The 72,089-nt window shown below is 42.8% G+C and overlaps 3 long non-coding RNA genes across 4 annotated transcripts; 1 reads left to right on the top strand and 2 right to left on the bottom strand.

Annotated features, from left to right (window-relative positions):
- Nucleotides 1-12,811: 12,811 nt before the first annotated feature.
- Nucleotides 12,812-16,105, bottom strand: LOC109755916 (uncharacterized). Its single transcript, XR_006670577.2, has 3 exons — nucleotides 15,551-16,105; nucleotides 13,184-13,322; nucleotides 12,812-13,066 (listed from the first exon to the last, which is right to left on the bottom strand). It is a non-coding gene; the product is annotated as an uncharacterized lncRNA (long non-coding RNA).
- LOC141041764 (uncharacterized) lies at nucleotides 15,680-18,334 on the top strand. The gene is made up of 2 exons (XR_012203274.1): nucleotides 15,680-15,795; nucleotides 16,104-18,334. It is a non-coding gene; the product is annotated as an uncharacterized lncRNA (long non-coding RNA).
- Nucleotides 18,335-18,436: 102 nt separating this feature from the next.
- LOC141041763 (uncharacterized) lies at nucleotides 18,437-26,835 on the bottom strand. Of its 2 annotated transcripts, none has more exons than XR_012203272.1 (2): nucleotides 26,506-26,835; nucleotides 18,437-21,456 (listed from the first exon to the last, which is right to left on the bottom strand). It is a non-coding gene; the product is annotated as an uncharacterized lncRNA (long non-coding RNA). The 2 variants fall into 2 exon arrangements; XR_012203273.1 differs by having other exon boundaries at nucleotides 18,437-21,459.
- Between the last annotated feature and the right edge of the window lie 45,254 nt (nucleotides 26,836-72,089).

Here is a 72,089-nt window from a genome sequence, read left to right on the forward strand (position 1 = left end):
TATGTCAACTGAACTCGGTGGGGCCGAGTTGGATTTTTTGGTTTAGGACATATGTGGATATGAGAAAGTAGTGGAGGGTTTTGGAGCATATCACTAAGCATTTTGAGCAAGATCCTCATTAAGCAACACCTCATCCCTTCTTAATAGTATTGGCTTTTCCTATAGACTCAATGTGATCTTGGATCACTAAAATAAAAAATGTAGAGTCTTGTGCTTTGAGCTTGAGCCAATCTTTTTTCCTTAGCATTTTGAAGGGTCCACTTTCTAATCCATGCCATGCCAAACATTGAGCTTTCCTGACATATTTATCTTGGAATAGCATTAGCTCAATGAGCTATATGTTGTTAGGAATTACCAAAACCATCCAGGGATAGTTGCACTTTCAATCTCCCCCTTTTTGGTAATTGATGACAACATATAGATGAAAGCTTCGACAAATGATAAATAAGATTGAAAAACATCGTCACATTGAGAAGTATGTGATAAGCAAGAGCTCCCCCTAAATTTGTGCATTATTTAAGATTTGCTTTTGAATGCAAATGCACAATCGATTAGGATCATGGGTTACTCTTCCATGTCACATACATCTTGGTGGAGCGCTCAAAATGATAGAGATTAAAAGCATGCACTCATCACCAAGCAAAGTGAGTGATCATAATAGGATATGAAAGATAACATTATCCAACAAGCATTAAGGGTAGCAAATGATCAAACACTTGACCAAATAAGTATCTCACAAGGACACAAAGTAGTATCACACAAGCACGCAGCAAAGTTTCAAACCAACCAAAAATAGTGCAAAGAGAGATAAAAACCAACACTCTCTCTCTCGAAGCCTATGATCTATACATTTTTCCCCCCCTTTGGCAACAAGTTACCAAAAAGTTTGAAAATGCATAGTGCTAAACGACTCTCGGGCTTGATCTTCGGGAGGTGGTGTTGAGAGAACGCCAAGGACGAAAGCTTCTGATGAAGTGGCTGGAGCTGGTGGAGTAGCTGCTAGAGTTGGAACTGGAGCTGTAGCTGCTGGTGCTGATGTTGTAGCTCTAGTGTCTGTCACTGGCACTGCAGCAGATCTCTGTCCTCTGGGCACTCTAGCAAATGCATCTGTGGTAGACTTGCCCTTCTTCTCCTCTGCTTCCTCCTGAAGTTGCTCAACTGCAGTTTAGATCTCTGTGATCTTGACATCAAGGTCATAGAATTTTGTCTCAACAATCCTTTCCAAGCTCTCCTGGTTCTTGGTCAGGGTGGCCAGGCCCTGCTCAATCCTCATAGTGGATTGGATCAGATATCCAAGTTGGTCTTGCTTGCTCTTCAAGAAGACCTGAGATGCCTCTTCCACAGTTGGCATCTTTGCAGCCTTCTCAGCTTTAGCTTTGGCTTTCTTCTCTTGTGCTTGCACAGATGATGGTTCATTCTCAGTCATGACAACTGTGTTGTCCTCAAATTCAGGATAGATGGGTAGATGCTCCTTGTCCAAGATGTACTTGCCTTTGCCCATCTTTGAGTTGATGAGCTCCGGGATGTGCGGGGCATATCCACAACTTCTCTTCTGATCAGCTGCAGTCCTCTTGATTGTTTCCACAATCAGGCTCATAACCTTGAACTTTTGTGGGACATCAAATATGTGCAGCAAGTTGATAGTATGTCCTCTGATCATCTTGTGATCACCTGACTTGGGTAGAAGTGTGTGCCTCAGAATCCAATTGATTGTTGGCAGACCAGACAACAAATAGTGTACAGATCCAAACTTATGTGTGTCCAAAGCAGCATCAGGGATCTCTTTGTACATATTGGTCATAGAGTTGTGGTCTTTCTTCTTCTTGGCATAGACATCCAAGTCATCCTCATGTTCCTCAGGAGCATTTATGAGTTTTGCCCATTCTTCAACTATAGACTGGTACCTAGTACCCTCAGACATCCACACAATCCTTCCATCTGGATAGAAGTGTGCAGTGGAGTAAAATTGCATAATGAGCTCATCATTCCACTTGGTGAACTTCTGAGCCACAAACTCATCAACTCCACATGCCTTGAAGCTGTCATATACACCAGGGAAGTGATCCTCATTTTCCTTAATGAATTTCCAATCAACCCATCTCATGTCACACACTATGGGCTTCTTGTCAAGTAAAACAGTCCCATAGAAGTCCTGCTGTTCCTTAGTGTGGAATCTGTAGTCCACAGCAGTCCTTCTCCTGGTGGCATATGGATCAGACTCTCTCCATAGCCTCAATCCTGAATCCTTCCTGATTTTCATATTCTCTGCAACTGGGTGTGCATCATTGTGATCAGGGATCTTGGGCTTCAGATTCCTCAAAACAATAGAATCATCTTCCTCTTCTTCTTCAGCATCTTGAGGCACTGGGGCATTGTTCTTCTCCTCAGCAGGGATGTTCCTGGTGCTCCTCTTGGGTTTTGGCTTTGGAGCTGGAGCAGCAGTCCTAGGAGCAGTACTGGGCTTAGATGGAGCAGCCCTTGCCTTAATTGCATCTCCCATAAGCTTTTGAGCTTTGGGTGCTGGTGCTGCATCCTCTTCCTCTTCCTCTTCTTCAGAATCTCTCATCATTGAAGGTTTACCAATAACTCTGGCAATGGTCTTCTTGACCCTTTCTTTCCTCTTCTTACCATCTCCAGTTTCCTTGGGTTCAAGAGTGAACTCCATTGTTTCTCCTGTGGCAACTTTCCTTGGCTTAGACATGGGCTGTCTTCTTGCTGGCATCTTAGTTTTCAGACCTGGCTTAGTTGCAGCAGCTAAGCCATACTCTTTCTTCAGCACTTTCTTCTTTGAAGTGGCTTCATCTTCAATAGCCACATAATCTTCATCTTCAAAGTCAGAAGTCCTCTTCTTCCTTGTTCTGGTAGCAGCCTTTGGCAGATTGCTTGGAGTGCTCCTGCTGCCTTCATCATAGCTGCTAGAGGGACTAGTGCCCTCACTTAACTGAACCTATTCCTCTGACTTGTTCTGGCTGTCACTTTGGTCAGACATCTTGCAAGTACAGTGTCAGCAGACCCTGTGAATAGGTTATAGATGAGGTAGAGTAGATGAGCATCACAAAGTACAGGAGTTTTTGCAAAACAGATGACTTAAAAATTTAGTTTTAGTTCTTCACAGAAAGCATTTCGGATCTACCGATTTGTAAACTCGGTGATACCGAAGTAGCTTTTGGAACCTGAACTAGTGAACTCGGTGAGACCGAGTCACAGTTCGGTGGTACCGAGACTGCTAGGGTTTCACAGAGAATCGAACTCGGTCACACCGATTTGTAATTTTCGGTCGGACCGAAAATGCGTGTGCTCTGGCCTAAGCCAAAATCGGTGAGACCGATTTCTACAACTCGGTCGGTCCGAGATGAATTCGGCGGAGACCTAACCCTAAATTTTCAAATCAAAACTAATCTACGGGACGTTTTCGCTAGACAGGATGATTTCAATTATGGCAAGAAACATGGCAAAGCAATGTGCTAAGAATTGGAGTTAAAGATTAGCACAATGATCAAGTCCGTACCCTAGTGCGGCGATGAACTTGCTACGTCGGCAACGGCGGAGAAGATTTCCGTTGACGGCGGCGGAGACCAGCGGCGGGAGGTCACTGGCGAGCGAAGGGTAGATTTTAGTTCACCACCTATCGGAACCACAAAGGGTCCATGAAGAAGCAACCTTGTCTATCCCACCATGGCTGTCGCCCACGAAGGACTTGCCTCACTAGGGTAGATCTTCACGAAGTAGGCGATCTCCTAGCCCTTACAAACTTCTTGGTTCAACTCCACAATCTTGTCGGAGGCTCCCAAGTGACACCTAGCCAATCTAGGAGACACCACTCTCCAAGAAGTCACAAATGGTGTGTTGATGATGAACTCCTTGCTCTTGTGCTTCAAATGATAGTCTCCCCAACACTCAACTCTCTCTCATAGGATTGGATTTGGTAGAAAGAAGATTTGAGTGGAAAGCAACTTGGGGAAGGCTAGAGATCAAGATTTATGTGGTTGGAATGGAATATCTTGACCTCAACACAAGTGTAGGTGGTTCTCTCTCAGAAAATATGTATTGGAAGTGTAGGCATGTTCTGATGGCTCTCTCCATGAATGAAGAGTGGGTGGAGGGGTATATATAGCCTCCACACAAAATCTAACCGTTACACACAAATCACCAAACTCGGTGGGACCAAATCATTAAACTCGGTCGGACCGATTTAGTTCAAAATGTGAACGTTAGGATTCTCGGTGGGACCGACATGCCAACTCGGTGGGACCGATGTCATTAGGGTTAGGGCATAACGTAATCTCGGTGAGACCGATTACACAAACTCGGTGAGACCGATTTTGGTAATAGACAAACAGAGAGTTGGCCAGGGAAATCGGTGGGTCCGATTCGCTCATCTCGGTTGGACCGAAACGTTACGAAAAGGAAACAGAGAGTTTGCATTGCAATCTCGGTGGGACCGATCGCTCATCTCGGTTTGACCAATCGCTCATCTCGGTTTGACCGAAACGTTACGAAGGGAAACAGAGAGTTTGCAATCCCATCTCGGTGAGACCGAGATCCCTATCGGTGAGACTGAATTGATTAGGGTTTCTGGTAGTGGCTATGTCAACTGAACTCGGTGGCTCCGGATGGAAAGAATCGGTGGGGCCGAGTTGGATTTTTTGGTTTAGGACATATGTGGATATGAGAAAGTAGTGGAGGGTTTTGGAGCATATCACTAAGCATTTTGAGCAAGATCCTCATTAAGCAACACCTCATCCCTTCTTAATAGTATTGGCTTTTCCTATAGACTCAATGTGATCTTGGATCACTAAAATAAAAAATGTAGAGTCTTGTGCTTTGAGCTTGATCCAATCTTTTGTCCTTAGCATTTTGAAAGGTCCACTTTCTAATCCATGCCATGCCAAATATTGAGCTTTCCTGAAATATTTATCTTGGAATAGCATTAGCTCAATGAGCTATATGTTGTTAGGAATTACCAAAACCACCCAGGGATAGTTGCACTTTCACAATCACAAAGACACGAGGTTTATACTGGTTCGGGCCACCGTTGTGGTGTAATACCCTACTCCAGTGTGGTGGTGGTGGATTGCCTCTTGGGCTAATGATCAGCAGTACAAGGGGAAGAACAGCCTCCTGAGGGTGAGGTGTTCTTGTGCTTGGTGTGTGGCTAAGGATCAGGCGAGATGCCCCTGGATCAGATGCCTCTGCTGTGGTGGCTAGTTCTACTTATATAGGCCCTGGTCCTCTTCCCAAATATTGAGCGGGAAGGGAGCCAACAACGGCCAATTTGAAAGGGGACAGCTAGTACAGCTTATCCTGACAAAAGCGGTCTTCGCCTGCAAAAGGCTCTGGCGGTGATGCCGCCTTGGGCTCCATGGTGACCTCCGTCTTGCCGTCCTGCTGGTCTTGGTCTCGTTGCACCGATATGGAAACCTTTGCTTGATGCCTCGGTACTCCGCGCCTGCGCTCGCTCCCTTAGCACCAATGGGGAAACAAGGACACTGCGCGAGCTGGCGCCCTCCTGGCCTCGATCGTCATGGCTCACGTCACAAGAACCTCGCAAGGTTTGCCCTGCCTTGTTCTCTCCGCCCCTCGTGAGCTAGCCTGGCGAGGCCGCTCCTGAGGAGGTCTTGTGTCGTCCGCCTCACGAGGCTTGGCCCCTTGCGAGGGTCTTGAATGCCTCGTTGATGAAGATGGGCCGTACAGGCCTGCTAGCACAGCCACGCCGTGGGCCGCAGGCAAGCAAGTCTGGGGACCCCCGTTCCCAGAACACCGACAAATACCTCACTCAGAAATTTTATGCCCAAGACAAAACCTTCATCACCATAAGGTGACACTTCTCGCAATTCAAGACAAGATTATTTTGTTCACATCTCTAAAAAACTCGATCATGGTTGCTCATGCAATCATCAAAGGAAGTCCCATAACCGGAGAAATCGTCCATGAAAACCACAACAATCTTTTCACAAAAATCAGATAATATAACAGTCATGCATCTTTGAAAGGTAGCATGTCAATTGCATAAACCAAAAGGCATACGTCTATAAGCATAAGTTCCAAAAGGTAAGTAAAGTAGTTTTGTCTTGACTTTCTTGTGACACGGGTATTTGAGAGAAAGCAGAATATCCATCAAGAAAACAAAAATGAGTGTGCTTAGATAGTCTTTCGAACATGTGATCAGTAAAAGGCAAGGGGTAATGATCTTTTCTAGTAGCTTTGTTTAATTTCCTAAAATCAATTACCATCCTATAACGAGTTACAATTCTTTGTGGAATAAACTCATTTTTATCATTAGGAACAACGGTAATGCCCCCTTTCTTAGGAACACAATGAACATGACTTACCCATCTACTATCAGCTCTGGGATAGATTATACCTGCTTCTAGAAGCTTTAATATTTCAGTTCTTACCACATCCTTCATCTTAGGATTTAACCTTCGTTGGTGATCAACAACCGGCTTAGTGTCAGGTTCCATATTAATCTTGTGCTGACATAGAGTGGGACTAATGCCCTTAAGATCATCAAGAGTATATCCAATAGCGGCACGATGCTTCCTTAGTGTTTTAAGTAATCTCTTTTCATCATTCTCTGCAAGGTTAGCACTAATAATAACATGGTATATCTTCTTTTCATCAAGATAAGCATATTTCAATGTATCGGGCAATTGTTTCAGCTCAAACACGAGATCACCTTTAGGTGGAGGAGGACCTCCAAGAGTTTCAACAGGCAAATTGTGTTTAAGGATATCCGGTTGATCAAAAAATATCTTATCTATTTCATTTCTTTCATTCATGTGCCTATCATTCTCATGGTCTAGCAAATATTGTTCTAACGGATCAGTAGGAGGTACGGGAATAGAAGCAAGACCAATAATTTCATCCTTACTAGGCAATTCTTTATCATGAGGTTGTCTATGAAACTTAGAGAAATAAACTCATGAGATACATCACCAAAATTAACACTGAAAGTTTCTTTATTGTAGTCACTCTTATCATTAACTAAATTCAAGAACAGTCTACCAAATATAATGGGACAAAAATCATCTTGTGGAAAACCAAGAACTAGAAAATCAATAGGGTATTTTATTTTTCCACACAAGACTTCAACGTCTCTAAAAATTCCTAGTGGTGCAATAGTATCTCTATTTGCAAGGTTAATAATAACATCAATGTCTTCTATCTCAATAGGTGCAATATCATTCATAATCTCTTGGTATAAGGTAAATGGAATAGCATTCACACTAGCACCCAAATCACATAAGCCATGGTAACAATGATCTTATATTTTAACTAAGACAACAGGCATGCCAACGACAGGTTTATTCTTATCCTTAGGATCGGGTTTAGCTATTCTAGTAGCTTCACTACATAAATAAATATCATGCCCGTCAATATTATCGACCAAGAGATCTTTAACCATAGCAACATTAGGTTCAACTTTAATTTGTTCAGAGGGTCTAGGTGTTCTAACATAACTTTTATTAACCACAGTTGAAACTTTAGTATGTTGCTTTATTCTAACGGGAAAATGTGGTTTCTCAATATAAGTGGTAGGCACAACTGGATCAACATTGCAAATGATAGTTTCATCTTTAACTATAACGGGTTCCTCAATCTTTTCTTTAGTAGGTGGATGATATTTAAACCACTTCTCCTTAAGGAGATCAACATGAATAGCAAATGATTTACAAAAGGAAGCTATTATCTCAGAGTCAAGTCCATATTTAGTGCTAAACTTATGAAAATCGTCGATATCCATGAAAGATTTAACACAATGAAACTTAAGTATTATACCTGACTCTTTAACTTTCCGAGTTCCCAATGTTCAGAGTTGCGTTTGATCCTTTCCAGAAGATCCATTTGAATTCAATAGTTTTCTTCATAAAGGAACCCGTAGAAGAAGAATCAAACATGGTTTGATCATCATGAAAAAGCCGAACATAACAATTTTGTAAGATAATTTCCGTTGAGAGCTCATGATTGGGGTATGTGTACATCATGTACTTAAGCCTCCCCCAAGCTTGAACGATACTTTCTCCTTCACAAGGCCAAAAATTATATATATAATTCCTATCACGATGAACCAGATACATAGGATAAAACTTTTGATGAAATTCCAATTTCAATCGGTTCCAATCCCACGTTCTAATATCATCACAAAGCCTATACCATGTCAATGTCTTTCCCCTCAAAGATAAAGGGAAAAATTTCTTCTTAACTACATCTCCGGGTAAACCTGCAAGCCTAAATAATTCACAAATTTCATCCACATAGATTAGGTGCATATCAGGATGTGTTATTCCATCTCCTGCATAAGGATTAGCTAGCAGTTTCTCTATCATACCCGAAGGAATCTCATAATAAATATTTTTAGTAGGTGCAGTAGGTTGAGGAGCAACCCTTTGTGCTTTCAGTCAAGGTGAAGATACCCCGAACAAACCCCTCAAGGAATTGTTTTCCATAATAACAAGTGACAGTAAATTTCAGCACGTAATATAAATGTTTTCTTACCAAATTCTACTCACCAAAGGCGCTTCACTCCCCGGCAACAGCGCCAGAAAATAGTTCTTGATGACCCATAAGTATATGGGATCAATCGTAGTCCTTTCGACAAGTAAGAGTGTTGAACCCAACGAGGAGCAGAAGGAAATGATAAGCGGTTTTCAGCAAGGTATTTTCTACAAGCACTGGAATTATCGGTAACAGATAGTTTGATAGCAAGATAGTTTATGACGAGCAATAGATAGTAACGATAACAAAAGTGCAGCTAGGTCCCAATCCTTTTTGTAGCAAAGGACAGGCCGGAACAGTCTCTTATAACAAGCAAAGCGTTCTTGAGGACACACGGGAATTTCATCTAGTCACTTCCATCATGTTTGTTTGATTCGCGTTCATTATTTTGATAATTTGATATGTGGGTGGACCGGTGCTTGGGTGTTGTATTTACTTATGATCATTGTCAAGAATTCATCTGATTAATCAGTTAATGAGCTAGTTAATCGCTACTCGTAGGGTGACCGAATCGAATAGCGCCTCTTCATCGTGTTAACTTGTCAGACCGATTAATTGGCCTGTTAGACCGATTAATCGATTGTTAGGCCGATTAATCGTTGCTGACCCATTAAGTTGTGGGCAAACAAAACCCAAAAAAAATTCCCTGTAACCCCTCCCCCCCCTCTAGCTCCTCAATAGCTAGGGTTCGAGCAAACAGTTGCATATTTTGGTATATTACATAACTCAAAGCATGAGAGTACGTTATAATACATAAAAAGCTAGATATATGTTGGGTGGTTCCTATTTAATCTACTGAATAATGGTCGACCGATTAATCCAGTTAATAGGACGATTCACCAATTAATCCCTACTCCCAAGCCGACCGAGCAGCTACCAGTTACCGATTTCCTGAACAATGCTTATGAATAACCCCTCTTGCAAGCATCCGCAACTACGAAAGAAGAATTAAGATAAATATAACCATAACATGAAACATATGGATCCAAATCAGCCCCTTACGAAATAGCGCATAAACTAGTAGTGTTTAAACTTTTGTCACTCTAGCAACCCATCATCTAATTACTAATCCACAATGCCTTCCCTTAGGCCCAAAGATGTTGAAGTGTCATATAGTTGACGTTCACATGACACCACTAAAGGAAGCAACAATATACATATCATCAAAATATCAAACGAATACCAAATTCACATGATTGCTTATGACAAGACTACTTCCATGTCCTCAAGAACAAAAGTAGTTACTCACAAATCATATTAATGTTCAAGATCAAAGGGGTATTGAATAGCATCATGGATCTGAACATGTAATCTTCCACCATATAAACCAACTAGCATCAACTACAAGATGTAATCAACACTACTAGCGACCTACAGGTATCGATCTGAGGTTTTGATACAAAGATGAACTAGGGTTTAAGATGAGATGGTGCTGCTGAAGATGTTGATGAAGATTGGTCCTCCCACGATGAGAGGGTTGTTGGTGATGTTAATGGCTTCGGTTTCTCCCTCCCGGAGGGAAGTGTCCCCGACGAAATCTCCCCCCCCCCCCCCCCCCCCCCCGGAGAGCAAAAGTACTCCTGCCCATGTTCCGCCTCGAGACGATGATTCGTCCCGAAAGTACTCATGAATTTTTTTTCTAGGGCAAATGGGCTTATATAACAGAAGATGGGCACCGGAGGCTGGCCAGGGGCCCCCACGAGCCACCAAAGGTGTGCCCACACCTGAGTGGCCCCCTCTGGTATTTTTTCTCCAATATTTTTTATTTATTTTAAAATAATTCTCTGTGAAATTTCAGCTCATTTAGAGATATGCAGAATAGGTATCTCTGACGTAGCTGTTTCAGGCCCAGAATTCCAGCTGCCAGCAATCTCCCTCTTCATGCAAATCTTGCAAATTAAGAGAGAAAATGCATTAGAATGGTACTACAAAGTATTATATTGGTCAAAACCATTATAAATAATAGTAGAAAAGCATGATGCAAAATGGACATATCAATTACCACACCTCAAATCCATACAAAGACATGCAACGTCACGTAAACGATGCAACCACACATCGTCCGACTACTACATCAAGACATGCCATATGACTACCAAAATTTTGGCATGTCCTACCTACATACTAGTTATGGAGAAGATCATCCACGACTACCTTGTCCTTCCCGGCGCCCTTGTCATTCTTCTCGCAGAAGTAGCGATGAAAACCGCAATATGGATCAAGCAAGATATGATCTTCGACGGAGCTGCCCGACCCGCCCCTACCCTCCTCCTTTTGGAGGGGGGGGCAATCTGGCCATGGGGGCCAGTTCGGACATTTGAGGCCGGTTTGAGGCGTTCGCTTGGGTTGGTATTTTTAACCGGTCGAGCGTTTGAAGGGAGTTTGAGGCGCCCTAGATGCTCTTAAAAAACCGTGACGCTCCTAGAAAACTGTGCGAAGACTCACGTGTACTTTCGTGAAGGGGTGCCTAGGGGAGCGGTTTCATGCTCCGAATAAATAGGTGACCACCCCTTGTCAGGGTCTTAATTAGCTCGGTTTCCCTCTAATTAACCGGGCATGGGGCTTCTCTACCGCTTCTTCTGTTCAGTGAATCATCATAGCACTAGCAGCCCCATCTTTCCAAAAAGAAAATGTCTAAACAAGGTGTGACAAGATCGAAATGTAACAAGGCTTCATCATATTTTCAACGATAAAATTGGCAAATTTGACCTTATCGCGAAAGTATTTCACAAACTAAACTATTTTTAAAAATATTTCACAGACAGCTAGGCAGTGTAGTGTAGCGCGTAGCTGTCAAGCGCTACACATGTGTGACGCCTGAGTGTTAGACGCTGCACAGTAGAGTGCAGCGTCTTGCTGTCAGGCGCTGCACATTAAGGATTAGCTGGGTGAAATACTTTTAAAAATAATTTAGTTTGTGAACTAGTTTCGCCCTGAGATCAAATTTGTACCTTTTGCCATTTTCAACAACTGTCCGCAAGTGCAAATTGTTGCACGTGAAACGCCTAGCTATAGCTATAGGTAGGGTATATCGGCAGAATATATGCGGGCGAACATGATAGGCTGGCAAACCTTTCTAGAGGTGCCTCGTCACCAATTCTCCCACGAGACGTGTCAAAGATTCATCGACGGGCACATGACAGGCACCAAAGCAGACAGAAAGCCGTTCCTGAGGCCTGAGCGGACTGCTCTCGATGGGGTCAGTAGACGGCCGGCCTGGCCGTTCACCGAGTGCCTGCCCTGCCCCTACAAGGAGGCCAAGGGCCGCCGCATTCTGAGCGTTGCTTGGACGGACCGCGCGGCATGTACGCCCTGAGAGAATCCAATTCCCAAGACCGCCCATCGCAGAAAAGAATTGCATTTCGCCGACCAAGCGGTGCAAGAAAACAGGCATCCGTACTGACCTCTGCAAAGAGGAGAGGAGCCAGCGAAAAGACATCATGGCAAGGAACGGGGTGCGGTAAGAATCTCGGCGGCACATGGAATGGATGCATCACCACTCTATGTATCTAGTGCAAACACTAGGCCATTAGAAACATGTCTAAAAGTTGTTAAAACATTTGACAAACATTTTTATGGTGTGCTCTAATTTGCCACAAAATTTCACATCTTCCATTCAAAATTTCATAGACAAAGAAAACGGATTTGGTTTTGAACAGTACCAAATTTAACAATGGAGTAAATAGTATCCTAGCATACCCTCATCCACTACGAGAGGCATGTGACGACTTCATCAATGTTACTCCCTCTGCCTAGGTGTATAAGTCATCTTAGAAAAATCAAATAATCTCATAACACTTAGGTGCGGTGCATTAACTCCCATCTCGTTTCTTGTTTTTTGAGATAAATAAAAGAATCAATCAATAAAAGATGTGGGGCGTGTATGCTTTTAATGACTTGAGATTACCAAACACGACATGCAATGATCAGTTCATTGCATGCAATAGTATTAATTAGCAAATAAACATTAAGTTCTCTCATTTTTTTCCTCCGCCTTGGTCGCGGAGCACAACCTAAGATGACTTATGCACTAGACGGAGAAAGTAGGATTTGTTAGCTCATAGATGCTCATAAGGGTAAATTATATGTGTGTGTTGGTGAATGCACTTGCGTTTATGTGAGCATTTGCGTTTATACAATGTTTAAAAGAAAATTTGTGGCACACAACGAGATTCGCTAGCACACCCAGTATGACCCTAAGATCATGGATCTCACAAGCATAATCGCAAGTGGAATTGACAAGTTATTGTTTGCGTAAATATATATTCCGAATAATAATCACAAAATTAGTGGTAGCAAGCTGTACCATATCTTGACTTTCTGCCGTGCACATGGCAAAACAAATCTTTTTCTCCAAAAAGTAGTGTGTCGACCTAAATCTTTAACAAGGAATATGCATTTATGTACACATTTTTCATTTATGATTATTCCAACAGAAAGCTCATTCTCATGGTTGAGCCACTTTTTCAGGTCAAAATACCTGAGCCACTCACAACTCACAAGTGCATGTGGACATCAACTAGCTTTGTGTTCCCCAATGCGATAGGCACCAGATCACTGCACGAACCTAGCATGTTTTGCCCAACGTAAATTAGAGAGGTCAGAGCCCTGTGCAAATTGCAGAGCCGGGATTTCGTAGTTTAGCAATACGTAACGCCTATGGGAAATGAACAAACTAACTAACCCATTAGCTCAGATGCCTCAGAAGCACACCAGCATTCAATTTTCACCAGCTGACTTATTGATTCGATCTGGTGTTGTCATGGCGGCTCCCTGCCGCCTAACTTTCTGCATCAACTTGTAGTAGTAAGTACTTGGATTGCCTACAAAGAAGTGAGTTAGTTTTAGTAGTTAAAAAGCCAACTCAATACCACTAGCCTCACTGTCTATTGAGTAACCATCATATGATATTGTCTGGCTCAACCTGATAGTTACCAGAATACTAATCGTTGGCTCTGCCGAATACAAGCTGCCGCACATAAGAAATCTAATCGGCGTTAATAAACAATATAGGACAGGTGCCTAAGCTTCGGGAGCCAATGAATGACTGCTTGAATTTGTTGTTATCATGGTACTACTACCTCTGCAATTGTGCGGGAGACATCAGCTCTCAAAGATCTACATCATGTCATTAGGACCACCTATCCTACGACTAGATTGCCCACCAATCAAATTAGGGGTGGAGGAGAGCCTAGGGCAGAGAGACCACGCAATCCAATTGGGATACGCAGGCATCAAATCATGGGAGGAGGGACCGAGCCCCATCAAGGTCGACGCTGCCAAAATAACCAATTGCCATATACTCCAAACGAACCACCAGTGTCCAGTGGGTTCTCAAGCCAGATATGGTAAAGAATAATGGTACAAGAGCAACGGCCACCGAGGCACCGACGACAACAGTATCGCCACCATGCCCCCATTGATTTTGTAGGTCCCCGCCACAACACAAATAATTCTGCTTTCCGGTAGATGTAGCTTGCAGGATCCATTGCTTGGGGACACAATGTCCCTGGTGTGGCTGAAATGTTGGCCACAGCAAACACTGACCGTGGAATTGCTATGATGTCTTAATGTCTTAAGATCGGCTATAATCTTAGGAACTCCTAACCTTTGATTGCTTGCTAGGTTTTGATTTGATACATCTATACTCGACGCCCCCCCCCCCCCCCCCCTAAGCCTTTGAGTACACCAACAATTATGACAGGTACATATGTGAGATTTGCTACAAGATTTGCAAAGTATCACAAGAAGACAACATGTCGGCATCACGCAGGATTCCATAAATTACCGCAAAAATTCCCAGAGATTTTTGTGAGAATTGAAGGTTTTTAACATAAAGTAAGTGCAAACATTTCTAATTAGAAAAATGATGTAACTAATATAAGCATGCAACTGTTTCATACAAACTATTTTTTTAGTGTAATTACCAGATTCTTATGCAGGATGGACAAAATGCTCCAATCTATTTTCAGTCCTAAGAGGCACATGCATGTCTGCAAAATTAGTTTTAACCTACCTTTCTATAAGGACAGCTAGGCTGGTCCTTCCAAGAATCAAACTGAAGATTAGTGCATACATTTTTTTTCAGAATTTGGTTGTTAGTTGAAATTCTCAATATAGTAACCAAAATCATGGTGAAAATGGTCCTGCTAGCATATATTGAGGATGCTTTTTAATAGAATGAAGGGAGGATGTTTACTATTCATGGGCTTGTAATTGTCCAATACTACAGAAGTAGAACTTGACAAGCTTTTGTAATTCTAAAATATTTGGGAATGGACTACAAAGAACTCTATAAAATTTGCTTAGGTCAAGAGTTGCGCACCACGTCCACCGCATGTCCACAGGCTCCACATGCAGCAGAGATCAAATGCTAATCCTCTCAACCAACCAATCCAAAAGATGCCGAACCCTCATGGCCATGGGCCACTATACTTATTTAAAAATGGACATCGGACCCAGGACAACCAATTGGTGACTCATCATGTCTCATCCCAAAACGGAAAACTTTGTGGTGAAATATTTTGCAGTATATTAACTCATTGGGCAGCGATCTCCATATTATTCCTGGTAGGACTAGGGTTCCTACCGGCTCTACTCCTTAGGTTATAAGGGCAGAACAGCGGAGGTTGAGGGCGAGGACGCGAGCTCCGGCGCGTCGGCGCCGTCGCGAGGAAGGAGGAAGGCGGCGGCGGTTAGGGCTGGAGGCGGCTAGGGTTCCGGCTCCTCTGGGAGCCGGGCAATAGGGATAATAATATTCTTATTGCTTGATTCTAAAAAGAGTCTTACAGCCTATATTTATAACCTAGATAACTTGCATAAGAATTAATCTAAGATAACTTACATAAGAATTAACCTAAGATAACTTGTGGGCTAAGATTACCCGGTGGGCCTAGCTAAACCGGCCATAACAATTCCATATCCAACTTGCTCGTGCCTATAAATGAAGACCATCCCACCCTATGGCAATGCACACCAGCAGACCATTCCACATGATAGCAAAGCAGTCAGGGTAGGGGAAGAGGAAGAAGGGACGAGAGCCGAGAAGTACCTGTAGAGCGTATACTGGCGAGGATTCTGCTGGGTTGCCATACGCTAAGAGGCAGAGAACGGGATGCAGCCAAGGATGACTTGCCGGCTCCTGGTGTTGGGAGTTCACTGAGCTTTAGAGTTAGCCGGCAAGTTGTCCTTGGCTACACCTAGTTCTCTTCTTCTGGTGTTTGGCCCTCGAGCATTGCTGAGAAAACTCTAATGCCTGCATTTCTATCAACTTCCATCATGGAAATACATGAATAAGTAAGTACGCAAAGCATAAAAGGTATGCATCTCTAGCTAGCCAGCTCTTAGCATCTCAAGCTAGTTCAACCTCTACTCAGACATAAAACAATTCCAGCTCTATATATGTATATATGGAAAGTAAAAAGAATAGCTTATTACTGTTCTATCTGCAATGGAAATGCATGAACAGAAAACATAAGTACAAAAGGCATGGATACGAGCTCAACCTCCACTTAACATCAGATCTGTACAATTCCATATGTATATATCAGACGATATCATCATTCCTTTGCCATTATTTTATGCTAATACATGATTTTTTTAAGATAAGAGATTGGCTTTCTTGTGGTACCCCCTGACGAAAATGAAAGTCCGAAGGATGTACAGAACGCACTGCGTGACAAAAGATTCCTCGAGGCTCTCACATGGCGGCAGAAATTGTACTTGCAATATTGTACCACAGAGATTATGTATACACAAAAGAAAATCTTAATCATGTAGGACAGGAAGCAGGAGGTGCATCAGCAATGTAACCATGTTACAAAAGCACCGCATTCCCTTTTCAATACAAAAAAGAATGGACAACTTCATTCCTCAAGTAATCAGTGTTGTTGTCCTGTTCATGTCCTTTGAATAGAGCACTTTACTTTATTGGCTAAAAGCCCAAAGGTGACGATGTTAACAAGAGCTTTACCTCATTATTAGCACAAAAACTAAACATTTTCCCGATGCAAGGTATCATGGGTGAATGCTCAGGATCGATAAACCATAATAATGAGTTAATGACTGATGCAGCTTTCTGAAGGGAACAACGCGGAGTAACTAGTAAGGCTCTATATCTAACTTTTATTTAAAAAAATCATAATAAAAATGATGAAACTTGTCAGCATCAACTGTTTTAATTGTGACATCAGAATTACGTTTTCTATTCGAAGCAAAACACGTTCCACATTGAGCATCCTTCATTACCTCAAAGTTGAATGGTTGATAGATGACGGAACATGGTTTTATTGGGCTCCAATATATGGGCTTCATGCTAACACTGATATTGTAATCTAGAAAGTCTAGAACACATGGTCACGACAAATCCACAACCCTCCATGACAAGTATCGCATGAGTCTGAGAGTACTTGAATATATATACGGAAACTCACTTGAATATACAGAGAGAACAGATGGTACATTATTTAGATGTGATTTTCTCTTTTACATAAGAAGTCACAAAGGAAGTCGGTAGCTGTAATATTCAAACAAATCAGCGATACCAGCCAATGTACTTTTTGATGCACCAGGTAATAATAATTGTACTGGTCATTATTTACAGATTTAAGTTGAATGATGTGTGCTAATAAATCATGTGGTAATGCAGCATAATAAGATGCCCAGATGCATGTGTCATCATGAACCAACAACAAAAGAGATCACTCTGTTAATGTCAGAAAACAAAATCAGGATTTGTTGGCAAGACATGTCACAAATGAAGCTTCGGTTACTTCATGAAACCAACATTAGTATTATACAAGGGCTACCAAATGCAGATCAATAACAAAAATATCAGTTTTCTCGAAAGATAACAAGCATTAATGCTTGACAAGTACTCCCTCTGTTCCAAGTTATTTGAAGTTCTAGCTTTGCTATGTCAAAACATCTTTAAGTTTAACCAAGTCTGCAAAAAGATATCTCAAATTTACAATACCAAATTAGTTTCATAAGATTTGTCATAAATCATATTTTCATACAATATACGTTTTTATGTTGTAGATATTAGCATATTTTTTGTATACTTGGTCAAAGTTTAAAAAGTTTGACTTAGGACAAAGCTAAAACTTCAAGTAACTTGGAACAGAGGGAGTATGACTCGACACTGACCACATCATTGCAGCGTATATGATTTTAAGAGAACTCCAGTATTAGTACCCACAAAGAAATTTCGCACTAAGAATGCAAGGAATAACTAGTCTTTACTCTGAACATCAAATGGAATATAAAGAGAGTAAATATAGTAAGTACAAATTTCAGATTATATTGAACTAACAAAGACACTATTCAATTTCAAACCTGTTTGATAGACACGATTTCTAAATCTACTCCTGCCATATAAATGGATAGAATAGGAGCAAGAAAGACATATTTCTTAAGTATACGACTGAACAAGGGGATATTGCATGCTCTAGGCACATGAGATGTGCTAGTGCACTAAGACACACTTAACCATCTCCAATTGTCATGAGAAGTTCTGCTATTTTTTACAACACTTGTCTACCGCGGCAAGAAAATTCAAGACCAAATCAAGTCTAGATGTCAAGAACAAAAAGATAATCCTTGTCGGAAATAGTAGTAGTGGCTTCCGGGTACTACTCATAGTGCGGTTGTCTTTTCTTATTTCTTGGTGTATTGATCGAGTTTGGATTCTAAATTTTCTGGTAAGGCATATGCATCATGTGCAAATGTTGTCCATACTTTTTGGGTTCTTTCATGACCACTAGAGGTGCTTATTAAGCCTCTAGTACAAACTGTGTACGTTTTTATTTAAAGCAGGCCAAATCCATTAACACACGCGATATCCCCCACGCCCCCCCCCCCCCCCCCCCCCCCAAAAAAAAGAAGACACCCACCACCAGGACAAAGATAAGAAATGCATTCTCAGAGCATATGATTGGTTTGATGCCAATATTTATTTGGCTAGTGATTGGTTGGCTATGAACTTGCCAAATATTGGCAAGTGATTGGTTGATTCCCAATTTTTTTTGCCAACCTCACAAAAAGGTGCCAATTTTTGGCCAGTCTTGATATTGTCAAAATTTGGGTAGCAAACTAACAGTACCCATTCATTGGGTGCATAATAGTATTTGTCACAGCATGCCCAAGCCAGAAGCACGTCTTGTCCTGCACAAATACCATAACCACATGAAATCCCTTGGTAAACTTGAGACATGGATCAAATATCATACGATGATGCATCATACAACACGAGAAGCCATTTGGACAGGCTGAAAAACAGAAACTACCCTACAGTATAGCAGCACTAAGTTTTTCCTCCATGATACTATACACTTTAATCAAAAGCCCTGGAATCCTCTGTAGACTGAGTCCTATCCATCAGTCTAACCTAGATACTTCACATAACCTACCTAACAGAACAATTCAATAGATGCCAGCTCCCAGCCTTTTAGCCAGCAAATATATTCTTAAAAGTTGGAAATCCATAAAGCCTCAATGTGTGGACAGGTAATCATTTTCACTCAAGGAAAAAGTTATGCCAATAACTTTTTAAAAGATTAAGTCAAAACGAGATTTCACTATCGTGCCAGATCTAGTTGCAGTGCTGCCCCTATAAATACCCTCCCCTCGATGTATACCAGAAGCACACCCATAGCTGAATAGCTGAGAGAGATGAGAAATCGGAGTGAAGAGTTCGCTGCCGCAAGAGCCATGCAGAAAGAGGCAGAGAGTGGAATGCAGCCAAGGATGACTTGCCGACAGCACACAACAAGGTGGTAGTAATCTTGCCGGCAAGTCCGTCCTTGGCTACACCTTGCTCTCTACCTCTGCTGTGTGGCTTTTGCATGGCCTGGAGAAACTTGAATGTGCCTGGTGTCTTTCTTCTTCCATAGAGGTAAAACTACTTGCCTCACAGAACTATCAACTGTCAGTTTTTTTTGGTGGGGGAAGAGGGGGGAGGGGGGAGGGGGGTTATGGGGGCGCGAAACCCACCTGAACATTTTCAATTTAGCCAGGAGAGATAGCAGTGACCATTTTTTGCAGAGTCACAGAGGAGAGATTCAAAGAGAAGCACTACGAGCTGATCTCAGCCAAATTTAGAAGTCCTAGTCCAAAACACCTGCCATCATAACAGCGACGTGGAGAAACTCTGGATCCATGCCAAAATTGACTTACACATAGAGCAGGAGCATCACCAGCACCACAGGAGAACATAGGCGGCAATTTTCCAGGCAACGGTGACGGGTGCCAGGTGCTCGCTGAGAATGACTTTGGCGCTCAGCTGCTACTGTCAGACTTGAAACAAATTTATGCATGTGTTCAAGGAATATCGCTAAACTATAAACTCCATGTGGTGCCAGTAAAAATGAACTGAATGCTGTTGACTTGCAATATGTATACAGACTCGTCAAGTATTTTCAGCATTGATCATCGCCAGTTTAGAAAGATAAAATAAACAGCGAACCTTTTGAATCAGAAAGTACGTAAATAAGCTAAAGTATGCCAGCAGCAGCTCCACTCCAGCATGATCAGTTAGATAGTACGTAGATAGATATTTCTGCGGGTACCTTGGTGATTGCAGATCTGTCAGAGATTATATGCACAGTTAAAAAATCTGATTGCAGCTAAAATGGGAGTGCATATCATCTGGATACAGGCACGATATCACAAAACTATCCATCCCTGAGAGCACACATATAAATACATAATATTAGATGAGAATAAATTGGCCTTCGTTAACGAAGCCAGAGAATACATCCCGCTTAATTAATCAAAAAATAAAACAGATGAGAATGAAACTATAAACCACATAGTATGAAAGAGCTTGATTGTTAATACTCGAAAGAACATGTATGTTTTTACTTTTTTTTCATCTATGAAGAACTTATATAGCATTATCAGTTGAAAAACTTATTTTGGAAAAAAAACATTCTAAACAAGGTGTGATATGATTTGTCAACTCGTAGTATACACAGGATATCAGTGTAAGATCTCAGAGTCTGTCCAAGAAGAATGATGTATAAGCAAGTTTCATGTATATTTAATAAATAAATGGACGATGAAAAATAATCACATTCCATCATTTTACCACAGGAAAATAAAGACATTTCACACATTGTCAGTAACTACTACTCCCTCCGTTCCAAAATAAGTGTCATGGTTTTAGTTCTTATTTTGGAACAGAGGGAGTACATAACAAATATAAAAGTTCAGCTCAATTTATAGTGCTTTTTGGTTAATATGATATACTCCCTCCGTCCCATAATATAAGAGCCCCATAATATAAGAGCGCTAGTGTCAAAAACACTCTTATATTATAGGACGGAGAGAGTAATAGATAATACTTGACCAAATGCACATGTATCTCTTTTTCACAGAATCAGAAAAGGACGGCTCAGGAGACACAGTTCTTTTATTGATGCTCATTCATAAAATAAATGGTACAGCTATAAAGGAGAATCAAGTGATTTTTTGGTGGTCATATCTAGGGCAGATCACCAGTACCTCTTTGCATTCCCTGTATAATGTGTGCTCAGATAATACTTCCATTTTTCAGCCCATGACATGGAATTGCGGACCAATGACATGAATCTGTATAATAACATAAACTGGATTTTTCGTTCCTCTCACAAATGTATACCTATATTTACTCTGATACAGTGCCCATATGAAATGTTTACTAACATCAAATACTGGGGACATGTAGCCATTGATATATTAAATGATCATGTGGAAGCACTCATTCAAAGTGTATATATAATAAAATATAAAACAATGTATCATAATTGGCACCTCAGAATATTATGGAAAATTGCAACATACTGTAATAAAACCTGCAAAGAAGTCCACTTCATTGGGACACTTCCATAGAAGCCGAGACAGCAAGGCAGTACTATTCCGAATTACATCTGATGATGTCTGATGTAATGTAGGATGAAAACCAATGCTTGTAATGTTCTGCTGAAAAAATGTGTGATAGGATAACTAATTAAAGGGATATAGGATTATATAGCGTGAATTACTCAAATAGCAGAAAGCCAATTTATCAATAGCACTGAATGAACTTCAATAGCAGTAACGAATGTTGACTAACTTCAGAGGTTGTTTAAAAACAAACTTGGCAGCTTGCATTGGAGAAACGTAAGAGTACCATGATTTGTCTTGAAACATCACTAGCGAATGAAGAGCAGCTTGTTTTATCGATAGTTAGATCGTCACACTGTTAAATGTAAGTTGTTGTCACTTATTTTGCAAACATGACATGTTATTCTAGTAGATAAGTAATTTTGGTTTGCATTCTGAGAGCCACAGAATTGCCTCTCCTTCACATAGATTAAACAAATTGTTGATAGGGTACATGGAAACATCCAATGGCAGTACTCCAGAATGGGATCTAGACATGGCCTGATCTATGTCTACGTAATATTGATATGCATGTGGCGGTGAACAATGGGCAAAAGTGTTTCTAGTACCACAGTGTAGATACTTTATGACAATGAATGTCAGATTCTATAAAGTTTCACTGCAGTTATATATCTGGTCAGCTATACGCAATAGTCATGGGAAGTTTTGTCTTTTTTAGAGAAATGGTGACCATGTGGGAGTTACAAATTGTATATTGTGACACAAATGTGTAACTCGTCAAACCTCAAATTAAAGCCACATCAAATCAGCTAATTATTGGTACAAGACTACAAGTAATTCATAATGCACGTTGGCATCCAACTTGGCTACCGAACTGAACATGATCCGTCTACTGCTAGTACTTGTTTGACTATAACTTAATACAAAACTTAGCTCTTCCTGCAACAATCAAACATAAAACCCAATGGAAGGCACAGCTCACGAACAAATTGTTTAGATAAGTTAACAGACCGCACACGTCAATGAATCAACCAAAAACTTCCTCAAACTATACAAGTAAGATCGATGGTTGTTGCTCAAAGGACCATTGGAGCCCAATTTGGATGGTGTTTGACCAATAGAGAAACCTGTACGAGATGTCTGCCACGATCGAGTCTCTACATATCCAATCGAGTAATTTAGAAGAGCATCATGAAATTTGAGTAATTTAGAACAGTGCACCATGGACTTCCCATAATATTAAGCCTCGGATATCTTCCAAAATAAATAAAATGAAGCGAACTCAGAATTAAATTTAGGTAAACTTTCGGGCCTCAGAGATCGAACATTTACCTTTATTCTCCAACACAATCTACTATTTCGACACGCAACAGGTGCTCTCCATGAAATTTTCCCATCATCACACACTAATGTACATTTTAGCTTCACACAACACAGAAGCTTCCTTTGAGCTTGCAGATGCGATTTAACATTTCAAGGCTGGCACAAATCAATGATCACGGAAAATTATCCAGGTTGCAGTGCCGAGACAAGCAGGGGGGGAGGGGGGAGCCGAAAAGGGAAATCGATAGCATCCCAATAGTAGATGTTCATGCTGAAGTCAGGAGCACGTCCCTCCAAGTACTAGATCACATGAAATTCCTTGGTAAACTAGAAGCATGGATCAAATATCATGTGCTATTTAGACTGTCTGAAAACAGAAACTTCCTAACAGTATAGCACCACTAGTTTTTTTTTCCTCCATGGTACTATAATAAAAATCCCTGGAATTTTCTGTAGACTGAGCCCCATCCAGCAGTGTAACCTATATGCTTCACATAACCTACCTAACAAAAGAATTCCATAGATGCCAGCTCCTAGGCTTTTGGCCCGCAAATATATTATTAGAAGTTGGAAACCTATAAAGCCCCAACACATGGATAGGTCATCATTTTCACTAGAAGGGGAAAAGTTATGGCACTAACCTTTAAAAGAAGTAAGTCAAAAGGAGATTCCAGTGCCATTCCAGATCAAGTTGCAGTGCTGCCCCTATAAATACCCTTCCATTGATGTATACCAGAAGCACCTCCATAGCTGAATAGCTGAGAGAGAAGAGAAGTTGGAGCGAAGAGTTCACTGCCGCAAGAGCCATGCACAAAGAGGCGGAGAGTGGAATGCAGCCAAGGATGACTTGCCAACAGCACAGAACAAGACGGTAATCTTTGACATGATTGCCATTTGCCCGGCAAGTCCATCCTTGGCTACACCTTACTCTCTACCTCTCCTGTATTGCTTTTGCATGGCCTGGAGAAATTTGAATTTGCTCGGTGCCTCTTCTTCCATAGGGGTAACACTAGTGAGCCAGAAGCGACCAGGTGCGTATCGTTAGAGGTGCAGAGCGGCGTCCCGCATAGACCCGCAAAAGTGCTTAATTAGTACAACTTTGCCAACAGCAGCACAGCCTAATTAGAACTAGCTTCTTCTAATTTGTATACGGAGCAGGACGGGTTCGGGCGCCGCCTTGCATCCCTACGTATCGTTCAGATACAGGAATGATTCTTTGCATGGCACTACACAATCCATCACAGACATACAATATCCGATGAGAATAAACTTCATTAATGAAGCCCAGGAGAACATCATTTTAATAAATAAAAATATACGAGAATGAAACTATAAAATCACATAGTATGAAAGAGATTCTAGAAAAACATAGTATGAAAGAGCTTGATTGTTGTTACTCGAAAGAACATGTAGGGTTTTTTCATCTATGAAGAATTAGCATAGCCTTATTCAGATCAAAAACTGATTTTTGGAAGAAGAAAAAAGTCATATTCTGAACAATGCGTGATGCATTTCTATGCCAACTCAGTACTAGACAGGATATCAGTGTAGGATCCAAAATGCTGCCAAAGAAGAATGATATAGTTTCATATATTTTTAATACACAGATAGACAGCGAGATATGGCACATTTCATCATCTCACCACAAGAGATGAGAACATTTCACACATTGCCAGCTTTGAAACAACATGTCCTAGTAACTAGTACAAAAAAATACCTATAAAAGTTCAACTTAACATATATAATTTTCTAGTTAATGTGATATAATAGATTATTCTTTGACCAAATGCGCATGTACCTCTTTTTCGCAGAATCAGAAAGGATGACTCAGAAGAAACAGTTCGATCATTGACGCTCATTCATAGAAAAGGGGTGCAGCTATAAATTAGAATCATGTATCTTCTGGTGGTCATATCTAAGGCAGATCATTGGTATTTAATGTGTGCTTGGATAATAATTTCATATTTTCCCATGACATGGAATTGCGGAACAACGACATGAATATGTCTAACAACGTAAACTAAATTTTCGAGCCCTCACAAACACATTTACCTATATTTACTCTGATATAGTCCACATATGAAATGTTTGCTAACATCAAATATTTAGGAGACATAACTGGCACCTCAGACTATTATGTAGGATGATAAATATCGTGATCAAACAGCAAAGAAGTCCACTTGATTGGGACACTTCCACAGAAGCCATGGCAGCAAGGCAGCACTATTCTGAAAACAAAACTATACTTGCAGTTACTGCTGAAAACAAATGTGTGGTAGCATTATCCCTACATTATTCCAAATTTATAATATACCAGCCAGTTAAATATTTTTTTTGAGGGGTACCAGCCAGTTAAGTGGATACAAGATTGTATGGTGTGAATTGTTCAAAATAGCAAAAATCTCAGTAGCACTGGATGAACTTAAATGGCAGTAATGAATGATGACTACTTCAAGAGGTTGCATTGGATACGTGAGAGTACCATGATTTCTCTTCAAGATTATTCAGGTTTCTCTTCAAACATCACTCTAGCATATGAAAGCGTGGCTTGGTTTTATCAATAGTTAGATCGTCACACTGTTAAATGTAACTATTTGCCACTTACTAGTTTACAAACTAGCTATGTTATTCTAGTAGATAAGTCCCTCTGTTTGTATTATGAGTGCCACACAATTGCATCACCTTGACATGGATTAAGCAGATTGGCTGTAGAGTACATGGAAACATCCAATGGCACTACCACAACCACAGTGTAGTTGCTTTATATAGACATGGCATGATATATGTAGAAGATATGCATGTGAGGGTGAACAATGGACCACAGTGCTACTAGTACCAGAGTCTACTTGCTTTATGTCACCAAAAGTCAGATTCTATGGAGTGCCTATATATACCGGGCTATATGCAACACGGTCATGGGAAGTTTTCGTCTTTTGGTAAAGTGATGATCATGGGGAGTTGCACTTTGTGTTTAGTTACACAATTGTGTAATATTGAAACCTCGAAGCCACATCAAATCAGGTGATTATTGTTGGTACAAGACTACAAGTAATTCATAATGTACGTTGGCATCCAACTTGGCTATACTGCTATTTGTTTGACTGTAACTAATACAAAGCTTACAAGATCTCCTTGCAACAATCAACCAGAAAACCCAACGGAAAACACAGATCATGGACAAATTGTGTTGTCAAGTTAACAGACCAGTGGGTAGTGCGTACACATCAATGAATCAATCACAAACTTGCACAAACTATACCAGTTAGATCCATGGTTGCTGCTCAACCCAATTGGTGTTTGACCAACAGAGAAACTTGTAAGAGATGCCTGGCGTGATCGAGTCTCTATGTATCCAATCGAGACTCAATTGGGCCTAAAAAACTAAACAATTGGCTCGAAACCCCAGCGATGAAATCCAATTCGCCATGCGCGCTCGTGTGGGGTGGGCGTGCCCGCCCTCGGCCTCGCCGGATCAATTGGCCACAACGGTACCAAAATCCTCATGAATCGCCCGGGTCGTCTGGCGTCGGCGTGCCACCCACACGCTCACCAGACGCGCACGCGCCCTGTTCGACGGTGTGCGCCCAACCGTGGGACCTTGCCCGGTAGGCGCGCTACGGAGAGAAATTCGCACGGCTACTGCCGATTAACCCGCGCAGATCCAACAAACCGCCCCCCGGAAAAGGGCATTGGCGATCGCAGCCCGCGTGGGCGCTGCTCCGATCCAGGCCCCGACGGCCGCGACGTGCGCGCCGCGGTGCGCGCGTGCATGCGTACTCGTACAGCGGTACAAGGGAGAAGGTGGCGGGGGACACGCACCTGAAGAAGAAGCTGTTCCGCCGCCGCCGCCGCCTGCCACCGACTTGCGGTTGCCTCGCGCGCTCCGGCCTGCGCGGCCGCATTGGAAAAGACGACGGCCGGACGCCGTACCTCCCGCGCCCTCCGGTCTCGCCGCGGTCAAGGGACCACGAAATTCCAAATGTGCGCCGAAACCCTCGCGAGCCGCGTGCGCCGGGTTCATCCGCACTCGCGCGACGGCGGGGACGCGGCGGGGGGTGGAGCCAGGTCAGGGGGCGTGGATTTCGATGGCATAGACGAGCGAGGTACAGTGGCCGCCTGCCCGGGGGGTGCGACGTGTAAACGAGAGCGTTGGGATGCGGGGCATTTTGGGTTCCGCCCGTTTACGTCGCACACCTTGAAGACAAAAATTGTTTTGCTTACATTTCTTTTGTTTTTTTATATTATGGGCTTTTTTTAGAATACCGCGCTTTATTAATCAAGCATAATCAAAAGAGAGTGCCTTCCGGATACAATCCGGGGTTACATGAAAAATAGAGTCACTAGAGGACTCACAAGATCTAGCTAGAATATGTGCCGCGACATTCGACAAACGATTTACATGACTAAAGCGAACAGACAAGAAGATCGACGCCAACTCCTTGATATCAGCAATGATGAGCCCCACCGGCGAGCGGTCAACCGTTGAAGCATTGGTTCTTTGGATAATTAATTGACAAACAGTCTGACTAAAAAACGGCCCTTGAAAATTCTTCCTCACGGGTGAGAGCCACCGCACGCCGTAGCGCCAGTGCTTCAGCTAATTCTGGGGCGGTAACCTCGTCAACATGCTCGCAGCAAGCCAACAAGCAATCTCCGATGCGCTTGACTATGTTGTTTCCAGCAAAACCAATTCAGGCGAAATAAATCAATTGCATAGGCTAAGAGCATCTCTAACAGACCCCTTAAACCATGAAACTGAAAACGCGGTTTTCAGTTGGCGGAAAACACATTTTAAGGGTCAGTTTGAGCAGCAGCCGAGCAGACTCCTTACACTTAGACTGTGAAACCGAATATTCGCATATATTCTTCCGCACGACTACTTCTTCCTCTCGCCCGTGTCCACGGTCAGCTAGCCCGCTCCTACGAAGCCAACGGACAGCGGACGAAGCGGCCAAATACGGAGTCACCGGCGTCCACGACGGCTCACACGAAGTGCCCACCGTCGTCGTCGCTGCTCGAATCGGTCCAGAAGCTAGCTAGCGCCGGCGTCGAATCGATCCAGGAGCGAGCTAGCTAGCTAGCTAATCGATCGACCCAATAGCTAGCTAGCTCCCGTCGTCGTGGCCAGTCGATCCAGAAGCATAGCTGCCAAATACGGAGCCGCCGCATCTCGTTCCTCTTCCTCGCGTCGAGCATGAACGGGATCAGCCATGGCCGCAGGCACGAGGTCTATCCTTTTGCAGTGCAGAATTTTGTTGGAGCAGGGAGAAACCGTCGGGTGGTACGTACGGCGGCGTGCGGGGAGAGGGCGGTGGAAGGACCTGGTTCGTGGCCTGTATACTGTCCCCGGACATGTAGAAGTAGGGGTCGGAGGCTCGCGTTTTCGGTGGCCTGTAAAACATTTACGGTTCCATGAAGTTTTACGGGGTCTGTTCTGGACATAAAATTGGTCCAGAACCGTAAACCCGTCGGAATTTTACAGGTTTGGCATTTTTAAGGGGTCTGCTAGAGTTGCTCTAACATCATGCTTTCAGATAGTTCCCTAAGAGCTTCTTTCTAAGTGTTTGCTTACCTTTTAAGTTGCCTTCGTTAAAATCCATTCCATGTAGTTTGTTTGCATTTTTTGAAAAGAATCAGATGTATTATAGAAGTTCACCGGAAGTACAAAATATCTCAACCATAATAAAAATTACATTGAGATTCTAAGACCACCCACAACCACTACTACCGCTCGAACGAGGCACTGAAGCGTCGCTATGGCTGCTCCCTTACCGGAGCCAGCTTGACCTTGTCGATGACAGTCGGGAAATCTTTGTACACGTGCCCCTAAGATCCAGCACCCTGGAATCGCAGTAGTTGTCGTTGAAACATAGATCAGAGGCGAGATAACCCACAAGTATAGGGGATCGCAACAGTTTTTGAGGGTAGAGTATTCGACCCAAATTTATTGATTCGACACAAGGGGAGCCAAAGAATATTCTCAAGTATTAGCAGTTGAGTTGTCAATTCAACCACACCTGGAAAACTTAATATCTGTAGCAAAGTATTTAGTAGCAAAGTAGCATGGAAGTAACGGTAACGGTGGCAAAAGTAACAGTAGTAGTTTTGTAGTAATTGTAACAGTGACAACGGAAAAGTAACTAAGCAAAGAGCAATATGTGAAAAGCTCGTAGGCATTGGATCAGTGATGGATAATTATGCTGGATGCGATTCCTCATGCAATAGTTATAACATAGGGTGACACAGAACTAGCTACAGTTCATCAATGTAATGTAGGCATGTATTTTGAATATAGTCATACGTGCTTATGAAAAAGAACTTGCATGACATCTTTTGTCCTACCCCCCCCCCCCCCCCCGTAGCAGCGTGGTCCTATTGGAAACTAAGGGATATTAAGGCCTCCTTTTAATAGAGTACCGGACCAAAGCATTAATACTTAGTGAATACATGAACTCCTCAAACTACGGTCATCACCGGTAAGTATCCCGATTATTATCACTTCGGGGTTAACGGATCATAACACATAATAGGTGACTATAGACTTGCAAGATAGGATCAAGAACTCACATATATTCATGAAAACATAATAGGTTCAGATCTGAAATCATGGCACTCGGGCCCTAGTGACAAGCATTAAGCATAGCAAAGTCATAGCAACATCAATCTCAGAACATAATGGATACTAGGGATCAAACACTAACAAAACTAACTCGATTACATGGTAAATCTCATCCAACCCATCACCGTCCAGCAAGCCTACGATGGAATTACTCACGCACGGTGGTGAGCATCATGAAATTGGTGATGGAGGAAGGTTCCGAGAGAGATTAGGGCTTGGCGGCGGCTCCGTATCGTAAAACGCGATGAATCCTTCTCTCTGATTTTTTTCTCCCCGAACGTGAATATATAGAGTTGGAGTTGAGGTCGGTGGAGCACCAGGGGGCCCACGAGGCAGGGGGAGCGTCCCCCACCCTCGTGGACAGGGTGTGGGCCCCCTGGCCTTGATTCTTTCGCCAGTATTTTTTATTAATTCCAAAAATATTCTTCGTGAAGCTTCAGGTCATTCCGAGAACTTTTATTTCTGCAAAAAAATAACACCATGGCAATTCTGCTAAAAACAGCGTCAGTCTGGGTTAGTTCCATTCAAATCATGCAAGTTAGAGTCCAAAACAAGGGCAAAAGTGTTTGGAAAAGTAGATACGATGTAGACGTATCAACTCCCCCAAGCTTAAACCTTTGCTTGTCCTCAAGCAATTCAGTTGATAAACTGAAAGTGATAAAGAAAAACTTTTACAAACTCTGTTTGCTCTTGTTGTTGTAAATATGTAAAGCCAGCATTCAAGTTTTCAACAAAGATTATGAACTAACCATATTCACAATAACACTTAGGTCTCATGTTTACTCATATCAATGGCATAATCAACTAGCGAGCAATAATAATAAATCTCGGATGATAACACTTTCTCAAAACAATCATAATATGATATAACAAGATGGTATCTCGCTAGCCCTTTCTGAGACCGCAAAACATAAATGCAGAGCACCTCTGAAGATCAAGGACTGACTAAACATTGTAATTCATGGTAAAAGAGATCCAGTCATAGTCATACTCAATATAAACTAATAGTAATGGATGCAAATGACAGCGGTGCTCTCCAACTGGTGCTTTTAAATAAGAGGATGATGACTCGACATAAAAGTAAATAGATAGGCCCTTCGCAGAGGGAAGCAGGGATTTGTAGAGGTGCCAGAGCTCGATTTTAAAGCAGAGATAAATAATATTTTGAATGGTATACTTTCATTGTCAACATAACAACCGAGAGATCTCAATATCTTCCATGCTACACACATTATAGGCGGTTCCCAAACAGAATGGTAAAGTTTATACTCCCCCACCACCAACAAGCATCAATCCATGGCTGGCCCGAAACAACAGGTGCCCCCAACTAACAACAGTCCTGGGGGAGCTTTGTTTGCAATTATTTTGATTTGATTTGAGCATGGGACTGGGCATCCCGGTGACCAGCCATTTTCTCGTGAGTGAGGAGCGGAGTCCACTCCTCTTGAGAATAACCCGCCTAGCATGGAAGATACAGACAACCCTAGTTGATACATGAGCTATTCGAGCATACAAAACAGAATTTCATTTGAAGGTTTAGAGTTTGGCACATACAAATTTACTTGGAACGACAGGTAAATACCGCATGCAGGAAGGTATGGTGGACTCATATGGAATAACTTTGGGGTTTATGGAAGTGGATGCACAAGCAATATTCCCGCTTAGTACAAGTGAAGGCTAGAAAAAGACTGGGAAGCGACCAACTAGAGAGCGACAACAATCATGAACATGCATTAAAATTAATAAACATTGAGTGCAAGCATGAGTAGGATATAATCCACCATGAACATAAATATCGTGAAGGCTATGTTGATTTTGTTTCAACTACATGCGTGAACATGTGCCAAGTCAAGTCACTCGAATCATTCAAAGGAGGATACCACCCTATCATACCACATCACAACCATTTTAATAGCATGTTGGCACGCAAGGTAAACCATTATAAACTCCTAGCTAATTAAGCATGGCATAAGCAACTATAATCTCTAATTGTCATTGCAAACATGTTTCATTCATAATAGGCTGAATCAGGAACGATGAACTAATCATATTTACAAAAACAAGAGAGGTCGAGTTCATACCAGCTTCTCTCATCTCAATCAGTCCATCATATATCATCATTATTGCCTTTCACTTGCACGACCGAACGGTGTGGATAATAATAATAATGCACGTGCATTAGACTAAGCTGGAATCTGCAAGCATCTGATACAAAGGAGAAGGCAAGGTAATATGGGCTCTTTGTTAAATCAACAATAATGCAAATAAGAGCCACTCAACATTTTCATTATGGTCTTCTCCTCTCGATCCCCAAAGAAAAGAAATAAAATAAAAATATTTACACGGGAACACTCCCAACAAGCAAAAGAAGAACGAGAAATCTTTTTGGGTTTTCTTTTAATTATTACTACTACAATCATGGAAAGTAAACTAGCTATAAGCTACAACTATTTTTTTCATAAGGTTATTCAAACACACAAGAAGAAAGCGAGAAAAAGAAAATAAACTAGCATGGATAGTACAATGAAAAAGTATGAGCACCGACAACTAGAATGAGCGTGTGAACATGAATGTAATGTCGATGAGGAATACGTACTCCCCCAAGCTTAGGCTTTTGGCCTAAGTAGGTCTATGCCCATGGATCAAAGTTGTAGCTGGGGTCGTACTGAGATGCAGCAGCTATTGCCTCATGAGCTGCAGGTTGGAGGCGAGCTGCCTCCGTCCTCCTCTCATACTCGTTTGCCTCCTCCCTGGTTATAATATATCTTCCTTTTGCCTGGAAGTCAAAGAAAGTAGGAGCAGGGAGAACAACATGGACAGTGCGGCGCCTGTCAAACATTAGTCGGTACTGGAGAGGCTGTTCATTCCTCTCAATAAACTGATGGCGAACCATAGCATTATAATCTAGATAAGCGGGAGGCAACTCCATATCATTTTCATGTATGGGTATCTGAAGAAAATTAGCCACACGGGTTGCATAAATTCCTTCGAACAAATCTCCATTAGTACTGTTATTATGCAACCTACATGCAACAATGGTCCCCAAGTTGTATTGTTTATCTCCTAATACGACACTCTTGAGAACACTAAGGTCAGGAACACACATGTGACATGCCTCGTCCTTGCCGTTAATGCATCTACCTATAAAGAGAGCAAAATAATATATAGCAGGAAAATGAATGCTCCCTATGGTAGCTTGTGTTATCTCTCTAGATTTCCCCACAGTGATACTAGCAAGAAAATCTTTAAACTCACATTTGTGAGGTTCACTAGCACTACCCCATTGCGGGAGTTTACAAGCAGTTTTAAAATCTTCTAGTCCATGGTATAAGATTTATTATAAAGATCAAATATGATAGTGTGAGAATTGCGTGAAGATGTAAATTTAAACCTTCTCACAAATGAATCAGTTAGGTGATAATACTGAGGGCACTTATCTAGCATGAAGCCCTCGAGTTCAGCATTACGCACATATGCGTCAAATTCCTCCTTAATTCCTGCTTGGACCATGAAATCTTCTGACGGCCATTCACAAGGCCGCACTTGAGCTTCTCTTGGTAGTTCATGGTCCGGCTCACGTATTGCGGGCCTGGGTCCTTGCTTCCTTGATGAACCACCTTGGTACATTTTCCTAAACATATTTCTTCCTCTGAAAAATTTCTGAAAATTTTAGTAACTCAAAATAAAAGTGAACCAAACTCAACAAAATTGATAGCAACTACTCCCACAAGTGCCTAGAGACTATATCATGCATTAGAACTACTTGGGACCATATAAATTTGACATGCAAGCTCAAGAACAGGGTCACCTCAGCAGCAAAAATTTGCAATAAATAAAGCACTAGAACAAAAACTAATTGGACCATTGGAGGAGTCACATACTGAAGAACAATCCACCAAAGCAGTTTTGTGAATGGAGCTTTGAGCAAGGAGACCGGAAATCGCAGCAAAACGAGCTAGAACTCGTGCTTGAGCTGGTTGGTGATTTTTTGGGAGGAAGATGGAGTGTGTGGGTGCTGGAATAAGTGGAGGGGGGCCACCAGGGGCCCACGAGGCAGGGGGCGCGCCCTGGACCCACGTGGCCAGGTGCTGGCTCCCCCTGATGTGTTCTCAGTGCCAAATATTCTTAAATATTCTAGAAAAAATCATATTTCATTTTCGGGACATTTGGAGAACTTTTATTTTTGGGGTATTTTTTATTGCAAGGATAATTCAGAAAACAGAGAGAAAATACTAATTTTGCTTTATTTAATTAATATAAATAACAAAAAGTAAAAGGAGGGTACAGAAGGTTGTGCTTTCTAAGTTCATCCATCTCATGTTCATGAAAAGGAATCCACTAACAAGGTTGATCAAGTCTTGTTAACAAACTCATTCCGAATCGCATGAAATCGGAGAATTCTTGAATAGCACTAGGTTACCTCAACGGGGATATGCACGTCCCCAATAATAAGAATATCATATTTCTTCTTGACAGTAGGAAAAGGAAATTCAAAACCTCCAATAGTAACCGTTGGAATTTTTCCAATAGAATTGATACTGTGGACTTGAGGTTGTTTCCCCGGAAAGTGTACCGTATGCTCATTACCATTAACATGAAAAGTGGCATTGCCTTTGTTGCAATCAATAACAGCCCCTGCAGTATTAAAAAAGGGTCTATCAAGGATAATCGACATACTATCGTCCTCGGGAATATCAAGAATAACAAAGTCCGTAAAAATAGTAACGTTTGCAACCACAATAGGCACGTACTCACAAATACCGACAGGAATAGCAGTTGATTTATCAGCCATTTGCAAAGATATTTCGGTAGGTGCCAACTTATTCAAATCAAGTCTACGATATAAAGAGAGAGGCATAACACTAACACCGGCTCCAAGATCACATAAAACAGTTTTAACATAGTTTCTTTGAATGGAGCATGGTATAGTTGGTACTCCTGGATCTCCAAGTTTCTTTGGTATTCCACCCTTAAAAGTATAATTAGCAAGCATGGTGGAAATTTCAGCTTTTGGTATCTTCCTTTTATTTGTAACAATATCTTTCATATACTTAGCATAAGGATTCATTTTAAGCATATCAGTCAAACGCATACGCAAAAAGATAGGTCTAATCATTTCAGCAAAGCGCTCAAAATCCCCATCATCCTTTTTCTTGGATGGTTTAGGAGGAAAAGGCATGGGTTTCTGAACCCATGGTTCACTTTCTTTACCGTGCTTCCTAGCAACGAAGTCTCTCTTATCATAACGTTGATTCTTTGATTGTGGGTTATCAAGATCAACAGCAGATTCAATTTCTACATCATTGTTATTGCTAGGTTGAGCATCAACATGAACATCATCATTAACATTATCACTAGGTTCATGTTCATCACCAGATTGTGTTTCAGCATCAGAAATAGAAATATCATTGGGATTCTCAGGTGTGTTAATAACAGGTTCACTAGAAGCATGCAAAGTCCTATCATTTTTCTTTTTCTTCTTCTTAGAAGGACTAGGTGCATTCGCATTAGTTCTCTAAGAATCTTGCTCAATTCTCTTAGGATGGCCCTCAGGATACAAAGGTTCCTGAGTCATTTTACCCCCTCTAGTCATGACTCTAACAACATTATCATTCTTCTTATTATTTAATTCATTGAGCAAATCATTTTGAGCTTTAAGCACTTGTTCTACTTGAGTGGTAACCATAGAAGCATGTTTACTAATGAGTTTAAGTTCACCTTTAACTCTAGACATATAATCACTCAAGTGTTCAATCATATAAGCATTACGTTTCAATTGTCTACCAACATAAGCATTGAAGTTTTCTTGTTTAACAATAAAATTATCAAACTCATCTAAGCATTGGCTAGCAGACTTGTAACGAGGAATATCGCCTTCATCAATTCTATAGAGAGAATTTACCTTTACTACCTGTGTCGGGTTATCAAGACCATGTATTTCTTCAATAGGTGGTAAATTCTTAACATCTTCAGCTTTAATACCCTTTTCTTTCATAGATTTCTTTGCCTCTTGCATATCTTCAGGACTGAGAATAGAATACCCCTTTTCTTCGGAGTTGGCTTAGGAGTTGGTTTAGGAAGTGTCTAATTATTTTCATTAGTCAACATATTATTCAATAGCAATTCAGCTTGATCAACAATTCTTTCCCTGAAAACACAACCAACACAACTATCCAGGTGGTCTATGGAAGCATCGCTTAGTCCATTATAAAAGATATCAAGTATTTCATTTTTCTTGAGAGGATGATCATGCAAAGCATTAAGTAATTAGAGAAGCCTCTCCCAAGCTTGTGGGAGACTCTCTTCTTCAATTTGCATAAAATTATGTATTTCCCTTAAGGCAGCTTGTTTCTTATGAACGGGGAAATATTTAGCAGAGAAGTAATAAATCATATCCTGGGGACTACGCACACAACCAGGATCAAGAGAATTAAACCATGTTTTAGCATCACCCTTTAATGAGAACGGAAATAATTTAAGGATATAGTAGTAGCGAGTTTTCTCATCATTAGTGAATAGGGTGGCTATATCATTTAATTTAGTAAGATGTGCCACAACAGTTTCACATTCATAGCCATAAAAAGTATCAGATTCAACCAAAGTAATTATCTCAGGATCAACAGAGAAATCATAATCCTTATCGGAAAAACAGATAGGTGAAGTAGCAAAAGCAGGGTCATATTTCATTCTAGATTCAAAGATTTTTCTTTCAGCTTAACTAACAGTTTCTTAAGATCATATTTATCATTGCAAGCAAGAAAGTCTCTAGCAGTTTCTGCATCCATAACATAACCCTCAGGCACAACAGGCAATTCATATCTAGGGGGAGAATCTTCATCATCACTTTCATCAATATTATCAGTTTCAATAATTTCATTCTCTCTAGCCCTAGCAAGTTGTTCATCAAGAAATTCACCTAATGGCACAGTAGTATCAATCATGGAAGTAGTTTCATCATAAGTATCATGCATAGCAGAAGTGGCATCATCAATAACATGCGCATATCAGAATTAATAGCAGAAGCAGGTTTAGGTGTCGCAAGCTTACTCAAAACAGAAGGTGAATCAAGTGCAGAGCTAGATGGCAGTTCCTTACCTCCCCTCGTAGTTGAGGGAAAAATCTTAGCTCTTTCGTCTTTCAAGTTCCTCATAGTGACCAGCAGATATAAATCCCAAGTGACTTAGAGAATAGAGCTATGCTCCCCGGCAACGGCGCCAGAAAATAGTCTTGATAACCCACAAGTATAGGGGATCACAACAGTTTTCGTGGGTAGAGTATTCAACCCAAATTTATTAATTCGACACAAGGGGAGCCAAAGAATATTCTCAAGTATTAGCAGTTGAGTTGTCAATTCAACCACACCTGGAAAACTTAATATCTGCAGCAAAGTATTTAGTAGCAAAGTAGTATGGAAGTAACGGTAACGGTGGCAAAAGTAACCGTAGTTTTTTTGTAGTAATTGTAACAGTGGCAACGGAAAAGTAACTAAACAAAGAGCAATATGTGAAAAGCTCGTAGGCATTGGATCAGTGATGGATAATTATGCCGGATGCGATTCCTCATGCAATAGTTATAACATAGGGTGACACAGAACTAGCGCCAGTTCATTAATGTAATGTAGGCATGTATTCCGAATATAGTCATACGTGCTTATGGAAAAGAACTTGCATGACATCTTTTTTCCAACCCCCCCGTGGCAGCGGGGTACTATTGAAAACTAAGGGATATTAAGGCCTCCTTTTAATAGAGTACCGGACCAAAGCATTAACACTTAGTGAATGCATGAACTCCTCAAACTACGGTCATCACCGGTAAGTATCCCGATTATTGTCATTCGGGGTTAACGAATCATAACACATAATAGGTGACTATAGACTTGCAAGATAGGATCAAGAACTCACATATATTCATGAAAACATAATAGGTTCAGATCTAAAATCATGGCACTCGGGCCCTAGTGACAAGCATTAAGCATAGCAAAGTCATAGCAACATCAATCTCAGAACATAGTGGATACTAGGGATCAAACACTAACAAAACTAACTCGGTTACATGGTAAATCTCATCCAACCCATCACCGTCCAGCAAGCCTACGATGGAATTACTCACGCACGGCGGTGAGCATCATGAAATTGGTGATGGAGGAAGGTTGATGATGACGACGGCGATGGATTCCCCTCTCTGGAGCCCCGAACGGACTCCAGGTCAGTCCCCCCGAGAGAGATTAGGGCTTGGCGGTGGCTCCGTATCGTAAAACGCGATGAATCCTTCTCTCTGATTTTTTTCTCCCCGAACGTGAATATATAGAGTTGGAGTTGAGGTCAGTGGAGCAGCAGGGGGCCCACGAGGCAGGGAGCGCCCCCAGGGGGTAGGCGCGCCCCCACCCTCGTGGACAGGGTGTGGGCCCCCTGGCCTTGATTCTTTCGCTAGTATTTTTTTATTAATTCCAAAAATATTCTTTGTGAAGTTTCAGGTCAATCCGAGAACTTTTATTTCTGCACAAAATAACACCATGGCAATTCTGCTGAAAACAGCGTCAGTCCGGGTTAGTTCCATTCAAATCATGCAAGTTAGAGTCCAAAACAAGGGCAAAAGTGTTTGGAACATCTAGCCACGCTCTCCACTCTACCAAGGTTGCGGATGGTTTTCAGTACTGTTAGTTGATGCGCCAGCCAGGGGCTGCATCGGTTGGAGATCGAGCCCAGATCGGATCTCCAATCATGCCCAGTGAATTCGCACAGGGTTAGAGCTTCGTCTTCAGCTCTCTCACCTTCATTGCGGAGAGGCAGGGTGGCTCTATGATACGTCTCCAACATAACTATAACTTATGAAGTATCCATGCCATGTTTACAATAATTTTATATGGTTTTGGTGCATTTTTATGTTATTTTCATGGACTAACTTATTAACCTACTGCCCAGTGTCAGTTGCTGTTTTCCGCATGTTTTTGGTTTTCTAGAAAATCCAGACCAAACGAAGTCCAAACACGAAGAAATTTTTTGACGATTTTTTCTAGAAAGAAAGAGACCCACGAAGCTTCGGGAGACCGTCAGAAGACTCACGAGGGCTCCACAAGGCAGGGGTACGCCATGCCCCCTTGTGGGGCCCCTATGGCACCTCCTAGCGTGATTCGAACGCTGAAAAATCCTATATATTGAAAAAAACCGAAAGTTAACCTAGATGAGTTTTTTCGCCGCTACAAGCCTCTGTTCTGAAGCGACCTCATCCGGAGCTTCATTACGGTACCCTGCCGGAGGGGGGCAAGTCATTACCTGAGGCCATCTTCATCATTCCTGCTGCCTCCATGATGAGGAGGGGAGTAGTTCACCCCCGAGGCTGAGGGTATGTACCAATAGCTATGTGTTTGATCTCTCTCTCTTTCTCTCTCTCTCTCTCTCTCTCTCTCTCGTGCGCGCGCGTCACCATGATAGGGCACGATCTTGATGTACCATGAGCTTTGTTAATATAGTGAAATCATATGGTGTTCTTCCCTTTCTCTTTGTTGTGATGAATTGAGTCTTGCTCTTTGATGTTTCATTGTTATCGGATTGAATATTTTTGATTTGAGATTACTAGATGTATGTCTTGCATGTGGATACACATGGTGACAATGGGGTATTCTATTAAGTCACTTGATATATGTAACTTGGCTAAATAAATTATTTTCTTGCTCAGGTGTAACTTGGCTAAATAAATTATTTTCTTGATCAAGTGTAAAGTGCCTAAATATTTTGGATTTTTCGCACGAAGCGCCCAGCATCCCCGTCGTCGTCGCTGCTCAAATCGGTCCAGAAGCTAGCTAGCGTCGGTGTCGAATCGATCCAGGAGCGAGCTATCTAGCTAGCTAATCGATCCACCCAGTAGCTGGCTAGCTAACTCCCGTCGCCGTGGCCAATCGATCCAGAAGCTAGCTAGCTCCCGTCGCCATAGCTGCCAAATACGGAGCCGCCAGTGTCACGGAGTCGCCGCATCTCGCTCCTCTTCCTCGTGTCGAGCATAAATAGGATCATCCATAGCCGCAGGCACGCGCTCCATCCTTTTGCAGTGCAGAATTTTGTTGGAGTAGGGAGAAATCGACGGCGGGAGACAGGTGGTACGGACGGCGGTGCGCGGGGAGAGAGAAGCAAAAGGACCTGGTTCGTGGCATGTATACTGTCCTCGGACCTGTAGAAGTAGGGGTCGGAGGCTCGCGTTTTCGGTGGCCTGTAAAACCTTTACGGTTCCGTAAACTTTTATGGGGTCTGTTCTGGACATAAAATTAGTCCGGAACCGTAAACCCGCCGGGATTTTACAGGTTTGGCGTTTTTAAGGGGTCTGCTAGAGTTGCTCTAACATCATGCTTTCAGATAGTTCCCTAAGAGCTTCTTTCTAAGTGTTTGCTTACCTTTTAAGTTGCGTTCGTTAAAATCCATTCCATGTAGTTTGTTTGCATTTTTTTTGAAAAGATTAAGATGTATTATAGAAGTTCACCGGAAGTACAAAATATGTCAACCATAATAAAAATTACATTTAGATTCTAAGACCACCCACAACCACTACTACCGCCAGAACGAGGTGCCAAAGCATCGCTATGGCTGCTCCCCTACCGGAGCCGGCTTGACCTTGTCGATGATAGTCAGAAAATCTTCGTGCACGTGCCCTAAGATCCAGCACCCTGGAATCGCAGTAATTGTCATTGAACCATTGCATTGATTGGAGGCGGCTGACACCAAATCTCTCCACATGACAAGAAAGCCTATCCTCAGCGCCCCAAGGAGACGGTAGGAATCGACAGCTATCTAACATGCATCTATTGTATTAAGTTCATAACAAATAGAGTAATTCTTTAAGCAACATGACATGATGTAGTGATGTCTACTACACAACCTTCTTCTTGTAGACGTTGTTGGGCCTCCAAGTGCAGAGGTTTGTAGGACAATAGAAAATTTCACTCAAGTGGATGACCTAAGGTTTATCAATCCGTGGGAGGCATAGGATGAAGATGGTCTCTCTCAAACAACCCTGCAACCAAATAACAAAGAGTCTCTTGTGTCCCCAACACACCCAATACAATGGTAAATTGTATAGGTGTACTAGTTCGGCGAAGAGATGGTGATACAAGTGCACAATATGGATGGTAGATATAGGTTTTTGTAATCTGAAAATATAAAACAGCAAGTTAACAAGTAATAAAAGTGAGCATAAACGGTATTGCAATGCTAGGAAACAAGGCCTCGGGTTCATACTTTCACTAGTGCAAGTTCTCTCAACAATAATAAGATAATTGGATCATATAACTATCCCTCAACATGCAACAAAGAGTCACTCCAAAGTCACTAATAGCGGAGAACAAACGAAGAGATTATGGTAGGGTACGAAACCACCTCAAAGTTATCCTTTCTGATCGATCTATTCAAGAGTCCGTAGTAAAATAACACGAAGCTATTCTTTCTGTTCGATCTATCATAGAGTTCGTACTAGAATAACACCTTAAGACACAAATCAACCAAAACCCTAATGTCACCTAGATACTCCAATGTCACCTCAAGTATCCGTGGGTATGATTATACGATATGCATCACACAATCTCAGATTCATCTATTCAACCAACACAAAGTACTTCAAAGAGTGCCCCAAAGTTTCTACCGGAGAGTCAAGACGAAAACGTGTGCCAACCCCTATGCATAAGTTCACGAAGTTACGGAACTTGCAAGTTGATCACCAAAACATACATCAAGTGAATCACGTGATATCCCATTGTCACCACAGATAAGCACATGCAAGACATACATCAAGTGTTCTCAAATCCTTAAAGACTCAATCCGATAAGATAACTTCAAAGGGAAAACTCAATCCATTACAAGAGAGTAGAGGGGGAGAAACATCATAAGATCCAACTATAATAGCAAAGCTCGCGATACATCAAGATCGTGCCAAATCAAGAACACGAGAGAGAGAGATCAAACACATAGCTACTGGTACATACCCTCAGCCCCGAGGGTGAACTACTCCCTCCTCGTCATGGAGAGCGCCGGGATGACGAAGATGGCCACCGGAGAGGGATTCCCCCCTCCGGTAGGGTGCCGGAACGGGGTCCCGATTGGTATTTGATTGCTACAGAGGCTTGCGGCGATGGAACTCCCGATCTCGGTTTCTTTCTGGAAGTTTGGGTATATATAAGAGGTGTTGGCGTCGGGAATAAGTCAGGGGGTCCCCGAGGCGACCACGAGGTAGGGGGGCGCGCCCAGGAAGGTAGGGCGCGCCCCCACCCCCGTGGTGGCCTCGGGACTCTTCTGGCCCATCTCCGATGTTCCGTGGGCTTCTTCTGGTCCAAAAACAATCTCCGTTGAATTTCAGGTCAATTGGACTCCGTTTGGTTTTCCTTTTCTGCGATACTCAAAAACAAGGAAAAAAACAGAAACTGGCACTTGGCTCTAGGTTAATAGGTTAGTCCCAAAAATCATATAAAATAGCATATAAATGCATATAAAACATTCTAGATGGATAATATAATAGCATGGAACAATCAAAAATTATAGATACGTTGGAGACGTATCAAGCATCCCCAAGCTTAATTCCTGCTCGTCCTCGAGTAGGTAAATGATAAAAACATAATTTTTGATGTGGAATGCTACCTAACATATTTATCAATGTAATCTTCTTTATTGTGGCAAGAATATTCAGATCCATAAGATTCAAAACAAAAGTTTAATATTGACATGAAAACAATAATACTTCAAGCATACTAACAAAGCAATCATGTCTTCTCAAAATAACATGGCCAAAGAAAGTTATCCCTACAAAATCATATAGTCTGGCTACGCTCTATCTTCATCACACAAAATATTTAAATCATGCACAACCCCGATGACAAGCCAAGCAATTGTTTCATACTTTAGATGTTCTCAAACTTTTTCAATCTTCACGCAATACATGAGCGTGAGCCATGGACATAGCACTATAGGTGGAATAGAATGGTGGTTGTGGAGAAGACAACAAGGAGAAGATAGTCTCACATCAACTAGGCGTATCAACGAGCTATGGAGATGCCCATCAATAGATATCAATGTGAGTGAGTAGGGATTGCCATGCAACGGATGCACTAGAGCTATAAGTGTATGAAAGCTCAACAAAAGAAACTAAGTGGGTGTGCATCCAACTCTCTTGCTCACGAAGACCTAGGGCATTTTGAGGAAGCCCATCATTGGAATATACAAGCCAAGTTCTATAATGAAAGATTCCCACTAGTATATGATGACAACATAAGAGACTCTCTATCATGAAGATCATGGTGCTACTTTGAAGCACAAGTGTGGTAAAAGGATAGTAACATTGTCCCTTCTCTCTTTTTCTCTCATTTTTTTTATTTGGGCCTTTTTCTCTTCTTTTTTATGGCCTCTTTTTTTCTTTTATTTTTTTTCGTTTCGTCCGAAGTCTCATCCCGAGTTGTGGGGGAATCATAGTCTCCATCATCCTTTCGTCACTTGGGACAATGCTCTAATAATGATGATCATCACACTTTTATTTACTTACAACTCAAAAATTACAACTCAATACTTAGAACAAAATATGACTCTATGTGAATGCCTCCGGCGGTGTACCGGGATATGCAATGAATCAAGAGTGACATGTATGAAAGAATTATAAAGGTGGCTTTGCCACAAATACGATGTCAACTACATGATCATGCAAAGCAATATGACAATGATGAAGCGTGTCATAATAAACGGAACGGTGGTAAGTTGCATGGCAATATAACTCGGAATGGCTATGGAAATGCCATAATAGGTAGGTATGGTGGCTGTTTTGAGGAAGGTATATGGTGGGTGTATGATACCGGCGAAAGGTGCGCGGTATTAGAGAGGCTAGCAATGGTAGAAGGGTGAGAGTGCGTATAATCCATGGACTCAACATTAGTCATAAAGAACTCACATACTTGTTGCAAAAATCTATTAGTTATCGAAACGAAGTACTACGCGCATGCTCCTAGGGGGATAGATTGGTAGGAAAAGACCATCGCTCGTCCCCGACCGCCACTCATAAGGAAGACAATAAATAAATAAATCATGCTCCGACTTTTTCATCACATAACGGTTCACCATACGTGCATGCTACGGGAATCACAAACTTTAACACAAGTATCTCTCAAATTCACAATTACTCCACTAGCATGACTCTAATATCACCATCTTCATATCTCAAAACAATTATAAGGAATCAAACTTCTCATAGTATTCAATGCACTTTATATGAAAGTTTTTATTATATCCCTCTTGGATGCACATCATATTAGGACTAAATTTATAACCAAAGCAAATTACCATGCTGTTATAAAGACTCTCAAAATAATATAAGTGAAGCATGAGAGTTCATATATTTCTTCAAAATAAAACTACCGTCGTGCTCTAAAAGATATAAGTGAAGCACTAGAGCAAATGACAAACTACTCCGAAAGATATAAGTGAAGATCAATGAGTAGTCGAATAATTATGCAACTATGTGAAGACTCTCTAACATTTAAGAATTTCAGATCTTGGTATTTTATTCAAACATCAAGCAAAACAAAACAAAATAAAATGACGCTCCAAGCAAAACACATATCATGTGGTGAATAAAAATATAGCTCCAAGTAAAGTTACCGATGAACGAAGAAGAAAGAGGGGATGCCATCCGGGGGATCCCCAAGCTTAGGCTCTTGGTTGTCCTTGAATATTACCTTGGGGTGCCTTGGGCATCCCCAAGCTTAGGCTCTTTCCACTCCTTATTCCATAGTCCATCGAATCTTTACCCAAAACTTGAAAACTTCACAACATAAAATTTAACAGAAAACTCGTAAGCTCCGTTAGTATAAGAAAATAAATCACCACTTAGGTACTGTTGTGAAATCATTCTAAATTCATATTGGTGTAATATATACTGTATTTCAACTTCTCTATGGTTCATACCCTCTGATACTACTCATAGATTCATCAAAATAAGCAAACAACACAATGAAAACAAAATCTGTCAAAAACAGAACAGTCTGTAGTAATCTGTATAAAATGTATACTTCTGGAAATCTAAAAATTCTGAAATAAACTGGTGGACCTGAGGAATTTTTCTAATAATCATCTTCAAAAAGAATCAACCTAAAATCACTCTGTAGTAAAAAATGGCAGCTAATCTCGTGAGTGCTAAAGTTTCTGTTTTTTACAGCAAGATCACAAAGACTTCACCCAAGTCTTCCCAAAGGTTCTACTTGGCACAAACACTAACTAAAACATAAAAACACATCTAAACAGAGGCTAGATGAATTATTTATTAATAAACAGGAGCAAAAAGCAAAGAATAAAAATAAAATTGGGTTGCCTCCCAACAAGCGCTAACGTTTAACGCCCCTAGCTAGGCATGATGATTTCAATGATGCTCACATAAAAGATAAGAATTGAAACATAAAGAGAGCATCATGAAACACATGGAAAGCACATTTAAGTCTAACCCACTTCCTATGCATAGGGATTTTGTGAGGAAACAACTTATGGGAACAATAATCAACTAGCATAGGAAGGCAAAACAAGCATAACTTCAAAAGTTTAAGCACATAGAGAGGAAACTTAATATTATTGCAATTCCAACAAGCATATGTTCCCCCCCTCATAAATTTTTTTAGTAGCATCATGAATGAATTCAACAATATAACCATCACATGAAGCATTCTTTTCATGATCTACAAGCATAGAAATTTTATTACTCTCCACATAAGCAAATTTATTCTCATGAATAGTGGTGGGAGCAAATTCAACAAAATAACTGTCATGTGAGGCATAATCCAATTGAAAACTAAAATCATGATGACAAGTTTCATGGTTATCATTATTTTTAATAGCATACAAGTCATCACAATAATCATCATAGATAGCAACTTTGTTCTCATAATCAATTGGAACCTCTTCCGAAATAGTGGATCCATCACTAAATAAAGTCATGACCTCTCCAAATCCACTTTCATAATTATCACAATAATATTCAACATCCTCCAAAATAGAGGGATCATTACTTCCTAAAGTTGACACTCTTCCAAACCCACTTTCACCAATATAATCATCATAAATAGGAGGCATGCTTTCATCATAATAAATATTCTCACCAAAACTTGGGGGACTAAACATATCATCTTCATCAAACATAGCATCCCCAAGCTTGTGGCTTTGAATATCTTTAGAATCATGGGTATTCAAAGAATTCATACTAACAACATTGCAATCATGCTCATCATTCACATATTTTATGCCAAGCACTCTATGTAATTCTTCTTCTAGTACTTGAGCACAATTTTGCTTCCCATCATTTTCACGAAAGACATTAAAAAGATGAAGCATATGAGGAAACCTTAATTCCATTTTTTGTTTTCTTTTATAGAATAAACTAGTGATAAAACAAGAAACAAAAAGATTCGATTGCAAGATCTAAAGATATACCTTCAAGCACTCGCCTCCCCGGCAACGGCGCCAGAAACTGCTTAATGTCTACTACACAACCTTCTTCTTGTAGACGTTGTTGGGCCTCCAAGTGCAGAGGTTTGTAGGACAGTAGCAAATTTCCCTCAAGTGGATGACCTAAGGTTTATCAATCTATGGGAGGCGTAGGTTGAAGATGGTCTCTCTCAAACAACCCTGCAACCAAATAACAAAGAGTCTCTTGTGTCCCCAACACACCCAATACAATGGTAAATTGTATAGGTGCACTAGTTCGGCGAAGAGATGGTGATACAAGTGCAATATGGATGGTAGATATAGGTTTTTGTAATCTGAAAATATAAAACAGCAAGTTAACAAGTAATAAAAGTGAGCGTAAGCGGTATTGCAATGCTAGGAAACAAGGCCTGGGGTTCATACTTTCACTAGTGCAAGTTCTCTCAACAATAATAACATAATTGGATCATATAACTATCGCTCAACATGCAACAAAGAGTCACCCCAAAGTCACTAATAGCGGAGAACAAACGAAGAGATTATGGTAGGGTACGAAACCACCTCAAAGTTATCCTTTCTGATCGATCTATTCAAGAGTCCGTAGTAAAATAACACGAAGCTATTCTTTCCGTTCAATCTATCATAGAGTTCGTACTAGAATAACACCTTAAGACACAAATCAACCAAAACCCTAATGTCACCTAGATACTCCAATGTCACCTCAAGTATCCGTGGGTATGATTATACGATATGCATCACACAATCTCAGATTCATCTATTCAACCAACACAAAGTACTTCAAAGAGTGCCCCAAAGTTTCTACCGGAGAGTCGAGACGAAAACGTGTGCCAACCCCTATGCATAAGTTCACGAAGTTACGGAACTCGCAAGTTGATCACCAAAACATACATCAAGTGAATCAAATCCTTAAAGACTCAATCCGATAAGATAACTTCAAAGGGAAAACTCAATCCATTACAAGAGAGTAGAGGGGGAGAAACATCATAAGATCCAACTATAATAGCAAAGCTCGCGATACATCAAGATCGTGCCAAATCAAGAACACGAGAGAGAGAGATCAAACACATAGCTACTGGTACATACCCTCAGCCCCGAGGGTGAACTACTCCCTCCTCGTCATGGAGAGCGCCGGGATGATGAAGATGGCCACCGGAGAGGGATTCCCCCCTCCGGCAGGGTGCCGGAACGGGGTCCCGATTGGTATTTGGTTGCTATAGAGGCTTGCGGCGGCGGAACTCCCGATCTCGGTTTCTTTCTGGAAGTTTGGGTATATATAAGAGGTGTTGGCGTCGGGAACAAGTCAGGGGGGTCCCCGAGGCGACCACGAGGTAGGGGGCGCGCCTAGGGGGGTAGGGCGCGCCCCCCACCCTTGTGGTGGCCTCAGGACTCTTCTGGCCCATCTCCGATGCTCCGTGGGCTTCTTCTGTTCCAAAAACAATCTCCGTTGAATTTCAGGTCAATTGGACTCCGTTTGGTTTTCCTTTTCTGCGATACTCAAAAAGAAGGAAAAAACAGAAACTGGCACTGGGCTCTAGGTTAATAGGAGTCCCAAAAATCATATAAAATAGCATATAAATGCATATAAAACATCCTAGATGGATAATATAATACCATGGAACAATCAAAAATTATAGATACGTTGGAGACATATCATGTAGACAAATTAAACTCAAGCAATATGAATAGACCCCATTGTTTTATTCTTATTAGCAACAATACAACACGTGCCTTGCTACCCTTTCTATCACAAGGTGAGGACACTGAAAGATTGAACAACTACAAAGCACCTCTCCCACTAAAGATAAATCAATCTAATTGGCCAAACCAAATGTATAGATTGAAGAGAAATACAAAGCTATCATACTCATGCATAATAAAGTTCAAAAAAGACTCAATTACTTTCAATGAATAATCTGATCATAAACCCACAATTCATAGGATCCCAACAAATACACCGCAAAATAATATTACATTGGATAGAACTCCAAGAATATCGAGGAGAACATGGTATTGAAGATTAAAGGGAGAGAAGAAGCCATCTAGGTAATAGCTATGGACCCGTAGGTCTGTGGTGAACTACTCACACATCATCGGTAGGGAAGCAAGGTTGATATAGAAGCCCTCCGTGATCGGTTCCCCCTCCGGAAGAGTACCGGAAAATGCCTCCAGATGGGATCGCGGAAGAACAGAGACTTGCGGCGGCGGAAAAATTGTTTCGGGTGGCTCTCTGTTGGTTTCCCAATATTTGAGAATTTATATATAGAAGTGGAATTAGGTCATATGGAGCCACGTGGGGCCCACAAGGCATCAGTCCACGCCTACCCCCTAGGGTTCGCCATGTTGCCTTGCCGTCTGGTCTCCCCCAAAGATTTTAGGGTCTCTTATGTCCAGAAAAAAATCGTCAAAAAGTTCCGTACCATTTGTACTCCGTTTGGTACTGATTTTCTGGAAAAATCAAAAACAGCAAAAAAACATCAACTAGCACTGGGTTAATAAGTTAGTTCCCAAAAAGATATAAAATTGCATATTAAAGCAAATAAAGTATCCAAGGTTAATAACATAATAGCATGTCACATCACAGGTCTCTCGGTTTCCACAACCATCTATAAACTTCATGTGTCCTAGGGAGTTGGATGTCTCCAACTACGCCAATGGATAGGAAATCTCCCATCACTAAGTTACAAAACGTAAATAAGAAGCAACACACATAATTAGATAACACAGATCAAATAACCACCTACTAATCGACTGACCCATAGCCAACAATTACTCAAATAATATCACATATAAGGGGGTTCAAGAGTTGTTACAACCCATCACGGAGACCGTGATGAAGGAGGAAGAAGGGATGGTGATGGCGGTGATGATGGCAGCGACGCGGATGATGATGGTGACAACGGTGGCGTGGCGACAGTGGCAAGGATGATGATGGTGAAGACGGTGGCATGGCAGTGGCCCATGGCCACGCCCCACCGGGGCGGTGCTACTTCTTGAGTTTGCATTGTTTCCCTTGAAGAGGAAAGGGTGATGCGGCAAAGTAGAGATAAGTATTTCCCTTAATAATAACCAAGGTATCAATCCAGTAGGAGGCACAAGCAAGTCTCCAATCTATGCACCTGCACAAACTAACAAACACTTGCACTCAAAGCGAAAAAGGGGTTGTCAATCCCTTCACCGTCTCGAACAAGAGTGAGATATAATAGAGATAGATATAAAAGATTACTAAAACGTAAAACAAAGTAAAGTAAATAAATTACAGCAAGATATTTTCGGGTTTTTTTGGTTTATAGATCTGGAAAAATATGATGGAAATAGACCCAGGGGCCATAGGTTTCACTAGAGGCTTCTCTCTTGAAGAAAGCATACGGTGGGTAAACAAATTACTGTTGAGCAATTGATAGAAAAGCACATATTTATGACGATATCTGAGGCAATGATCATGAATATAGGCATCACTACCGCGACAAGTAGATCGAAACGATTCTGCATCTACTACTATTACTCCACACATCGACCGACTCTTGCCGGCATCTAGAGTATTAAGTTCATAAGAATAGATCAACGCTTTAAGCAAGATGACATGATGTAGAGGGATAAACTCAAGCAATATGATATAAACCCCATCTTTTTATCCTTGATGGCAACAATACAATACGTGCCTCACTACCCCTACTATATGTCACTGGGTGAGGACACTGCAAGATTGAACCCAAAACTAAGCACCTCTCCCAAAAACAATTTAGTTGGCCAAGCCAAACCGATAGTTCGAAGAGAAATACAGAGATATCTTAATCATGCATAAAAGAGTTCAGTGAAGACTCAAATAATATTTGATGTCTGCTAGAACTACGTCGGTATTTCCCCATAGAGGAAGGGATGATGCAGCACAGTGATGGTAGGTATTTCCCTTAGTGATGAGACTAAGGTTATCGAACCAGTACGAGAACCAAGCAACACTACGTAAACAACACCCGCACACAAATAACAAATACTCGCAACCCGACGTGTTAAAGGGGTTGTCAATCCCTTTCGGGCAACGGCGCTAGAAATTGGCAAACGGACGTGAGAGAGTTGTAAATATTGATAGATCGAACGCCAAATAAAATAAAGTGTAGCAAAGTATTTTTGTATTCTTGGTTTAATAGATCTAAAAATAAAAGCAAAGGAAAATAGATCGCAAAGGCAAATATAATAAAGAAGAGACCCGGGGGCCGTAGATTTCACTAGTGGCTTCTCTTGAGAAAAATAGCAAACGGTGGGTGAACAAATTACTGTTGGGCAATTGATAGAACTTCAAATAATCATGACGATATCCAGGCAATGATCATTATATAGGCATGACGTCCAAGACTAGTAGACCGACTCCTGCCTACATCTACTACTATTACTCCACACATCAACCGCTATCCAGCATGCATCTAGTGTATTAAGTTAAGGAGAAACGGAGTAATGCAATAAGAATGATGGCATGATGTAGACAAGATCTATTTATGTAGAAATAGACCCCATCTTGTTATCCTTAATAGCAATGATACATACGTGTCGGTTCCCCTTCTGTCACTGGGATCAAGCACCGTAAGATCGAACCCATCACAAAGCACCTCTTCCCATTGCAAGATAAATAGATCAAGTTGGCCAAACAAAACCCAAATATCCAAGAAGAAATACGAGGCTATAAGCAATCATGCATATAAGAGATCAAAGAAGACTCAAATAACTTTCATGGATAAAAAGATAGGTCTCATCATAAACTCGAAGTTCATCGGATCCCAACAAACACACCGCAAAAAGAGTTACATCATATGGATCTCCAAGACACCATTGTATTGAGAATCAAACGAGAGAGAGGAAGCCATCTAGCTACTAACTATGGACCCTTAGGTCTACAAAGAACTACTCATGCATCATCGGAGAGGCACCAATGGACATGATGCACCCCTCTGTGATGGTGTCTAGATTGGATCTGGTGGTTCTGGAACTTGCGGCGGTTGGAATTGATTTTCGTCGACTCCCCTAGGGTTTTTGGAACATTGGGGTATTTATAGAGCAAAGAGGCGGTTCAGGGGGCACCCAAGGTGGGCACAACCCACCAGGGCGCGCCCTGGAGGGTTGTGCTCCCCTCGGAGCACCCCCAGGTGCTTCTCCGGCCCACTGGATGTCTTCTAGTCCAAAAGAATCCACAAAAAGTTTCGCTGCGTTTGGACTCCGTTTGGTATTGATTTCCTACGATGTAAAAAACATGCAGAAAACAGCAACTAGCACTTGGCACTATGTCAATAGGTTAGTAAGAAAAAATGATATAAAATGACTATAAAATGATTATAAAACATTCAAGAATGGTAATATAACAGCATGGAACAAACAAAAATTATAGATACATTGGAGACGTATCAACATCCCCAAGCTTAATTCCTGCTCGTCCTCGAGTAGGTAAATGATAAAAACAGAATTTTTGATGTGGAATGCTGCCTAACATGTAGAAAAAGGGTCAAATGTTCAGCTCATTAGTCCCGGTTTATATTTCTCTTCAAATGTTCAGCTCATTAGTCCTGGTTTGTATTAGTCCTGTCGCCGGCACCACCTTGTGGTAAGCCTCTTGTTCTTATCTTTTTTATATAAAAAATTCATGTTTGTGTGATTTGGTTATATAGTTACTCATATAATTATCTTACCCGTACGTTGTTTGTTATACATAGTGCCATGGTTTTGATATCCGTCCCTGTTGGCCCTCGTCCGTGTTATGATTCGGATGTGGTATATTCTCTTTTAAAACTATTTGTTGCATTTCATGTTTATGACAAATTATGCCCATCAAGTTGACATAGATATTTTTATCTAGGAGGTATGTGAACCGGAAATTCCAACCGACCCTATTGTCGAGAGGTTAAATTTAGTTGAAAGAGAAAACGAGTATTTGAAAGAAAAATTGAAAAGAATTGAGGGGGAGAAGATGGAATTGGAGTTGCATGTTGCCGATGTCGTCGATGATCACAAGATCAAGATGGAGAAAATGCGCTTGAAGATTAGAAAGATTAGAAAATATGCCATTGATAGTGAGGCTTGGTATCATTATGCTGTTGGATCAATTGTTACCTTAGTTGCGATCTTGATCACATTTGTTGTTGCATTTAAATGATTTAGCTAGAGAGTTATTTGTTTGTTGCATTTAAGTGTTGTATGAACTTTATGTATGAACTAGTATTAATTTGGTCTTTTCGGTGTTGTGTAATGAAGATGAGCCGACAATGGATGTACGATGACCGATGCTCTCCCGAGTTCATTAATGGCGTGCATACTTTTCTGCTTGCGGCTGAGGCAGACAAGCGGGCGGACGGTTTTATGCCTTGTCCATGTGCTGGCTGAAAGAATGATCACAATTACTCTAACTCAAGAACCATTCACATCCACCTGTTTGAGTCCGGTTTCATGCCCCACTATAATGTTTGGACCAAGCACGGAGAAAGAGGGGTTATGATGGAAGACAATGAAGAAGAAGAGGATGACGACAGCTATCCTAGCCATGGGTTCCCTGAATACGATGATACAACAATGGGGGAAGAAGCTGAGCAGGCAATGGGGGAAGAAGCTGAGCCGGCAATGCGGGAAGAAGCTGAAGAAGAGGCATCATATGAGCCCACTGATGATCTAGGTCGGGCCATTGCCGATGCAAAGAGAAACTGCGCAAGTGAAAAGGAGAAGAAGAAGTTGCAGCGCATATTAGAGGATCACAAGAAATTGTTGTACCCGAATTGCGAAGCTGACAAGAAAAAGTTGGGTACCACACTGGAATTGCTGCAATGGAAGGCAGAGAATGGTGTATCTGACAAGGGATTTGGAAAGTTGCTAGTAATGATAAAGAATATGCTTCCAAAGGACAACGAATTGCTTGAGAGTATGTACGAAGCAAAGAAGGTTGTCTGCCCTCTAGGGTTAGAGGTGCAGAAGATACATGCATGCCCTAATGACTGCATCCTCTACCGCGGTGAGTACAAGGATTTGAACACGTGCCCGGTATGCGGTGCATTGCGCTATAAGATCAGCCGCGATGACCGTGGTGATGTCGAGGGCGAGCGCCCCAGGAAAAAGATTCCTGCCAAGGTGATGTGGTATGCTCCTATAATACCACGGTTGAAATGTTTCTTCCAAAACAAAGAGCATGCCAAGGCGATGCGATGGCACAGAGAAGACCGTAAGAAAGACAGAAAGTTGAGAGTACCCGCTGATGGGTCGCAGTGGAGAAAAATCGAGAGAAAGTACAAGGAGGAGTTTGCAGGTGACGCAAGGAACATATGGTTTGGTCTAAGCGCAGATGGCATTAATCCTTTTGGTGAGCAGAGCAGCAACCATAGCACATGGCCTGTGACTGTATGTATGTATAACCTTCCTCCTTGGTTGTGCATGAAGCGGAAGTTCATTATGATGCCAGTGCTCATCCAAGGCCCTAAGCAACCCGGCAACGACATTGATGTGTACCTAAGGCCATTAGTTGAAGAACTCTTACAGCTGTGGAATGGAACATGTGTACGTGCGTGGGATGAGCACGGACATGAAGAATTTGACCTAAAGGCGTTGCTGTTCGTGACCATCAATGATTGGCCTGCTCTCAGTAACCTTTCAGGACAGACAAACAAGGGATACCGCGCATGCACGCACTGTTTGGATGATACCGACAGTATATATTTGGATAATTGTAGGAAGAATGTGTACCTGGGACATCGTCGATTTCTTCCGAGCAGGCATCCCGTAAGAAAGAAATTAGGCAAGCATTTCAAAGGTGAGGCGGATCACCGGACGATGCCTCGCCACCGTACTGGTGCTGATGCACATGATATGGTCAAGGATTTGAAGGTAGTCTTTGGAAAGGGTCTTGGCGGACAACCTGTTCTGAATGACGCTGACAGACGCGCACCCATGTGGAAGAAGAAATCTATATCTTGGGAACTGCCCTATTGGAAAGACCTAGAGGTCCGCTCCGCAATCGACGTGATGCACGTGACGAAGAATCTTTGCGTGACCCTGCTTGTCTTCTTGGGCGTGTATGGGAAGACAAAAGATACACCGGAGGCACGGGAGGACCAACAACGTATGCACAGAAAAGACGACATACATCAGGGTCATGCCAGCTACGCTCTTACCAAAAAAAGAGAAGGAAATCTTCTTTGAATGCCTGCTCAGTATTAAGGTACCGTCTGGCTTCTCGTCGAATATAAAGGGAATAATAAATATGGCAGAGAGAGTTACAGAACCTAAAGTCTCATGACTGCCATGTGATTATGACGCAACTGCTTCTAGTTGCATTGAGGGGGCTTCTATCGGAAAATGTTCGATTAGCCATTGTGAAGCTATTGTTGGAAATATGCCCTAGAGGCAATAATAAAATGGTTATTATTATATTTCCTTGTTCATGATAATTTTCTATTGTTCATGCTATAATTGTGTTATCCGGAAATCGTAATACATGTGTGAACACATAGACCATAACATGTCCCTAGTGAGCCTCTAGTTGACTAGCTCGTTGATCAATAGATGGTTACGGTTTCCTGACCATGGACATTGGATGTCACTGATAACGGGATCACATCATTAGGAGAATGATGTGATGGACAAGACCCAATCCTAAGCATAGCACTAGATCGTGTAGTTCGTTTGCTAAAGCTTTTCTAATGTCAAGTATCATTTCCTTAGACCATGAGATCGTGCAACTCCCGGACACCGTAGGAATGCTTTGGGTGTACCAAACGTCACAACGTAACTGGGTGGCTATAAAGGTGCACTATAGGTATCTTCGAAAGTGTCTGTTGGTGTGGCACGGACCGAGACTGGGATTTGTCACTCCGTATGACGGAGAGGTATCTCTGGGCCCACTCGGTAGGACATCATCATAATGAGCTCAATGTGATCAAGGAGTTGTTCACAGGATGATGTGTTATGGGAACGAGTAAAGAGACTTGCCATAACGAGATTGAACAAGGTATCGGTATACCGACGATCGAATCTCGGGCAAGTATCGTACCGATAGACAAAGGGAATTGTATACGGGATTGCTTGAATCCTCGACATCATGGTTCATCCGATGAGATTATCGTGGAGCATGTGGAGCCAACATGGGTATCCAGATCCCACTGTTGGTTATTGACCGGAGAGTTGTCTCGGTCATGTCTACGTGTTTCCGAGCCCGTAGGGTCTACACACTTAAGGTTCGGTGACGCTAGAGTTGTGGAGATATTAGTATGCGGTTAACCGAAAGTTGTTCGGAGTCCCGGATGAGACCTCGGACGTCACGAGGAGTTCCAGAATGGTCCGGAGGTAAAGATTTATATATAGGAAGTCCAGTTTCGGCCACCGGGAGAGTTTCGGGGGTCACCGGTATTGTACCGGGACCACCGGAAGGGTCCCGGGGGTCCACCGGGGGGGCACCTATCCTGGAGGGCCCCATGGGCTGAAGTGGTGTGGGAACCAGCCCCTGGTGGGCTGGTGTGCCCCACCCAAGGGCCCAAGGCGCCTAGGGTTGGAAACCCTAGGGCGCCGTTGCCCCCCGGAGGGGGCATGCGCCCCCCTGGTTGGAAACCCTAAGGGGGTCGTTGCCCCCCGAGGGGCCGCCGCCCCCTCTAGATGGGATATCCAGGAGGGGAGGGAGGGCAGCCGCACCCTAAGCCCTGGCGCCTCCCTCTCCCTCCCGTGAGACCTCTTCCTCCTCCATTAGCGCTTGGCGAAGCCCTGCTGGAATCCCGCTGCTTCCACCACCACGCCGTCGTGCTGCTGAATCTCCATCAACTTCTCCTTCCCCCTTGCTGGATTAAGAAGGAGGAGAGTCTCCGCTCCGTACGTGTGTTGAACGCGGAGGTGCCGTCCGTTCGGCGCTAGGATCATCGGTGATTTGGATCATGACGAGTACGACTCCATCAACCCCATTCTCTTGAACGCTTTCGCTCGCGATCTACAAGGGTATGTAGATGCACTCCTCCCCTCTCGTTGCTAGTAAACTCCATAGATTGATCTTGGTGATGCGTAGAATTTTTTTAATTTCTGCAACGATCCCCAACAGTGGCATCATGAGCTAGGTCTATGCGTAGTTTCTATGCACGAGTAGAACACAAGTTGTTGTGGGCGTCGATTTTGTCAATTTACTTGCCGTTACTAGTCTTATCTTGATTCGGCGGCATCGTGGGATGAAGCGGCCCGGACCGACCTTACACGTATGCTTACGTGAGACAGGTTCCACCGACTGACATGCACTAGTTGCATAAGGTGGCTAGCGGGTGTCTGTCTCTCCCACTTTAGTCGGATCGGATTCGATGAAAAGGGTCCTTATGAAGGGTAAATAGAGATTGGCATATCACGTTGTGGTTTTGGCGTAGGTAAGAAACGTTCTTGCTAGAAACCTATAGCAGCCACGTAAAAGTTTGCAACAACAATTAGAGGACGTCTAACTAGTTTTTGCAGCATGTGTCATGTGATGTGATATGGCCAGAATAATGTGATGAATGATATATGTGATGTATGGATTGATCATGTTCTTGTAATAGGAATCACGACTTGCATGTCGATGAGTATGACAACCGGCAGGAGCCATAGGAGTTGTCTTAATTTATTTATGACCTGCGTGTCAACTGAAACGTCATGTAATTACTTTAGTTTATTGCTAACCGTTAGCCATAGTAGTAGAAGTAATAGTTGGCGAGACAACTTCATGAAGACACGATGATGGAGATCATGGTGTCATGCCGGTGACAATGATGAACATGGCGCCCCGAAGATGGAGATCGAAAGGAGCAAAATGATATTGGCCATATCATGTCACTATTTGATTGCATGTGATGTTTATCATGTTTTACATCTTATTTGCTTAGAATGACGGTAGCATAAATAAGATGATACCTCGCTAAAATTTCAAGAAAGTGTTCCCCCTAACTGTGCACCGTTGCGAAGGTTCGTTGTTCCGAAGCACCACGTGATGATCGGGTGTGATAGGTTCTAACGTTCGCATACAACGGGTGTAAGCCAGATTTACACACGCAATACACTTAGGTTGACTTGACGAGCCTAGCATGTACAGACATGGCCTCGGAACACAAGAGACCGAAGGGTCGAACATGAGTCGTATAGCAGATACGATCAACATGAAGATGTTCACCGATGACGACTAGTCCGTCTCACGTGATGATCGGACACGGCCTAGTTGACTCGGATCATGTATCACTTACATGACTAGAGGGATGTCTGTCTGAGTGGGAGTTCATTAATAATTAGATTAGATGAACTTAATTATCATGAACTTAGTCTAAAATCTTTACAATATGTCTTGTAGATCAAATGGCCCACGCTAATGTCAACCTCAACTTCAACGCGTTCCTAGAGAAAACCAAGCTGAAAGACGTTGGTAGCAACTATACGGACTAGGTCCGGAACTTGAGGATTATCCTCATAGCTGCCAAGAAAGCATATGTCCTTGAAGCACCACTAGGTGAAGCACCCATCCCAGCAAACCAAGACGTTATGAACGCCTGGCAAACACGTGTTGATGATTACTCCCTGGTTCAGTGCGGCATGCTTTACAGCTTAGAACCAGGGCTCCAAAAGCGTTTCGAGCAGCACGGAGCATATGAGATGTTCCAAGAGCTGAAAATGGTTTTCCAAGCTCATGCCCGGGTCAAGAGATATGAAGTCTCCGACAAGTTCTACAGTTGTAAGATGGAGGAGAATAGTTCCGTCAGCGAACACATACTCAAAATGTCTGGGTTGCACAACCGCTTGTCTCAGCTGGGAGTTAATCTCCCGGATGACGCGGTCGTTGACAGAATCCTTCAGTCGCTTCCACCTAGCTACAAGAGCTTTGTGATGAACTTCAATATGCAGGGGATGGAAAAGACCATTCCTGAGGTATATTCAATGCTGAAATCAGCGGAGGTGGAGATCAAAAAGGAACATCAAGTGTTGATGGTGAATAAAACCACTAAGTTCAAGAAAGGCAAGGGTAAGAAGAACTTCAAGAAAGACGACAAGGGAGTTGCCGCGCCCGGTAAGCAAGCTGCCGGGAAGAAGACAAAGAATGGACCCAAGCCTGAGACTGAGTGCTTTTATTGCAAGGGAAACAGTCACTGGAAGCGGAATTGCCCCAAGTACTTAGCAGATAAGAAGGCCGGCAATACCAAAGGTATATGTGATATACATGTTATTGACGTGTACCTAACCAGCGCTCGTAGTAGCTCCTGGGTATTTGATACCGGTGCCGTTGCTCATATTTGTAACTCAAAGCAGGAGCTGCGGAATAAGCGAAGACTGGCGAAGGACGAGGTGACGATGCGCGTCGGGAATGGTTCCAAGGTCGATGTGATCGCCGTCGGCACGCTACCTCTACATTTACCTACGGGATTAGTTTTAAACCTCAATAATTGTTATTTAGTGCAAGCTTTGAGCATGAACATTGTATCTGGATCTCGTTTGATGCGAGATGGCTACTCATTTAAATCCGAGAATAATGGTTGTTCTATTTATATGAGAGATATGTTTTATGGTCATGCCCCGCTGGTCAATGGTTTATTCTTAATGAATCTCGAACGTGATGTTACACATATTCATAGTGTGAGTGCCAAGAAATGTAAGGTTGATAATGATAGTCCCACATACTTGTGGCACTGCCGCCTTGGTCACATTGGTGTCAAACGCATGAAGAAACTCCATGCAGATGGACTTTTGGAGTCTCTTGATTATGAATCATTTGACACGTGCGAACCATGCCTCATGGGCAAAATGACCAAGACTCCGTTCTCCGAAACAATGGAGCGAGCAACCAACTTATTGGAAATCATACATACTGATGTGTGCGGTCCAATGAGCGTTGAGGCTCGCGGTGGCTATCGTTATGTTCTCACCCTCACTGATGACTTAAGTAGATATGGGTATGTCTACTTAATGAAACACAAGTCTGAGACCTTTGAAAAGTTCAAGGAATTTCAGAGTGAGGTTGAGAATCAACATGACAGGAAAATAAAGTTCTTACGATCAGATCGTGGAGGGGAATATTTGAGTCACGAATTTGGCACACACTTAAGGAAATGTGGAATTGTTTCACAACTCACGCCGCCTGGAACACCTCAGCGTAATGGTGTGTCCGAACGTCATAATCGCACTCTATTGGATATGGTGCGATCTATGATGTCTCTTACCGATCTACCACTATCATTCTGGGGTTATGCTTTAGAGACTGCCACATTCACTTTAAATAGGGCTCCGTCGAAATCCGTTGAGACGACACCGTATGAATTATGGTTTGGAAAGAAACCTAAGCTGTCGTTTCTTAAAGTTTGGGGATGCGATGCTTATGTCAAGAAACTTCAACCTGAAAAGCTCGAACCCAAGTCGGAAAAATGCGTCTTCATAGGATACCCTAAGGAAACCATTGGGTATACCTTCTACCTCAGATCCGAAGGCAAGATCTTCGTTGCCAAGAACGGGTCCTTTCTGGAGAAAGAGTTTCTCTCGAAGGAAGTAAGTGGGAGGAAAGTGGAACTTGATGAGATGACCCCTCTCGAACCAGAAAGTGGCGCAGCACAAGAAAATGTTTCTGTGGTGCCTGCACCGACTAGAGAGGAAGTTAATGATGACGATCATGATCAAGTTACCACTGAACTTTGTAGGTCCACAAGGACGTTCCGCACCAGAGTGGTACGGCAACCCTGTCATGGAAATCATGTTGTTGGACAACGGTGAACCTTCGAACTATGAAGAAGCAATGGCGGGCCCAGATTCCAACAAATGGCTTGAAGCCATGCAATCCGAGATAGGATCCATGTATGAAAACAAAGTATGGACTTTGACAGACTTGCCCGATGATCGGCGAGCGATAGAAAATAAATGGATCTTTAAGAAGAAGATGGACACGGATGGAAATGTTACCATCTATAAAGATCGACTTGTCGCTAAGGGTTATCGACAAGTTCAAGGAGTTGACTATGATGAGACCTTCTCACCCGTAGCGAAGCTGAAGTCCGTCCGAATCATGTTAGCAATTGCCGCATTCTACGATTATGAAATATGGCAAATGGACGTCAAAACGGCATTCCTTAACGGCTTCCTTAAGGAAGAATTGTATATGATGCAGCCGGAAGGTTTTGTCGATCCTAAGAATGCTGGCAAGGTATGCAAGCTCCAGCGCTCAATCTATGGGCTGGTGCAGGCATCTCGGAGTTGGAACATTCGCTTTGATGAGATGATCAAAGCGTTTGGGTTTACACAGACTTATGGAGAAGCCTGTGTTTACAAGAAAGTGAGTGGGAGCTCTGTAGCATTTCTCATATTATATGTGGATGACATACTATTGATGGGAAATGATATAGAATTCTTGGAAAGCATAAAGGCCTACTTGAATAAGTGTTTTTCAATGAAGGACCTTGGAGAAGCTGCTTACATATTAGGCATCAAGATCTATAGAGATAGATCAAGACGCCTCATAGGTCTTTCACAAAGCACATACCTTGATAAGATATTGAAGAAGTTCAATATGGATCAGTCCAAGAAGGGGTTCTTGCCTGTATTGCAAGGTGTGAGGTTGAGCACGACTCAATGCCCGACCACGGCAGAAGATAAAGAAAAGATGAGTGTCATCCCCTATGCCTCGGCCATAGGGTCTATTATGTATGCCATGCTGTGTACCAGACCTGATGTAAACCTTGCCGTAAGTTTGGTAGGAAGGTACCAAAGTAATCCCGGCATGGAACACTGGACAACGGTCAAGAACATCCTGAAGTACCTGAAAAGGACTAAGGATATGTTTCTCGTTTATGGAGGTGACGAAGAGCTCGTCGTAAAGGGTTACGTCGATGCTAGCTTCGACACAGATCTGGATGACTCTAAGTCACAAACCGGATACGTGTATATTTTGAATGGTGGGACAGTCTGCTGGTGCAGTTGCAAGCAAAGCGTCGTGGCGGGATCTACATGCGAAGCGGAATACATGGCAGCCTCGGAGGCAGCACTGAAGCAATATGGATGAAGGAGTTCATTTCCGACCTAGGAGTTATTCCCAATGCATCGGGGCCGATGACTCTCTTCTGTGACAACACTAGAGCTATTGCCCTTGCCAAGGAGCCCAGGTTTCACAAGAAGACCAGGCACATCAAGGGTCGCTTCAACTCCATTCGTGAAAATGTTCAAAATGGAGACATAGATATTTGTAAAGTGCATACGGATTTGAATGTCGCAGATGCGTTGACTAAACCTCTTCCACGGGCGAAACATGATCAACACCAGAACTCTATGGGTGTACGATTCATCACAATGTAACTAGATTATTGACTCTAGTGCAAGTGGGAGACTGTTGGAAATATGCCCTAGAGGCAATAATAAAATGGTTATTATTATATTTCCTTGTTCATGATAATTGTCTATTGTTCATGCTATAATTGTGTTATCCGGAAATCGTAATACATGTGTGAACACATAGACCATAACATGTCCCTAGTGAGCCTCTAGTTGACTAGCTCGTTGATCAATAGATGGTTACGGTTTCCTGAACATGGACATTGGATGTCATTGATAACGGGATCACATCATTAGGAGAATGATGTGATGGACAAGACCCAATCCTAAGCATAGCACTAGATCGTGTAGTTCGTTTGCTAAAGCTTTTCTAATGTCAAGTATCATTTCCTTAGACCATGAGATCGTGCAACTCCCGGACACCGTAGGAATGCTTTGGGTGTACCAAACGTCACAACGTAACTGGGTGGCTATAAAGGTGCACTACAGGTATCTCCGAAAGTATCTGTTGGGTTGGCACGGATCGAGACTGGGATTTGTCACTCCGTATGATGGAGAGGTATCTCTGAGCCCACTTGGTAGGACATCATCATAATGAGCTCAATGTGATCAAGGAGTTCACAGGATGATGTGTTACGGGAACGAGTAAAGAGACTTGCCGTAACAAGATTGAACAAGGTATCGGTATACCGACGATCGAATCTCGGGCAAGTATCGTACCGATAGACAAAGGGAATTGTATACGGGATTGCTTGAATCCTCGACATCGTAGTTCATCCGATGAGATTATCATGGAGCATGTGGGAGCCAACATGGGTATCCAAATCCCGCTGTTGGTTATTGACCGGAGAGTTGTCTCGGTCATGTCTACGTGTTTCCCGAACCCGTAGGGTCTACACACTTAAGGTTTGGTGACGCTAGAGTTGTAGAGATATTAGTATGCGGTTAACCGAAAGTTCTTCAGAGTCCCGGATGAGATCCCGGACGTCACGAGGAGTTCCGGAATGGTCCGGAGGTAAAGATTTATATATAGGAAGTCCAGTTTCGTCCACCGGGAGAGTTTCGGGGGTCACCGGTATTGTACCGGGACCACCGGAAGGGTCCCGGGGGTCCACCTATCCCGGAGGGCCCCATGGGCTGAAGTGGCGTGGGAACCAGCCCCTAGTGGGCTGGTGCGCCCCACCCAAGGGCCCAAGGCGCCTAGGGTTGGAAACCCTATGGGGCCGTTGCCCCCCCGAGGGGGCATGCGCCCCCCTGGTTGGAAACCCTAAGGGGGGCGTTGCCCCCCCCCCCCCGAGGGGCCGCCCCCCCCCTCTAGATGGATCTCCAAGGGGGCATGCGCCCCCCTAGCCCCTATATATAGTGGAGGGGAGGGAGGGCAGCCGCACCCTAAGCCCTGGCGCCTCCCTCTCCCTCCCGTGAGACCTCTTCCTCCTCCAGTAGCGCTTGGCGAAGCCCTGCTGGAATCCCGCTGCTTCCACCACCACGCCGTCGTGCTGCTGGATCTCCATCAACTTCTCCTTCCCCCTTGTTGGATCAAGAAGGAGGAGACGTCTCCGCTCCGTACGTGTGTTGAACGCGGAGGTGCCGTCCGTTCGGCGCTAGGATCATCGGTGATTTGGATCACGACGAGTACGACTCCATCAACCCCGTTCTCTTGAACGCTTCCGCTCGCGATCTACAAGGGTATGTAGATGCACTCCTCCCCTCTCGTTGCTAGTAAACTCCATAGATTGATCTTGGTGATGCGTAGAATTTTTTTAATTTCTGCAACGATCCCCAACAGCTATGTGCATTCCTCAATGCAATCTCTTAGAAGGTAATCGATCCAGAAATCATACCAAGGTTAGAGAATGATTTGGTGCAATGTCTTGTCAGTTTCGAGTTGGTGTTCCCACCATCCTTCTTCAACATCATGACACACGTCCTAGTTCACCTATGCGAAGAGATTAACGTTTTGGGTCCTGTATTTCTACACAATATGTTCCTCTTTGAGAGGTTCATGGGAGTCTTAAAGAAATATGTTCATAACCGTGCTAGGCCGGAAGGAAGCATCTCCAAGGGCCATGAAAATGAGGAGGTCATTGAGTTTTGTATTGACTTTATTCCTGACCTTAAGCCGATTAGTGTTCCTGAATCGCGGCATAAGGGCAGACTGGATGGAAAAGGTACGCTAGGAGGGGATCAAATAATATGTATGTAGGGGTGGGCATAAAAACCAACAACCGAAAACCGGAGCCGAAATAACCGGGACCGAAGCCGAAAGAACCGAGGACCGACCCTTCGGTTGTTCACTCGGTTAGCGAACGGTAGAAACCGAAAATACTTCGGTGAGTTCGGTCGTTGTAGCCTGCTGACCGAATTCCCGAACTAACCGAAAATACACTGTATTAATCCCAGCTAATTAAGCCCAATGGCCCATCCATGTTAATGCAGCAACTACACGAAGCCTTTTTCCACCCTTTTTTCTCAGCCACAAACGCAGCCCCCAAACCTTATCCTGTTTCTTGGATATGCTCGAGGCTTCCCACATGCAAATCGCACGCCGCCGCCTCCATTTTCTCAACTCACCTGCGCTGCGGCCAGCTGCGCACATGCGTTGATGGGTCCTGCACGGTGGCGGCCAGCTGCAGGCCTGCGCTGATGGGTCCTGCGCGGTGGTGGCCGGCGGTGCCCATGGGTCTTGTTCAGCCGTGGACAATGACGTCCATCACTCTTCGGTTGTGTGCTCGCGGCCATCGTTGCTTCACGGCAGGCTGCCCGCTTCCGAGTTCCGACGATGCGTCATTTACTCTTACGATTGATTTGGTCAGTTCGTAATTGCTTGTTAGGCTTTGGCTCATGATTTCTTCCTCCCCCAAAACACCAGGTCACTACGGTTAGAACGGTGGACCGAACCGATTTATTGATGGACCGAACTCTCAGTCTTTGATTTCTCCGCAGACCGATCGGTCAGGAAAATCTGAAAACCGAAATTCGAAAAAACCCGAGACACCGAACCGATTTGGTCGGTCTAACCGAACGCCCAGGCCTATATGTATGGACGGGCATTCTCTCACTCAAGCACACTACATAGTTCTACAGAACTCCGCCTTGGTGCACTACAAAAAAAATACACTTCCGTGATGATACGTGTTTGTCACAGTAGGTCACGTTTTCTGTCATGCATTTACATCCATGACAAATTTATGACAGAATCAAGATAGTCATACCTGTGCTGTCGTAGAAGTGTTCCATGGCATTACCAAAATTATCATCACGGAAGTGTCCACTTCCATGATGATAAATTGCGCGTCACAGAAGTGCTTTCGTCAAGGGTGACCGACACATGGCATCCATCGTAACGGAACGCCGTTAAGCTATTGGGTCCGGTTTTGGATTCGATAACCCGTTAACAGCCCCGACCAATGGGGATTTTCCACGTGTAAAATCATCATTGGCTGGAGGAACACGTGTCAGCTCATCGTTGGGACAGATGTCATCCACTCATTGGACACAAAGCGCCTATGATACGTCGACACGTGGCACGGCCCAACAGAGGCCCATTCCTGTGAAAAGGCCGGCCCGTTTGACTTGGTCAAAAGGTGGCGGCCCGGCCCACGGCAAGCCTGTTAACAGCCTGTTCGCATATAGCCCATTTACAGCCCGCTAACCGAGGGCCCGTTTATGGCCTATCCGAATTAGGCCCAGTAGCGTCATCTGGGCCGTCCAATATAATTCCAGCCCGTTTTAACTTCCGGCCCATGTATGGCCCATGACGTCTTTCGGCCCATATGAGGCCCTTAGTAACCCTCGGCCCCTTAACGACCCGTGGTGAAACTGGCCCGTAATGAACAGTGTATCGCTTTATACCCATTAGCGGCCCATTATTCCATTGGGTCGTTTCCAGCTCGTGTTACCTTTCGACCTTCTCAGGGCCCATTTATTCTTGGGCTCATTTCCAGCATTCGGTTAGTTACGACCCGTTACTGGCCTTTTCTGCTTGTGGGCCAAATTCAGCCCGTGGATACAGTCGGCCCGTTTGTGGCCCGTTAATCTGTTGGGCCATTTTCATAGCATCATCAAATACGGCCGACTAACGGCCCGTTATGGCCAGCCCATAAAATGTACGATTTCCACTCTAGCCCATTTACGGCCCCTTATACGGCCCGTACAAGGCCCATAGATGAGACGGCCCGTAGAAAGCCCATGGATCCTACGGGACGTAGAAGGCCCATTGACCCGACGGCCCATAGAAGGCCCATGGATTCGACAGCCCATAGAAGGCCCATGGATCCGACGGCCCACAAAAGGCCCATGGATCCGACAGCCGATAGAAGGCCCATGGGTCCGACAGCCAATAGAAGGCCCACGGAACCGACGACCATAGAAGGCCGTGGATCGTTCGTCCCGTAGATGGCCCATGGATCGTACGGCCTGTGGGGGCCATGGTCACTACAACGTTTGGGCGAGTTGGCCCCCGTTTGAACGATATAGCACATTCAAAGAATTATCCTACTCTATACTATCACCTCTAAAAAACATACACTATACAATAAAGAGACTAAGGCATAGAAACGTAGAATAATCCTACACTATACAATAAAGAAATTACAGCCGATTATACCCACTGGGCATTATGGTTCGGCACCAGTGATAATAAAGCATACACAAACAACAAATTACATACACTGGGCAAATACAGCTCATACATCATGGACGCGCATCAACATAACTTACCATTTGAACTATAATCTCTTCAGAAAATAGGATTGGCCGGATTTAGATAGCACAAATTTCAGTCTGCAAAATCTCCAATTCCTTCGTTGTTACCTCAGTGTCTTGTTTCATTTTTTTGACTCCTGCATCTAATACCTGCATGTCCAGTCTCAACTTGTTGATTGTACGTTGAGAATCATGTACACGTTGTCTTGCCACCTCTAGTTGATGCTCGAGAACATCAGCACATTCCAATTCCAATCCATAATCATTCGTAACGGCCATGCCGCACTGCTCGCAGATCTTTGTGTTGATGTCACTTCATCCTGAAATGTTTCTGTAAGTACACATGACTAGGGAAAAAATATAGTTACAACAGTGAAGCGAGCAAGACAGACTATTTTGTACATGGCAAAATAGGACTAACAATAATGTTACACGCATGAAGCATAAGCAGGTGATATTTTAAAAATTATAAAAAGGGTAGTCTGTGCAGCCTGCATACAGAAATCTCTCTTAGCTCACCAGAGGAGCATGATGTTGGGGCCCAATCCAAAACACAGACAAGTTACAAATTTGGACAACATGTTGCATAGAAGTAAGCAAGCAGTTGGCCATTCTGTAGCTCAATTAAAGTCTTAGGGAGCATAATGAATAGCAGAGGGTTTCATACAAACATACTACATCAAGCAAAACTATGCAATCATTAGCCTAGTATAAACTAGATTGTGAGCCTCATGCAATAATAGTTGGTTAATAGACTTCAAAGCTTTAGGCACACTTCGGCAGAGTAATTAAATGGTAAGGCCTTTAATTATGTTAACTATTAGTTATACAAGTACCCAACATCAGGCATCATTCTTTGGGCATCTCATTAACTGAGGACAAATAAAGCAATTGAAAAGAGCAAATTAACTATGTCTGAAACAAACAAGGAATTGAACTGTTGAGTTGGATACAGTGACTTACCTTAACAGGTTGAAGAGGCTCAGCGCAGCTCCTACTTCTCTTGCAAGGCTCCTTCCTAACATCTTGTACTTGGAAATCCTCAATCTTATCTTCATTGCACCCCCTCTACAAGGTGACACAAACTAGTTACTCGTCTCCTTGGAAGATAAATATGCATACTTTCCAGTCTGTGAACACAAAAGGATGAGATTATAACAAAACAACACCACATAATGAAACATGTCGCATCTCTTGCACTTGCACACAATGAAATGAGCATTTACTATGTCTGCACTATGTAAAAACTAGGCGTACCTTCGAATTGGATCTCCAGGTACTCTTGGAGAGCCTACTTTAGTGTACAGCCAAACCTTTATGTCACCTATGAGTTAGAAAAGGCCCCACTACAGCAGCCCTTAGTGTTTAAATCATTGACAAGCTCTGTTAGAGTGTTAGGTCAAGAACAGCAAGTAATCAAAGCAAACAGTCCTAGTATGGCTGGCTGATGCAAACAAGCAATTGAACAGATGTGTGAGCAAATCTTACATATCAAGAAAAGAAGCAAAGAAGGAGGCTTAAAGACCATCACTTGTCTGACCAGATTTAAGGGGCATTTAAACATCATGTGCAACGTATGAACTAACATAAACATTGCATATTCCAGATTCTACAATGGAATGCACATGTATTAGGTTATGCCATGTATGATGATGCCTAAATGTACACTATAGCAGGCAGGAGTGATTCATCATTGCACGCACAATTGAATTGCAGGTTAAGGGCCAGTTCTATTCCGCCTTTTCAGGGCTTATTGTCAAAATAAGCCATAAAAGATGTAAAGAAGTCATTTTTGAGTTATGGGCTTGGGCTTAACTAATTTCGCTTTGGAGGGGGGTATTTCGGGTAGAACCTCACTAAAAATTGAAGGGAAGGGGAATAGTGAAATGACTCTGTTGTCTGCCTATATTACACTCAAAGTGCAACTGCTGACGCCCGTGTCACACCTCACCCTCAAGTAAAAACAAACACGCAAGCGTTCATTGCCCTGCCCGCTTGCATCTTATTCCCCCTCCCCACCTCCCAGGCCGTGACCTTGAGGTGCTATTGAAGGATGAGCTCCTCCAACAAGGTGAGGATCTCCTCTAATTTTTTGCCAAGTTTTCATTCTGATCCACTATACGATGAATTGCTATGAGCTGCTTCTGCTGCTGCTATATGATGCATTGCTATGAGCTGCTCCTGCTGCTGCTATATGATGAATTGCTATGAGCTGCTGCTGCTATATGATGAATTGCTATGAGCTGCTGCTGCTATATGATGAATTGCTATGAGCTACTGCTGCTATATGATGAGTTGCTATAAGCTTCTCCTGCTGCTGCTATATGATGAATGCTATGAGCTGCTCCTGCTGATGCTATATGATGAATTGCTATGAGCTGCTCCTACTGCTGCTATATGATGAATTGCTATGAGCTGCTCCTGCTGCTGCTATATGATGAATTGCTATGAGCTGCTCATGCCGCTGCTATATGATGAATTGCTATGAGCTGCTCTTGCTGCTGCTATATGATGAATTGCTATGAGCTGCTCCTACTGCTGCTATATGATGAATTGCTATGAGCTGCTGCTGGTATATGATGAATTGCACACTGTTGCTGCTGCTACTGTATGATGAGTTGCTACTGCTGCTATATGGTGCTTTCAGGTGGTGCTGCTATTGAAGGAAATATGCCCTAGAGGCAATAATAAAGTATTATATATTTCCTTATATCATGATAAATGTTTATTATTCATGCTAGAATTGTATTAACTGGAAACATAATACATGTGTGAATACATAGACAAACAAAGTGTCACTAGTATGCCTCTACTTGACTAGTTCGTTAATCAAAGATGGTTATGTTTCCTAGCCATAGACATGAGTTGTCATTTGATTAACGGGATCACCTCATTAGGAGAATGACGTGATTGACATGACCCATTACATTAGCTTAGCACCCGATCGTTTAGTATGTTGCTATTGCTTTCTTCATGACATATACATGTTCCTATGACTATGAGATTATGCAACTCCCGTTTACCGGAGGAACACTTTGTGTGCTACCAAACGTCACAACGTAACTGGGTGATTATAAAGGTGCTCTACAGGTGTCTCCAAAGGTACTTGTTGGGTTGGCGTATTTCGAGATTAGGATTTGTCACTCCGATTGTCGGAGAGGTATCTCAGGGCCCACTCGGTAATGCACATCACTATAAGCCTTGCAAGCATTGTGACTAATGAGTTAGTTACGGGATGATGTATTACGGAACGAGTAAAGAGACTTGCCGGTAACGAGATTGAACTAGGTATCGAGATACCGACGATCGAATCTCGGGCAAGTAACATACCGATGACAAAGGGAACAACGTATGTTGTTATGCGGTCTGACCGATAAAGATCTTCGTAGAATATGTAGGAGCCAATATGGGCATCCAGGTCCCGCTATTGGTTATTGACCGGAGAGGTGTCTCGGTCATGTCTACATAGTTCTCAAACCAAAGGGTCCGCACGCTTAAAGTTACGATGACAGTTTTATTATGAGTTTATATGATTTGATGTACCGAAGGTTGTTCGGAGTCCCGGATGTGATCACGGACATGACGAGGAGTCTCGAAATGGTCGAGACGTAAAGATTGATATATTGGACGACTATATTCGGACACCGGAAGTGTTCCGGAGAAGTTTCGGATTAAACCGGAGTGCCGGAGGGTTACCGGAACCCCCCGGGGAAGTATTGGGCCTTAGTGGGCCTTGAGGGGAGAGAGAGGGCAGCAGCCAGGAGGTGGTGCGCCCCCTCCCAGAGGAGTCCTAGTTGGACTAGGAGAGGGGGGCGCAGCCCCCTTTCCCTCTCCCTCTCCCTCTCTTTCCTTCCCCCCTTCTTTTCCTAGTAGGACTAGGAAAGGGGAGTCCTACTCCTACTAGGAGGAGGACTCCCCCCCTCTCCTTGGCGCGCCCCATAGGCAGCCGGCCTCCCCCTTGCTCCTTTATATACGGGGGCAGGGGGGCACCTAAGAACACACTTGATATACGATATTTTAGCCGTGTGCGGTGCCCCCCTCACCAGATTACACCTCGATAATACCGTCGCGAAGCTTAGGCGAAGCCCTGCGTCGGTGGAACATCATCATCGTCACCACACCGTCGTGCTGACGAAACTCTCCCTCAACACTCGGCTGGATCGGAGTTCGAGGGACGTCATCGAGCTGAACGTGTGTAGAACTTCGGAGGTGCCGTGCGTTCGGTACTTGATCGGTCGGATCGTGAAGACGTTCGACTACATCAACCGCGTTGTGATAACGCTTCGGCTGTCGGTCTACGAGGGTAAGTGGACAACACTCTCCCCTCTCGTTGTTATGCATCACCATGATCTTGTGTGTGCGTAGGAATTTTTTTGAAATTACTACGTGCCCAACAGTGGCATCCGAGCCTGGTTTTATGCGTTGATGCTTTGCACGAGTAGAACACAAGTGAGTTGTGGGCGATATAAGTCATACTACTTACCAGCATGTCATACTTTGGTTCAGCGGTATTGTGAGATGAAGCGGCCCGGACCGACATTACGCGTACGCTTACGCGAGACTGGTTTCACCGTTCGGAGCACTCGTTGCTTAAAGGTGACTGGCGGGTGTCTGTCTCTCTCACTTTAGTTGAACCGAGTGTGGCTACGCCCGGTCCTTGCGAAGGTTAAAACAGCACCAACTTGACAAACTATCGTTGTGGTTTTGATGCGTAGGTAAGAACGGTTCTTGCTAAGCCCGTAGCAGCCACGTAAAACATGCAACAACAAAGTAGAGGTCGTCTAACTTGTTTTTGCAGGGCATGTTGTGATGTGATATGGTCAAGACATGATGTGATATAATGTGTTGTATGAGATGATCATGTTTTGTAACCGAGTTATCGGCAACTGGCAGGAGCCATATGGTTGTCGCTTTATTGTATGAGATGCAATCGCCATGTAATAGTTTTACTTTATCACTAAACGGTAGCGATAGTCGTAAAAGCAATAAGTTGGCGAGACGACAACGATACTACGATGGAGATCAAGGTGTCGAGCCGGTGACGATGGTGATCATGATGGTGCTTCGGAGATGGAGATCACAAGCACAAGATGATGATGGCCATATCATATCACTTATATTGATTGCATGTGATGTTAATCCTTTATGCATCTTATCTTGCTTTGTTTGACGGTAGCATTATAAGATGATCTCTCACTAAAATTTCAAGACAAAAGTGGTCTCCCTGAGTATGCACCGTTGCGAAAGTTCTTCGTGCTGAGACACCACGTGTTAATCGGGTGTGATAGGCTCTACGTTCAAATACAACGGGTGCAAAACAGTTGCACACGCGGAATACTCAGGTTAAACTTGACGAGCCTAGCATATGTACAGATATGGCCTCGGAACACAGAGACCGAAAGGTCGAGCGTGAATCATATAGTAGATATGATCAACATAGCGATGTTCACCATTGAAACTACTCCATCTCACGTGTTAATCGGACATGGTTTAGTTGCTTTGGATCACGTAATCACTTAGATGATTAGAGAGATGTCTATCTAAGTGGGAGTTCTTAAGTAATATGATTAATTGAACTTAAATTTATCATGAACTTAGTCCTGATAGTATTTTGCAAATTATGTTGTAGATCAATAGCTCGCGTTGTTGCTTCCCTATTTATTTCTGATATGTTCCTAGAGAAAAATTATGTTGAAAGATGTTAGTAGCAAAGATGCGGATTGGATCCGTGATCTGAGGATTATCCTCATTGCTGCACAAAAAAAATTATGTCCTTGATGCACCGCTAGGTGACAGACCTATTGCAGGAGCAGATGCAGACGTTATGAACGTTTGGCTAGCTCAATATGATGACTACTTGATAGTTTAGTGCACCATGCTTAACGGCTTAGAATCGGGACTTCAAAGACGTTTTGAACGTCATGGACCATATGAGATGTTCCAGGAGTTGAAGTTAATATTTCAAGCAAATACCCGAGTTGAGAGATATGAAGTCTCAACAAGTTCTATAGCTAAAAGATGGAGGAGAATCGCTCAACTAGTGAGCATGTGCTCAGATTGTCTGGGTACTACAATCGCTTGAATCAAGTGGGAGTTAATCTTCCAGATAAAATAGTGATTGACAGAATTTTCTAGTCACCATCACCAAGTTAGTAGAACTTCGTGATGAACTATAGTATGCAAGGGATGACGAAAGTAATTCCCAAGCTCTTCGTGATGCTGAAATCGACGAAGGTAGAAATCAAGAAAAACATCAAGTGTTGATGGTTAACAAGACCACTAGTTTCAAGAAAAGGGCAAAGGGATAGAAGGGGAACTTCAAGTAGAACGGCAAGCAAGTTGCTGCTCAAGTGAAGAAGCCTAAGTCTGGT

This window comes from Aegilops tauschii, chromosome 2 (genome assembly GCF_002575655.3).
Source record: "Aegilops tauschii subsp. strangulata cultivar AL8/78 chromosome 2, Aet v6.0, whole genome shotgun sequence".
Lineage (NCBI taxonomy): Eukaryota > Viridiplantae > Streptophyta > Magnoliopsida > Poales > Poaceae > Aegilops > Aegilops tauschii.